The sequence below is a fragment of the Hyperolius riggenbachi genome, chromosome 6, assembly GCF_040937935.1.
Source record: "Hyperolius riggenbachi isolate aHypRig1 chromosome 6, aHypRig1.pri, whole genome shotgun sequence".
NCBI classification, from domain to species: domain Eukaryota; kingdom Metazoa; phylum Chordata; class Amphibia; order Anura; family Hyperoliidae; genus Hyperolius; species Hyperolius riggenbachi.
Genome location: NC_090651.1, coordinates 373,133,643 through 373,194,590, shown reverse-complemented (window position 1 = coordinate 373,194,590; position 60,948 = coordinate 373,133,643). Strand labels below are relative to the sequence as shown.

The following is a 60,948-nucleotide window of genomic DNA, read 5'->3' as shown; positions in this document are numbered from 1 at the left end:
GCGCTCATTACAAATACGTCTCCCATTAGAGAATGCATTTTCACTTCTTTAAAATCCAATGGTCTGTTTTACGAGTACATATTAACTCGGCGCCACTCAGTTTGGTGCGGGGAGAACCAAATGACATCTCCGAGGCGGCGTTAAATACTCTTCCCCCTCCCAGTTGCTGCAACTCGGAGGGAGAAGTAATTCGGGGTCTGGCAGCCGCCAGAGCCCTGAATTACTACTACGTGCCCCGCACAGCATAGCATTGCTGCTATGGGGTGCTCAGCTTCAGCGCTCGGCTCTCAGAGCCACGCCCCAAAATGAACGGATCCGTGTTTTACTCATAGTGTACTGTTAATTGTAATTAATAATAACTATTATTATTATTAATAATATTCTGTATCCAGCTCTCTGCTCTTTGGTTCTGTGCAAAGTCTTTTTTAGATATTGCCCAATAGATCTGCAAACACACAATCAGGACCGCTCCAATGTCACCTGATTCCACTGCTCCACAGTTCAATAAATTTATATAAACGTGAGTTTCATGGAAAACCCACCTGCTATTTGCTGTTTCCAGTCTAGAGGGACGTCACACACGACAGAGGACAGTAGTGAGTGAAGGTGAGTACTTACTACAGCACATCACCAACATCAACAAGCTGCATCAAAAGGATTTGTGAATACTTGCTCAAACTTCATTTACTTCAGATTAAAACATGTATTTTTATCTCTTTAATCCCCACTTCCCCCCCAAAAAAGGGGATTCTAAGAAACTTCTAATATTAATGATGCATGTTTTTCTCAATAGGTTTCAAAAAAAGTTTGTCACATAGTGATGGGCACAAATTTCGCATAGTCGTAATTTTGGATCTAAATTAACAATTATGATGTGAAATCATAATGCAAAATTTTAGGTAAAATCGTAATTCATTTTATATGTAATTGTAATCATTCGTAATTCCGTGTAATGTTTTAGTAGATTTTAAACATACAAAGTAAAAATTGTTTTTAAACTTAGAAAAATGACACCTTAAACACTATGCATTTTTAAAATCGATTATCTCAAAAACTACAAGGTCTTTTGAAAAATTATTTTTTGACTTGTACCCACGTGTAATTTTTGTGACAGCATGTATGGGGGTTTTGCTATTAACCCCTAAAGTTGGCACGAAAAATGCATGAAAATACGAATGATTGCATCAAATCAATTGAATTTACAAATCATAAATATGTATGGGCATAATTGCAAAAATGTACGCAACATTTAGCATAATCCTAGTTAACTGATTACATTCATCACTATAGTCATGAAATATCTCTCCGTCTCTGTCTTATCTCATGAATGTAATATTTTTATCATTATTATCTCTTGTATGGTACTTATCAGCTTATCTCATGGATTTCCTCGCCTTTCTTATTTTTGACCTTGAGTATACAAAATACCTTTGAAGCTCTTTCCAAATAAATAGATAAATAAATAACCCACATGAAGTTGTTTCTTAGAGGTGTATTCTCAAAACCTTGGTAAAATTTAGGTGCGCAAAGGGCACCCGTAAAGTCTAACCAGATTATACGTTATCAGATTATACGAAATACAATGTTAATTTCTAATATTTGGTTGCAAACCCTTTGCCGGCAATGACAACCTAAACAGGGATGAGCAGAAACTACGCCAGTGAGAATTTACGCATCGTAGTTCGCATCTACGCATCATAGTTTGTAGGTGAAGTTTCAAGACTACGCTTACGAATTTACACGTAGCGCAGTACCGCTACGCGTAGCTTACGCCCACTATGCGAAGTTAACGTGTATTGCGTAGGGAACTACGAATGCGGTACTCGCGTATAATTTTCCATGTGCGATTCTATGCTTAAAAATTTACGCATTGGAAAGAGGAATGTACGCATAGACGAGTTCCCGGTATAAGCATTTCAAGAGGAATTTACGCATAAAATGTTCTGCATACGGGCATAAGCATCCACATACACTACGCTTGCACTATGCGTAATTGTGTATTTTAACGCGTAGTTTACGAAATGCATACAAAGCGAATATTTGATTTTCGAAGACGTAGTTTGGCGAAGTGTAATTAAAGTTGGCTGACTACGACCATCCCTGAACCTGGAGTCTTGAACTCATGGACATCACCAGATGCCGGGTTTCGTCCTCGTTAATGCTCTGCTGGGCCTTAGCTGCAGCGGTTTTCAGTTGCTGTTTGTTTGTAGGTCTTTCTGTCTGAAGTTTAATCTTCAGCAAGTGTAATGTATGCTCAATTGGGTTAAGACCAGGTGACTGACTTGGCTATTCAAGAATTTTCCATTTCTTTGCATTAATAAACTCCTGGGTTGCTTTGGCTGTATGTTTTCGGTCATTGTCCATCATTATCATAAAGCACCACCCAATCAATCTGACTGCATTTGGCTGGATTTGAGCAGACAGTATGTCTCTGAACATCTCAAAATTAGTTTGGCTGCTTCTGCCCTATGTTACAAGACAGACTTGGATATCAATATGACTACTGCTATTATATTATTGCTATTTTCACTAACGGCATTAAAGGGGCACTACAGCAAAAAACTGTAAGATTTAAAATATGTGCAAACATATACAAATAAGAAGTACATTTTTTCCAGAGTAAAATGAGCCATAAATTACTTTTCTATGGATAAATAGAAGAGAAAAAACGTGCACCTTCCGTCCTTTGATATGCGTGTTTATTTTCAGCAGTGGTATTCCATCACATCGGATCTCTTACATCAGGTTTTCAATAGAGTGACCCATGCTGGACGGTGGTGGTGAAGGAGGTGGGTAGCGAGTAAGGATGGCGGAAAGCGACGGGCGTTTCCTGTCACAAAGACACTTGGGCACGCTGTGTACCACCTTAGAATAGAGGGCGGCTAATTACGGATTAAAGACGGGGTAAAACCCCGCCCCTTCCGGAAAGCCGAGTCCTCTGTGATTGGAGCTTCAGGCTTGGCAGAACAGGACGGAGTAAGACGTCATAGGCCTCCGGTGCGTCCACAGGGACGCATCACGGAGTACTACATTACCCATAAATCTGAGCTGGCTATTGCGCTTTGACGTCACATATCAGTGGAGTATTTCCACGGAAACGGTATATAGGACTACATTACCCATAGATCAGGGCTAGAAGTTAGACTCTGAACTATGTTAAATAAACGGGTTGTCATGGCAACTAAAGAGGCAATAGAGAACAACTATTACTTCACAGTTTCAGACTAAAGATACATTTAAAACATCTTTTAGTCAGTAAGTAGTCCATTCAAGGCGTTCCAAAATATGGGTGACGTATATATATCATCGTCTCGTCTGCCAGACCTTTAGTGATCAAGATGTGTCAATTTTGTGTGTTTCTTAAAGTGACAGTGACTCTGAATAGTGAACATAAGTATTACAATTATTAATAACAATAGGATACTCAATGACCATTACAAACTGGACCTAGTGGCATCACCCAAAAGACACAAGGACATGGGAATCCTAAGAACACAATTATATATGAAATTAAGAATACAAATAAGTAAATAGATATTGAAATACATAAGTTACTTTTCTCCTATGTTGCTGTCACTTACAGTAGGCAGGAGAAATCTGACAGAAGCAACAGGTTTTGGACTAGTCCATCTCTGCATAAGGGATTCTCAGCAAGGCTTTTATTCTTTATAAAGATATTCCCTAAAAAGGATTTAAACAATGATGCTTCCCTGCTCCCTACACAATTTGTTGGCAGTTGGACAGAGCAACTGCCATTCACTAAGTGCTTTTGAAAATAAATATATGCCTGAGACTCCCCTATAAAGAGATGGACTAGTCCAAAACCTGTCACTTCTGGCAGATTTCTACTGTCTACTGTAAGTGACAGCAACATAGGAAAAAAAGTAATTTATGGCTCATTTTACTCTGGAAAAAATGTACTTCTTATTTGTATAGGTTTGCACATATTTTAAATTGTTCAGTTTTTTTGCTGTAGTGCCCCTTTAACCAGCACCCAATTAAGCAGCAGCACTGCAACACGCGTTACTAAAATTTGTGATCTCCACTCAAAAAACAAAACAAAACAAAAAAAAAACTTAATTCCTTTTATCTTCTTTAGAACCCAGCTGAAGTGAGAGGGATATGGAGGCTGTCATATTTATTTCCTTTTAGGCTGCTTACACACCAAGACGTTACAGGCGCACTTTAGTGCGCCTGTAACGCTCCCCCAACGCACAGCAATGTAACACAAGTGGGCTGTTCACACAGCCCACGTTGCGTTACATGTAATGCTGCACGTTCTCCGCAAAGTGCAGCATGCTACGGCGTTGGAGCGGCTATAGCCGCGTTAGACTGTTTGCACATGCGCAGTGGGGGGCGGAGAGGAGGCGGGGAGAGCCAGCTACAGTAGCCGCGCACATAGCTACTTAATATTCACTGCACTGGCGGCAGCTGATTGGCCGGCGGGACCACGTGATGCGGAGTGTCTCGCTCCGCATCACGTGGTCCCGCTGGCCAATCAGCGCCACTCTGGGAGACATTATAGCAATCGAGCCGCCTAACGCGGCTCACTCTACCGTCGGCTCTTGCAGCACCATACGTTGTGTTAGGTGCACGTTATGCGACCTTAACGTGGCACCTAACACAACGTCTTGGTGTGCAAGAAGCCTTAAACAATGCAGATTGCCTGGCTACCCTGCTGATCCTCTGCCTCTAAAGCTTTATAGCCCCATCTATACCATACAATTCTTTCTCCGATTCAGTTCAATTCGATTCATTGATTAGATTTGATTCAATCCAACATGTCTGATTGGGATTCAAGTCAAATCAATTTGCCATTGCAAAACAATGACAAATTGAATCGAATCGAATCCCGATCGGACGTGTCGGACTGAATAGAATCGAATCAATGAATCGAATCGGACAAAAAATTGTATGGTGTAGATGGGGCTTTAGCCATAGTCTCTGAACAAGCATGCAGCAGATCAGGAGCTCTGATAGAAGTGTCACTGGATTAGCTGCATGCTTGTTTCAGGTGTGTGATTCAGACACTTCTGCAGCCAATACGATTAGCAGGGCTGCCAGGCAACTGGTATTGTTTAATAAGAAATAAATATGGCAACCACCGTATCCCTGTCAGTTCAGATGTACTTAAATCACAACCTCTAAAATCCAGGTCCAGGACTTCTTATGAGCTTTTGCTATCCTGTGGTACTCTCTTCCACAGTCTATGCTATACTCCCTGTTCCTCATGGGGGTTGATTCACAAAGCTTACATATTTTTCACCTTAACTGTAAGGAGCGGTAATGCTTGAGGTAAACAAATAAGGATAAATAATTAATGAGATAAACACATAAGGGCCCATATGCAATTAACTTTTTCTCCTGAGTTATCTCCTAGGAGAAAATGTTCATCTTCTACTTAAAGTGGTCTAACACCCATTATTTCAACTTTGCTTTAAAAGATTGCTTACAGCTTAGAAACTATTATGCCAGATTTTTTTTTAGCAGAAATTCACTGAATGGGTTAAACATGACATTTTAGTGTTGCATTTAGCTAGAAATCCGCTTCCGTGCTGAGGTTTAGATACAAATGTATCTATTTACAATGTAAATAAACAAACACCTCTCTGAGAGAGCACAGAGGGCTTCCCAGACAGGCTTTTCAGAGGTCTACAGTATTTGCATTCCAAACATGATACATTTGTATCTAAACCTCAGCATGGAGGCTGATTTCTAGCTAAATGCAAAACTAAAATGCCATGTTTAACCCATTCAGTGAATTTCTGCTAAAAAAAAATCTGGCATAATAGTTTCTAAGCTGTAAGCAATCTTTTAAAGCAAAGTTGAAATGCTGGGTGTTAGACCACTTTAAATTAATTTTTCAGCATTTTAATTGAAAAAGTAACTAAAACTTGGCGAGAAAGTAATGTAAAGGTTATTCTGAATATTTTCTTGTTTGCTGGTGGTTTAAAAGGCCTCTTTTTGACAAGGTGTAAAATATCTCATAGGAGAATACTCAAGAGAAAAAGTAAATTGCATATGATCTTTTGGGCCTATATGCAAGTAAGTTTTTCTCCTGAGTTTTCTCCTAGGTGATATTTCCCCACCTTGGAAATATAATGCCCTTTTAGCCACCAGCAAGCAAGAAAATACTCAATATAATTTTGATATAACGTTTTTATGTACATTTCAATACTTTTTTTTAATTCCAAAGTGCTGAAAAGTTATTTGAAACAGAAGATGAACATTTACCTCCTAGGAGAAAACTCAGGTGAAAAAGTGCATTGCATATGGCTCTCAGAGAGATAAATTATGAGTTAAAGGGAAGGTCCAAGCAAAAGAAAAAAAAAGAGTTTAACTTACCTGGGGCTTCTACCAGCCCCATGTAGCCATCCTGTGCCCTCGTAGTCACTCACTGCTGCTCCAGTCCCCCGCTGGCAGCTTTCTGACCTCGGAGGTCAGGGCCACATTGCATACATTTTTACGCATTCCAGCTAGTGCAGGAACAAAAATTTACGCGTTGCACCACTAACGCGTAAAAAATGTATGCGTTAATGTTCCTGCACTAGCGGGAATGTGTAAAAATGTACGCAATTCGGCCCTGACCTCCGAGGTCAGAAAGCTGCCAGCGGGGGACTGGAGCAGCAGTGAGTGACTACGAGGGCACAGGATGGCTGCATGGGGCTGGTAGAAGCCCCAGGTAAGTGAAACTCATTTTTTTTTTTTTTGCTTGGACCTTCCCTTTAAGTCATTTAAAGAGACACTGAAGCGGAAAAAAAAATATGATACAGTGAATTGGTTGTGTACTATGAATAATTACTAGAAGATTAGCAGCAAAGAAAATATTCTCATATTTTTATTTTCAGGTATATAGTGTTTTTTCTAACATTGCATCATGCTATAATATGTGCACATTACACAACACTCAGCATTCAAAATGAGTCTTTCAGAGCAGTCTGTGCACTAATGACCTCTCCTCTAGCAGAGGAAAAGAAAACAGTTGAGATAATAAAAGTCAGATAACAGCCCTCTCCACAACTAAACTTAGAGAGTTAATGGCTTGTTTGCATAGAGATAACAACTGGAGTTTCTTAACTCTTCCTGTACTGGAAACAATTAGACTGATGTATCTGATCTTAATGTTTTATTTCTTAGCTGTACTACACATACAAATCATAATATCATCATTTTTTTTCGCTTCAGTGTCTCTTTAAGGAGAGATAAAATGTGAGTTAAATTAGGTTGTAACATCCAAAAATAATTAAAAAAATTCCTAAAAATAGTTAGTGCCTCAAATATATATGTAAAACACTTTTTTTCTAAAATAGGTCCCTAAAAGACCTCCTCCCCCCTCCCCTTTTTACCCAGTCTGTGTGCCTTTACAGATCTGGGCCAACAGGATTGTGGGGATTAACACTGAGTTGGGTAAAAAAATTATATATATATATCCTACTTTGGATGTTTGTATGTTTGTATGTTTGTTACTCGATCACGCAAAAATGGCTGAACGGATTTGAATGAACATTACCTGGAACATTACCTGGAATAAAGTATAGGATACTTTTTATTCCCATAACCAAAAAGGGGGCGGAGACAAATACAAATTTCACTGGAAAATGTAAACTGCAGCCATTCTTACACTGTTAATGGTAGGGTTCTCAAACTTTGCACAGTTGGTTACTGGGTGACTGGGATTAATATTCAGGAAAATGGGTGGAGCCTACAAAAGCCAATCAAAATTCACCTATTGATTTTCAAGGGGAATATTTACATTGCTGCCATTCTTGGACTGTTAATGGCACAAGCCTCAAACCTGGTACAGTTGGTCATTAGGTGACTGGGATTCAATTTCAGAAAGGGGTGGAGCCACAAACAGCCAATCAGAATTGTTTCATTCCAATGCAAATTATTGTTGCCAAACACTGCAAAACTCACAAACTTAGTCATTGAGTAATTTATTAATTGGGTGTTAGGGTTAGAAAAGTGGGCACAGCCAACAACAGCCAAATAAATAAGCAGGCAATGCGGGTTCATAAGTGGGCAGAGCCAAATACAAAATTATACTGGAAAATTTCACTGGAAAATGTAAACAGCATCCATTCTTACACTGTTAATGGTAGGATTCTCAAACTTTGCAGAGTTGGTTACTGGGTCACTGGGAGTAATATTCAGAAAAGTGGGTGGAGCCTACAAAAGCCAATCAAAAATCACCTATTGATTTTTCAGGGGAATATTTCATTGCTGCCATTCTTGCACTGTTAATGGCACAAGCCTCAAACCTGGTACAGCTGATCATTGGTTGACAGGGGTTTAAATTTATAAAAGGGGGTGGAGCCACAAATAGCGAATCTTATTTGTTTCATTTTAACACAGGTTATTGATGCCAAAAACCGCAAAGCTCACAAAGTTGGTCATTAAGTAATTGAGTAATTGTGTGTTAGGGTTAGGAAAAGTGGGCGCAGCCAACGCCAGCCAAATACATAATCGGGCAATACCGGGCCATCAGTGGGAGGAGACAAATATACATTTCACTGAGAAAATGTAAACTGCAACCATTCTTACACTGCTAATGGCAGGGTTCTCAAAATTTGCACAATTGGTCACTGGGTGACTGAGATTAATATTAAGAATAGTGGGTGGAGCCTACAAAAGCTAATCAAAATCCACCTATTGATTTTCAAGGGGAATATGTAATTGCTGCCATTCTTGCACTGTTAATGGCACAAGCCTTAAACCTGGTACAGTTGGTCATTGGGTGACTGGGGTTCAAATTTAGACAAAGGGGTGGAGCCACAAACAGCCAATCAGATGTGTTTAATCTCAATGCAAATTATTAATGCCAAAGACCGTAAAGCGCACAAACTTGGTCATTGAGTAATTGTGTGTTAGGGTTAGAAAAAGTAGGCGGAGCCAACACCAGCCAAATTGATACCCGAACAATGTCAGAAAATCAGTGGGTGGAGAAAAATACAAATTTCATTGGGAAAATGTAAACCACAGCCATTCTTACACTGTTAGTGGTAGGGTTCTCAAACTTTGCACAGTTGGTGACTGGGTGACTGGGATTAATATTCAGAAAGGTGGGTGGAGCCTACAAAAGCCAATTAAAATCCACCTATTGATTTTTAAGGGGAATATTTAATTGCTGCCATTCTTGCACTGTTAATGGCACAAGCCTCTTGCACTGTTAATCACCTATACCTGGTACACTTGGCCATTGGGTGATTTGGGTTCAAATTCAGAAAAGGGGTGGAGCCACAGCCAATCAGATTTTATTTTATTTCAATGCAAATTATTGATGCCAAAGACCGCAAAGCTCACAAACTTGGTCATTAAGTAATTGTGTGTTAGGATTAGGAAAAGTGGGTGGGGCCAACTCCAGCTAAATACATAATCGGGCTACGCCGGGCCTCCAGCTAGTATAATAAATGGGAAAGTTTGGATGTTCGGATGTTTGGATGTTTGTTACTCGATCACACAAAAATGGCTGAACGGATTTGAATGAGATTTGGCACACACATAGTACTTTACCTGGAATAAAGTATAGGATACTTTTTTATTCCTATATCCAAAAAGGGGGCGGAGACAAATACAAATTTCACTGGAAAATGTAAACTGCAGCCATTCTTACACTGTTACACTGGAGGTGTGTTTAGCTTCAGGGAAGAATGGTTAATTTGCATATATTCAGCAGTGTTGCACTGGGAGACATCTCAAGCTCACTCCAACCTGAATTATCACAAATTCTTTCTGTTTTAAGAAAGCAAACTTTTGTTTTTCTTAACATCTTAGTAAGGAGGCTTTTAGGACCATTGTAGTCCCTTACACACTCCAATGAGTTCTGGGTAACCATGAGCTTGCTGGATAGTCTGTACCTCTCGGTGTTACAAGCCCTACTGCATAGAGCCAAATTAATCTATGCCATGCACTGATGAGGATCAAACAATCCAAAACAGTCTGTATGCATGTTGGACTATTATGGCTCTGTACAAATTAACAAGCAGACACATCATTGCATTTCAGTGGTTCTGGAGGTGTGTTTAGCTTCTAAGGGTTCTGGAGGTGTGTTTAGCTTCTAACAATGGTTAATTTGCATATATTCAGCAGTGATGCACTGGGAGACATCTCAAGCTCACTCCAACCTGAATTATGTAACGATCGGTGAAGCACAGAGAGGTCTGATTACCGGTGATCTGCAGTATCACGGGGAATACAGACGTATACCAGATTATATGTGATCTGAAGTATCACCGATAATCCAATATACTAGCTAACCTCTGTTCACCTGAGTAGAGTGTAGTGATTGGTGTAACAGTAACACAGAGGACAAGCCTCAGTGCAGCAGGGAGTACTGCACAGATTCCTTCCGCAGATCTGAGCTCTCCAAGACGGGAGGAGTCAGACTGACAGTAGGAAGGGAAGTCCGAGAGTGACACTCAGGAGGAAGTGTCACTAACAGGACGGGGAACCGCCTCCAATCGTGAGGTCGGTTCTCGAGGTCGGACAAGCCAGGTCGTACACAGACGGACAGATAAGGTACAATATCAGTTGGCAAAGGTGGAGTCAAAGTACAGGCAGGGTTCAGCAACGGGGTATCAGATATATCGGGGTACAAAATCAGGAGGCGGAGGCGGAGTCAAAGTACAGGCCGGGGTTCGGCAGCAGAGTATCAGAAATAACGAGGTGCAAAGTCAGAGTTCAGGAGGATAGTCAAAGGCAGGCAAAAGTCATAACAGATAATCACAATCAAACTAGTACTTTAGCTAACAATATCTAGCTAAGTGTAGGATTACAGCTCCAGCTGGTCCCGGCACACTTGCGGATCTGACTACGGATCTGGGTGCTCCCACATATGTGATCGCAATGCCAGACAAGACACGAGTGACCAGCCAGCAGTATATATACACATAGGTGCCCCCCAGCACCTCCCTGATTGCTGGACCAATGGGGAGTGAAGCTAGAGTCAGCTGACCTGCCTGGTCAGCTGACTCCCTCCTGGGTGCCATAAATCTTGTCTGAGTGCGCACGCGTCACTCTGAACCTTGAGGGACTACGAGTCCCAGCCACAGCAGCCCCGCTCTGCGGTGTCTCCGCAGCGGGGACATGCGCGCTAACCGCCGCATCCAACGCGGCGGTTTCACCGCGCTCCGCAATATGCTGCACGGAGACAGCCGCCTCATGATGCGAGGAGGCGGCTGCCTCTCTGTGCGAGTGGCCCCTGTGTGCGGAAAGAGCCGCCTGCCGCTGGTTCATGGCGGCGGCTCTTCCGCGATTCCTCACAGTACCCCCCCGAGGAGTGGACTCCGGACAGCTCCTTCCAGGTTTTTCTGGATGTACAGCATGAAATTCTCTCACTAACTCGTCCGCATGCATGCGGTTCCCAGGTACCCATTGCCTCTCCTCAATGCCGTACCCCTTCCAATGTACGAGATACTGCACCGAGTTTTTTACAGTACGTGAGTCTATGATCTTCTCTACCTCATATTCGGGTTGGGCATCGACTAAGACAGGAGGAGGAGGAGTGGGACCCACCTGGACTGCGGGTTTGAGAAGTGATACGTGGAAGGACCTCACTCCACGCATGCTGGTGGGAAGATCAACGGTATATGTGACATCGTTGATCTTCCTAGTAACTGGGAATGGACCCACGAACCTGGGACCAAGTTTGTCAGAGGGTTGTTTCAGGGTCAGGTGACGGGTTGACACCCAAACCAAATCTCCTGGTTGGAATTTCCACTCTAACGAGCGTCTCTTGTCAGCCTGACCTTTCTGACTCTGAAATGCTTTTACGAGATTATTTTTGATGGTCCACCACATGTCCTTAAATGACCTTTGCCAAGCCTCCAAGGCTGGGAACGGAGTGGACGCAACTGGCAAAGGAGAGAATTTAGGCAGTTTACCTGTCACAATCTGAAATGGACAGAAACCTGAGGAAGAACTCTTTAAGTTATTGTGGGCAAATTCTGCATAAGGTAAATATTTAACCCAATCACTCTGTGCCTCGGCAACGTAACATCTCAAAAATTGTTCTAACGATTGGTTGACCCTCTCCGTCTGGCCATTTGTCTGTGGATGGTACCCCGAGGAAAATGACAATTTCATGCCCATTTGGTGACAGAATGCCCTCCAAAATTTCGAAACACACTGGACTCCCCGATCGGATACTATGTCTTCTGGAATGCCATGCAGTCTGAAGACATTGGTGATAAATAAATCGGCCAGTTCCTGGGCCGAGGGGAGTCCTTTCAGGGGCACGAAGTGGGCCATCTTACTAAAACGGTCGACCACCACCCAGATAACTGACATGCCTTCAGATCTCGGAAGATCTCCCACGAAATCCATGGACAAGTGGGTCCATGGTTCACTCGGGGTGGGCAAAGGCTGCAAAGTACCTACAGATGCCAGCCGGGAGGGCTTGCTTTTTGCGCACACCGCACATTCCCTGACAAACTCTTTGCAGTCAGCGGCTAGCGAAGGCCACCATGCACATCTGGCCACGAGATCTTGCGTTCTAGACGCTTCAGGATGTCCCGCATTTTTATGAGAGTGGATCATCTCCAAGATCTGGAGACGGAATGGTAACGGGACAAACAACACCCCGTCTGGTTTCCATTCCGGGATATCCTGCTGAAAAGGACTCAAAGTCTCTTCCCAGTCCTCCCAAGTCTCGGTAGCGGCTAACACCACTCTTCGTGGGACAATGGTCTCGGGAACGGAGGGCTGTGCTGTCTCCAGCTCAAAACACCTAGAGAGTGCGTCTGCCTTGGTATTCTTACTACCTGGCGTATACGTGATCAAAAATGTAAACCTCGAGAAAAATAGCGACCATCGAGCCTGCCTTGGGCTTAACCTTTTAGCCCCCTCGATGTATTCCAGGTTTTTGTGGTCGGTATAAACCGTGATAGTGTGCTCAGCTCCCTCTAGCCAATGACGCCACTCTTCGAAGGCCAATTTGATGGCTAGGAGCTCCCTGTTGCCTATATCGTAGTTTCTCTCTGCCGGAGAGAACCTTCGGGAAAAATAGGCACACGGGTGTAATCTACCCTGGAGACCAGAACGCTGGGACAGCACAGCCCCCACCCTGACCTCCGAGGCGTCTACCTCAACAATAAACGGGAAAGAAGTGTCCACGTGTCTGAGTATGGGTGCTGAGCAGAACAACCCTTTTAACTTAGAAAAAGCCTGTAAGGCCTCGGGAGGCCAATGAGTGGTGTCTGCCCCTTTTTTAGTAAGGCTAGTGAGAGGGGCGACTACTGTGGAGTACCCCTTTATAAACCTTCTATAATAGTTCGCAAACCCCAAGAACCGTTGTAGCGATTTTAACCCCACCGGCTGCGGCCACTCCAGGACCGCGGAGACCTTGGCAGGGTCCATAGACAGACCTGAGGTGGAGATTATATACCCCAGAAAGGCAACCGACGTGACCTCAAAAATACATTTCTCGAGTTTGGCGTATAACAGATTCTGCCTCAGTTTGTCTAATACAATCCTGACATGGGTTCTGTGTTCCGAGAGGTTGTTAGAAAAAATGAGAATGTCGTCTAAATAGACTAAAACGAACTTTCCTAACACCTCCCGAAAAACCTCATTGATGAGTTCCTGGAAGACGGCCGGGGCATTACATAACCCGAAGGGCATCACTCTGTACTCGTAATGCCCATCAGGGGTATTGAAGGCCGTCTTCCATTCGTCGCCCTTTCTTATACGCACCAGATTGTATGCCCCCCGTAAGTCCAGTTTTGAAAATATCCTAGCCTCCGTGACCTGTGTGAACAAATCGTCTATAAGTGGCAACGGGTAGTGATTCTTCACTGTGATTTTGTTGAGGCCACGATAATCGATGCAAGGCCGTAAACCCCCATCTTTTTTCTTAACAAAAAAGAAGCCTGCCCCAGCGGGTGACCGGGATGGCCTAATGAAGCCCTTGGCCAAGTCTCACGGATGTACTCCTGCATGGCGAGCTTCTCGGGGCCAGATAAGTTATATAAATGGCCTCGAGGAGGCATACAACCAGACTGAAGGTCAATGGGACAGTCAAATGGCCGATGCGGGGGTAATTTATCCGCGGCCTTGGGACAAAACACATCGGCATAATCTGAGTATTGTTCCGGTATACCTTCCACCTGCACCTTAGTTAGACCTAATGTCAGCCTCCCCAAACACTGCTGAAAACAATGAGGTGACCATGCTGTCAACTGCCCTGTGGCCCAGTCTATCCGTGGAGAATGAACCTGCAACCAGGGCATGCCTAGGATAATAGTGGAGGTTGACATGTGTAAAACAAAAAATTGTAACCGTTCCCCGTGCAATACCCCTATGGTGAGCTTCACAAGCGGAGTTTGTGACAGGGCACGATTCCGCTGCAAAGGGGAGTCGTCCACTGCTGTGACCTGAATAGGGGGGCTCACGGGAGTGAGTGGTAGACCCAACTCCTGAGCAAACTCAAAGTTCATAAAGTTAGCCGCTGAGCCGGAGTCAATAAAAGCTTCAGTGGCAACAGACTTCTCATCCCATGTGACCGTACAAGGGAGAAGTAATTCTTTTTCTTTAACCTCCTTGGCGGTCTGATTCTTTCCAGATTTTAGGGTCTAAAAGCGGTGCAATTTTTTTCCACTCTTTCAGACCCTAAAACCTGAAAAAAATCATTCTGGCAGGGAGATCTGCAGCAAAAAAAAAAAAAAAAGTACCTTCCTGGGCTCCTGTGCTGCAGTTTTCTCTTTGCCCACAAGATGGCGCTAATATACATATAAACGAACTTCTCTATATTTCTCTAATATAGAGAAGTTCGTTTTCAATATTAGCTCCGCCCCCGATGACGTCACGCTGCCACCACCGCTCTGCTGCTGCCACCACTGGCTGCCGGGTCCCCGGAAGAATAGCGGGGACATGGGGGATCCCGGCGGCCAGGGAAAGACCCCACACTGCCGGGGAGAGAGGCTGGAGTCCCGCTGCGCAGCGAGATCGTGCACGGGACTCCAAAACTACAGGTAAAGCTCTGCAATGCCTACCCCGACCTGAGCTCGGGATCACCGCTAACAGCTTATTCTTTCTACCCCGAGCTCAGGTCGGGAAAACCGGCAAGGAGGTTAAGGGGTGAGGTTTGTGTGCCTAGGGTGTCACCCCCCACTACTCCTAGGCAGACCCGTTTCCCGCCCTGTTAGGGCAGTTTCGCACCCTATGCCCTGCCTCTGCACAGTATAGGCACAGTTGTTCCATCATCCTCCGCCTTCGCTCCACCTGGGTCAGTTTTGATCGACCAATTTGCATCGGTTCTGGTGGAGGCAAGGCCGGAAAGGGTGAGACAGGTGGAGATGCTGTTACTGAGGATGCGGCAACCGGTGCCGCGTACGAAGTCACCCTGACACGGTGACTGCCCCTAGCCTGCCTCTGATGGCGTAGCTGCGATCTACTCGAATGGCCGATGATATGGCCTCATCAACTGTTTTGGGCTCGGGTACGGTTAACATTAAATCGGAGACCTCCTCCGACAACCCAGACAAAAAGTAGTCCATTAGGGCAAAGTTGTCAAATCTAGAGGTGACTGACCACCTACGGAACTCTGCCGCATAATCCTCGACCGAACCTCTGCCTTGCCGCAAAAGTTTGAGCTTCCGCTCTGAGGACGCAGCAAGGTCAGGGTCGTCGTAGATTATGGCCATGGCCTTAAAGAATACCTCTACCGAGGTCAGAGCGGTATCGGTAGGAGGCAAGTTATATGCCCAGGACTGGGAGTCCCCAGTCAACAAAGTTTTAATAAAGATGACCCGTTGGGTCTCAGTCCCCGAGGATCGGGGTCTCAACTCGAAATACGACAACACTCTACTCCTGAAATTCCGGAAGTCAGACTTGTGGCCGGAAAACTTATCAGGTACAGGCATACGTATGTCATCACTATGAGGGGATCGCACTGAATCAACTGACGTCTGGAGGGTTTTCACAGAGCCTGATAAGGCATCGATTAAGGCTTTGTGCTGGCCCAGTGCTTGATGAATGTTATCCACCGATGTGGCAAGCACAGTCAGAGGATCAGCGCGTGATTCCATCTGTTTTGTGGTCTGGCGTTCTGTAACGATCGGTGAAGCACAGAGGTCTGATTACCGGTGATCTGCAGTATCACGGGGAATACAGACGTATACCAGATTATATGTGATCTGCAGTATCACCGATAATCCAATATACTAGCTAACCTCTGTTCACCTGAGTAGAGTGTAGTGATTGGTGTAACAGTAACACAGAGGACAAGCCTCAGTGCAGCAGGGAGTACTGCACAGATTCCTTCCGCAGATCTGAGCTCTCCAAGACGGGAGGAGTCAGACTGACAGTAGGAAGGGAAGTCCGAGAGTGACACTCAGGAGGAAGTGTCACTAACAGGACGGGGAACCGCCTCCAATCGTGAGGTCGGTTCTCGAGGTCGACAAGCCAGGTCGTACACAGACGGACAGATAAGGTACAATATCAGTTGGCAAAGGCGGAGTCAAAGTACAGGCAGGGTTCAGCAACGGGGTATCAGATATATCGGGGTACAAAATCAGGAGGCGGAGGCGGAGTCAAAGTACAGGCCGGGGTTCGGCAGCAGAGTATCAGAAATAACGAGGTGCAAAGTCAGAGTTCAGGAGGATAGTCAAAGGCAGGCAAAAGTCATAACAGATAATCACAATCAAACTAGTACTTTAGCTAACAATATCTAGCTAAGTGTAGGATTACAGCTCCAGCTGGTCCCGGCACACTTGCGGATCTGACTACGGATCTGGGTGCTCCCACATATGTGATCGCAATGCCAGACAAGACACGAGTGACCAGCCAGCAGTATATATACACATAGGTGCCCCCCAGCACCTCCCTGATTGCTGGACCAATGGGGAGTGGAGCTAGAGTCAGCTGACCTGCCTGGTCAGCTGACTCCCTCCTGGGTGCCATAAATCTTGTCTGGGTGCGCGCGCGCGCGTCACTCTGAACCTTGAGGGACTACGAGTCCCAGCCACAGCAGCCCCGCTCTGCGGTGTCTCCGCAGCGGGGACATGCGCGCTAACCGCCGCGTCCAACGCGGCGGTTTCACCGCGCTCCGCAATATGCTGCACGGAGACAGCCGCCTCATGATGCGAGGAGGCGGCTGCCTCTCCGTGCGAGTGGCCCCTGTGTGCGGAAAGAGCCGCCTGCCGCTGGTTCATGGCGGCGGCTCTTCCGCGATTCCTCACAAATTATTGCAAATTATTTCTGTTTTAAGAAAGCAAACTTTTGTTTTTCTTACACTGTTAATGGTAGGGTTCTCAAACTTTGCACAGTTGGTCACGTTGGGTAACTAGGATTATTATTCAGAAAAGTGGGTGGAGCCTATAAAAGCCAATCAAAATTCACCTATTGAATTTCAAGGGGAATATTTACATTTCTGCCATTCTTGCACTGTTAATGGCACAAGCCTCAAACCTGGTATAGTTGATCATTAGGTGACTGGGGTTCAATTTCAGAAAGGGGGTGGAGCCAAAAATAGCCAATCAGATTTGTTTCATTCCAATGCAAATTATTGTTGCCAAACACCGCAAAGCTCACAAAATTGGTAATTGAGTAATTGATTAATTGTGTGTTAGGATTAGGAAAGTGGGCACAGCCAACACCAGCCAAATACATAAGCGGGCAACGCAGGGTCATAAATGGGCGGAGACAAATAAAAATTTTACTGGGAAAATGTAAACAGCAGCCATTCTTACACTGTTAATGGTAGGGTTCTCAAACTTTGCACAGTTGGTTACTGGGTGACTGGGGTTAATATTCAGAAAAGTGGGTGGAGCCTACAAAAGCCAATCAAAAATTACCTATTGATTTTTCAGGGGAATATTTCATTGCTGCCATTCTTGCACTGTTGATGGCACAAGCCTCAAACCTGGTACAGTTGATCATGGCATGACTGGGGTTTAAATTTATATAAGGGGGTGGAGCCCCAAACAGCCAATCTGATTTGTTTCATTTTAATGCAGGTTATTGATGCTAAAGACCGCACAGCTCACAAACTTGGTCATTGAGTAATTGTGTGTTAGGGTTAGGAAAAGTGGGCGCAGCCAACACCAGCCAAATACATAATCGGGCAATGCTGGGTCATCAGTAGGCGGAGACAAAAGCAAATTTCACTAGGAAAATGTAAACTGCAGCAATTCTTACACTATTCATGGTAGGGTTCTCAAACTTTGCACAGTTGGTCACTGGGTGACTGAGATGAATATTAAGAAAAGTGGGTGGAGCCTACAAAAGCCAATCAAAATCCACCTATTAATCTTTAAGGGGAATATTTAATTGATGCCATTCTTGCACTGTTAATCACCTGTACCTGGTACAGTTGGCCATTGGGTGATTGGGGTTCAAATTCAGAAAAGTGGTAGAGCCACAGCCAATCAGATTTATTTTATTTCAATGCAAATTATTGATGCCAAAGACCGCAAAGCTCACAAACTTGGTCATTGAGTAATTGTGTGTTAGGGTTAGAAAAAGTGGGCGCAGCCAACACCAGCCAAATACATAATCGGGCAATGCCGGGTAATCAGTAGGCGGAGACAAATACAAATTTCACTGAGAAAATGTAAACTGCAGCAATTCTTACACTATTAATGGTAGGGTTCTCAAACTTTGCACAGTTGGTCACTGGGTGACTGAGATTAATATTCAGAAAAGTGGGTGGAGCCTAAAAAAGCCAATCAAAATCCACCTATTAATCTTTAAGGGGAATATTTAATTGATGCCATTCTTGCACTGTTAATCACCTGTACCTGGTACAGTTGGTCATTGGGTGATTGGGGTTCAAATTCAGAAAAGGGGTGCAGCCACAGCCAATCAGATTTATTTTATTTCAATGCTAATTATTGATGCCAAAGACCACAGAGCTCACAAACTTGGTCATTAAGTAATTTTGTGTTAGGGTTAGAAAAAGTGGGCGGAGCCAGCACCATCCAAATACATACCTGGGCAATGCCGAGTCTTCAGTGGGTGGAGACAAACGCAAATTTTCCCTGGGAAAACGTAAACTGCAGCCATTCTTACACTATTAATTGTAGGGTTCTAAAACTTTGCACAGTTGGTCACTGGGTGACTGGGATTAATATTCAGAAAAGTGGGTGGAGTCTACAAAAACCAATCACAATTCACCTATTGATTTTCAAGGCAAATATTTAATTGCTGCCATTTTTGCACTGTTAATGGCACAAGCCTCAAACCTGGTACAGTTGATCATTGGGTGACTGGGGTTAAATATTTAGAAAAGGGGTGGGTCCACAAACAGCAAATCAGATGTGTTTCATTTCAATGAAAATTATTCATGCCAAAGACCACAAACTTGGTCATTGACTATTGGCAATTGTGTGTTACGGTTAGAAAAAGTGGCCACAGCCAACAGCAGCCAAATACATACCTGGGAAACATTAGGACATCAGTGGGTGGAGAAAAATTCAAATTTACCTGCCAGAATGTAAACTGCAGCCATTCTTACACTGTCTGACAATGGCAGGGTTCTTAAACTTTGCACAGTTGGTCACTGGATGACTAGGATTAATATTCAGAAAAGTGGGTGGAGCCTACAAAAGCTAATCAAAATTCACCTATTGATTTTCAAAGGAGTGGAGCCACAGCCAATTAGATTTATTTCATTTCAATGCCAATTATTGATGCCAAAGACCGCAAAGCTCACAAACTAGGTCATCATTGAGTAATTGTGTGTTAGGATTAGAAAAAGTGGACAGAGCTAACACTAGCAGTTTACATACCCGGGCAACGCCGGGCGACCAGCTAGTACATATATACATATATACATATTAAGATGTTTGTTACTCGATCACGCAAAAATGGCTGAGCGGATTTGAATGAAATTTGGCACACACATAGTACATTACCTGGAATAAAGTATAGGATACTTTTTATTCCCATAACCAAAAAGGGGGCGGAGACAAATACACATTTCACTGGAAAATGTAAACTGCAGCGATTCTTACACTGTTAATGGCAGGGTTCTCAAACTTGGCTCTGCATACTTTTTCTTACCCTAACACACAATTACTCAATGAGTTTGTTAGCTTTGCGGTCTTTGGCACTCAAATGAAACAAATCTGATTGTGGCTTCACCCTTTCTCTGAATTTGAAACCCAGTCACCCAGTGACCAACTGTACCAGGTTTGAGGTTTGTGGCATTACCGGTGCAAGAATGGCAGCAATTAAATATTCCCCTTGAAAATCAATAACTGAAATTTGATTGGCTTTTGTAGGCTCCACCTACTTTTCTGAATATTAATCCCAGTCACACAGTGACCAACAGTTTGAGAACCCTACCATTAACAGTGTAAGAATGGCTGCAGTTTACATTATCCCAGTGAAATTTGTATTTGTCTCCGCCCACTGATGACCCAGTATTGTCCGGGTATTTATTTAGCTGGTATTGGCTGTGCCCGCTTTTTCTAACCATAGCACACAATTACCCAATTAATCAATGACCAAGTTTGTTGTCTTTGGCATCAATCATTTGCATTAAAATGAAAGAAATCTGACTGGCTGTTTGTGTCTCCACCCCCTTTTCTGAATTTGAACCCCAGTCACCCAGTGATGAACTGTACCAGGTTTGAGGCTTGTGACATTAACAGTGCAAGAATAGCAGCAATTTAAATATTCCCCTTAATAATCAATAGGTGAATTTTGATTGGCTTTTGTAGGCTCCACCTACTTTTCTGAATATTAAGCTCAGTCACCCAGTGACCAACTGTGCAAAGTTTGAGAACCCTACCATTAACAGTGTAAGAATGGCTGCTGTTTACATTTTCCCAGTGAAATCTGCATTGGTCTCCGCCTACTTTTTGGTTATGAGGATTAAAAGTATCCTATATTTTATTCCAGGTAATGTACTATGTGTGTGCCAAATTTCATTCAAATCCGTTTAGCTATGAGTAACAAACTTCCAAACATCCAAACTTTCCCATCCTACTAATATAATAAATGGGAAAGTTCGGATGTTTGGATATTTGGATGTTTGGATGTTTGTTACTCGATCACGCAAAAATGGCTGAACGGATTTGAATGAAATTAGGCCCACACATGGTACATTACCTGGAATAAAGTATAGGATACTTTTTATTCCCATAACCAAAAAGGGGGCGGAGACAAATACAAATTTCACTGGAAAATGTAAACTGCAGCCATTCTTACACTGTTAATGGTAGGGTTCTCAAACTTTGCACAGTTGGTTACTGGGTGACTGGGATTATTATTCAGGAAAGTGGGTGGAGCCTACAAAAGCCAATCAAAATTCACCTATTGATTTTCAAGGGGAATATTTACATTGCTGCCATTCTTGGACTGTTAATGGCACAAGCCTCAAACCTGGTACAGTTGGTCATTGGGTGACTGGGATTCAATTTCAGAAAGGGGTGGAGCCACAAACAGCCAATCAGATTTGTTTCATTCCAATGCAAATTATTGTTGCCAAACACTGCAAAACTCACAAACTTAGTAATTGAGTAATTTATTAATTGGGTGTTAGGATTAGAAAAGTGGGCACAGCCAACAACAGCCAAATAAATAAGCAGGCAATGCAGGTTCATAAGTGGGCGGAGCCAAATACAAAATTTTACTGGAAAATTTCACTGGAAAATGTAAACAGCATCCATTCTTACACTGTTAATGGTAGGGTTCTCAAACTTTGCAGAGTTGGTTACTGGGTCACTGGGAGTAATATTCAGAAAAGTGGGTGGAGCCTACAAAAGCCAATCAAAAATCACCTATTGATTTTTCAGGGGAATATTTCATTGCTGCCATTCTTGCACTGTTAATGGCACAAGCCTCAAACCTGGTACAGCTGATCATTGGTTGACAGGGGTTTAAATTTATAAAAGGGGGTGGAGCCACAAATAGCGAATCTTATTTGTTTCATTTTAACACAGGTTATTGATGCCAAAAACCGCAAAGCTCACAAACTTGGTCATTGAGTAATTGAGTAATTGTGTGTTAGGGTTAGGAAAAGTGGGCACAGCCAACGCCAGCCAAATACATAATCGGGCAATGCCGGGTCATCAGTGGGAGGAGACAAATACACATTTCACTGAGAAAATGTAAACTGCAACCATTCTTACACTGCTAATGGCAGGGTTCTCAAAATTTGCACAATTGGTCACTGGGTGACTGAGATTAATATTAAGAATAGTGGGTGGAGCCTACAAAAGCTAATCAAAATCCACCTATTGATTTTCAAGGGGAATATGTAATTGCTGCCATTCTTGCACTGTTAATGGCTCAAGCCTTAAACCTGGTACAGTTGGTCATTGGGTGACTGGGGTTCAAATTTAGACAAAGGGGTGGAGCCACAAACAGCCAATCAGATGTGTTTAATCTTAATGCAAATTATTAATGCCAAAGACCGCAAAGCGCACAAACTTGGTCATTGAGTAATTGTGTGTTAGGGTTAGAAAAAGTAGGCGGAGCCAACACCAGCCAAATTGATACCCGAACAATGTCAGGAAATCAGTGGGTGGAGAAAAATACAAATTTAATTGGGAAAATGTAAACCGCAGCCATTCTTACACTGTTAGTGGTAGGGTTCTCAAACTTTGCACAGTTGGTGACTGGGTGACTGGGATTAATATTCAGAAAGGTGGGTGGAGCCTACAAAAGCCAATTAAAATCCACCTATTGATTTTGAAGGGGAATATTTCATTGCTGCCATTCTTGCACTGTTAATGGCACAAGCCTCTTGCACTGTTAATCACCTATACCTGGTACGCTTGGCTATTGGGTGATTTGGGTTCAAATTCAGAAAAGGGGTGGAGCCACAGCCAATCAGATTTATTTTATTTCAATGCAAATTATTGATGCCAAAGACCGCAAAGCTCACAAACTTGGTCATTTAGTAATTGAGTAATTGTGTCTTAGGATTAGGAAAAGTGGGCGGGGCCAACACCAGCTAAATACATACCCGGGCAACGCCGGGTCTCCAGCTAGTTTATAATATTAGTAGGATTATATGGAACCAACAAAGATATTGCTTTGGATGCGCCAGCTTGTTACCTGTTTTGAACATTACATAGAGGGCATCATTCCTCCTTTCTAGCTTGCTCACTCCCCCCCATGGGTTTGATCCTGTAGTGTGCGCAAGACAACACTACAACTCTGTACATTAGGCAACAGAGACAGTCACTCAGTCATAATACACTAATGGAGACTAGACACCTGCAAGATGTAGAAGGTTATCAAGGAAGAACTTGTTTGAATAAGTGTGCTTGCTTTATTTTAGATACCTCAAGGCAGAAACATGAAGGCCATCATCCCAATCTTTCTCATTGTCATCTCGGGTAAGTAAACATTACTATTTTATTCAGGGCAGCCATCAGGGGGGGACAACTGGCACTGCAGTGAGGGGCCCAGGGCTTTTGGGGGGCCCTGCCCCCCCCCCCCTCCCAAATCACTGGAAGGGCCAAATTTGCTGGCTGCGGGCCTGTGGCTCACTAACCAGCGCACCGCGTTCCAGCACTGAGAGAAGAGTGACATCAGCACTTGAACATTTGGAGTAGATGAGTGAGCTGCTACTATACTATCCTGGGGAAACTATACCTGGCTACCTATACTGGGAGCACCTATGCCTGGATACCTATACTGAAGGCACCATGAAGAAAAGAGGGGGACAAAAAGAGAACGGATAAAGGATAAGAATGGATTTAGAAATCCCTATCTCATTTGTTAACTGGGGACTACCTGTATTTTGCCAGCATTTGGCTCCACCCACACCATGCCATGGTCACGCACACTTTTTTCCGCTTCGCACTGTGCATGACGCTATGTTCAGTGTTGGAGACATGCACATTTTTCGCCGCAGCGCATGGACATGGGGGCGGGCACAGCAACCAGTGGGTGGGCCCAGGGGGGGGCCAGGCTTGATGATGTGTGAGGGGCCCCAAAATTTCTGATGGCGGCCCTGATTTTATTTCATTATTATTATTAAAATTCATTTATAAGGTGCTAAAAAATGACCCAGTGTTGTACAGTAGATGGTGGAGACATTACAACCAGTGATGATCAAAAATGCTAATATTCTTTTTGCATTAATTTTCTCGAAAACTATGTTATAGACTATTTTTTAGCGAAAACATTTTAATATTTTTCAAGTTTTTTGTGAATTTTTATGAGAAAATACTGATTGTTTGCGTTTTTGTGTAAAAATTGTTCTGATAACAATATAGTTGTTATGCATTTCCACGTAAAAAATATAGATTTTTGTGTTTTTTCAGGAAAAAATATTTATTTTTGCGTTTATCAAGATTTTTAAAAAAAAATGTTTCAGAAAATTTTCTCAAATGGTAAATAGCATTTTTCGATGTGAAAATCGAAAATTTGCAAACAACACTGATTACAACTAACCACATCCGGACCTTGCTAATTGAACTCTATGACCTGTTTGTGACCTGTTATCCCTGCCAGAGTGTAGATTTCCATTACCACATCGTAGAATACCGCCACTACCGCCAGTGGCGCCGCTCCCCCCACGCTGCAGCCCACTCACTCTGCTGTCGGTATGACAGCAGAGCTCCGTGAGCCGGTAAGGAGCCAATTTAATTGTCTCCTAAGGCCTGGAACCCACTAGAAAGGACAAAGCTCTATGCCAATCACTAGCGATTTGTGATAGTGCTCTGCAATCGATTTTGGGAGCGATTTCCCTGCTCCTATACAATTCATTAGAATGGAAAAGCTCCCAAAATGCTGCATGTCCTGCAAATGCGATTTCCTTAATCACAATCACTCTAGTGAATTCAGTCCCATCCATTTACATTGGCAGAGCATTTATGGAAATTGCTAGTGATTGAAAGCACTCCCTAAATCAGGGGTCTCAAACTCGCGGCCCACGGGCCATTTGCGGCCCTCGATACAATATTTTGTGGCACTCGCCGGCAAAAGCTTCCTTATAGTTTGCTTCAGTGCTCCCAAGTAATCCGCCGCACCCCCGCCGCTAAACGAGGGCTGCAGAGCCCCCAAATCGCCCGGGGGGCAATCCGCCGGCATTTCCTGGAAGGGACAGAGCTTTCAGCTTCAGCTCTGCCCCTCCTGATCGCCGCCTCTCCCCACCCCTCTCTGTGAAGGAAGAGTGAGAGGGGCGGGCAGAGGCGGCGATGCGCCGCGATTGTAAAATTCCTTATGCGGCCCAGCCTCATCCTGACCATGCCTCCTGCGGCCCCCCAGGTAAATTAAGTTAATTGAGACCCCTGCCCTAAATGCTCAAGAAAAAAAAAACACTCTAGTGGGTTCCAGGCCTGACCGTGTGATCACTGTGTTTAGCGGTGATTGGCTCACAGTGATCACAGGGCCAGGAGATAATGAAATTGGCTTCTGACCGGCTTATGGAGCTTTGCTGTCGTACTGACAGCAGAGGGAATTGGCTTCAGCAATGGGAGAGTGGCGTGAATGGCAAGAGAGACAAGTCCGTGTGGCGCGACATCGGTGAGCCCAGTTTTAAGACCAAAAAGTCTCTGGTCCTTAAGGGGCCAGAGACTGTATGTCCAAAAGTGTTTAAACAATGATACATATGGAGGAACATTATAGCGTGGTGACCATTGCTATTTCATTGAATATACGAGAGGCAGAGGGAGTGGTAAATCATATAAAGTCCTTCAAAAGTTAAGAGATAAGTGAATGCAGCCATTTTTTTTATATAATTTTTGCAAAAGAATTTCGCATTTTCACCCAGATGAGAACATATGCAAAAACTTTAGGGCACAGGAAAGACACATTTGCAGTTGTAATTTCATCAGCTTTAATCAGAGCATCAAGATCTTTGACTGCTTCAGGTGTTAGGGTTGGCAGACCCAGACTCCACAGAAAGTTCTCGATGTCATCATTTTCTCACCCCAATGTATAGATCTGAGTAGAAGCTGGAAAAAGCATCAGCTATCTCCAGGTATGTAGAGTAGGTTTTACCTGATGGGGTAATTATAGTAGGGATAGCCATAGCGTCCTAAGAGGAACTTTAACAAATATGTCAATACTTTACTACATTTATTCCCAAATTCAAGATATCTCTGGGACTGGATAATATCTATACATTTAGTCCTTTTTTTTTCCAATAAAGCAAAATCTGCAGTAGTATTCTATGTGCTATGTGCCAGTTAGTATAATTTGCACCAGTGGAGGCAGATATCAATGGGATCTGGATTTTTTTTTTTTAATTATTTTAGGGCTATTTCATTTAGGCCTTGTTTCCATCTGTCTGCTTCTATCCGCTTTTTTTCAGCACATCAATGTTACAGATTGATACATGTTGCTGAAAAGCGGACAGAAGCGCATAGATGGAAACGAGGCCTAAGTCTAATATGGGGTATAGAAGCATAGAAGGCTTCTCTAAGGACTGCTTTGCCCGCATCCCAGCATACATGCTACCCAGTCGTGTCCCTGTTCAGACACCAATATTCCACTTTACTCACCTGACATTTGTTAAGAATCATTTTGTCCTCTAGCCAGCAGGAGCCTGTGCACCATAGAGATGAGGGATTGGTGGAGCGATGAAAACACAACTTTAAGCCTAGTGGAGAATGATCAGCTATATCATAAGACAGGTAAGTGACCCTGTCAACCAGCGGGAGAATGTCTGTGGAGCAAAGACGTCTATTCTATTCATTGTCTTGTAAGAATCTTAAAGACAATAGAATACTTTCCTATCTGGATGCTTCCATCACCAGATGTCATATAAATTATATATATCTTTGCAGCCAAACAGGGAGTGTCCTGCAACTCTTACTGAGTCTGTCTAAAGCAGGGTTCCGAACTGCATGGAAGTCTCCGACCAAGAGAAGGGGTCCCTCCAGAAATTGGTGCACTTTTCCCATAAGATCATTTACCATTTGAACATTAAAAGGAGGTGGAACATAAAGTATCTATCTATCTATCTATCTATCTATCTATCACAAATGGGCTTTATGCGTATGTAAGTGTACCTGTGGGTGCTAGGTGGAGTAATCAGAGAGTTTGTCAAATCCGGCTCAACGGTTCCTGATGGTAGTGTTGGGCTGGACTCAATGGATCCTGGTGGTGGTGGGCTGGGCTTAATGGCTCCTGGTGATGGTGGGTTCGGCTCCATGGCTCCTGGTGGTGGTGGCCTGGGCTCCATGGCTCCTGGTGGTGGTGGGCTGGGCTCCATGGCTCCTGGTGGTGGTAGTGGGCTGGGCTCCATGGCTGGTGGTGGTGGTGGTGGGCTGGGTTCCATGGCTCCTGGTGGTGGTGGGCTGGGCTCCATGGCTCCTGGTGGTGGTGGTGGGCTGGGCTCCATGGCTCCTGGTGGTGGTGGGCTGGGCTTCATGGCTCCTGGTTGTGGGCTGGGCTCAATGGCTCCTGGTGGTGGTGGCTGGGCTCAATGGCTCCTGGTGGTAGTGGGCTGGGCTCAATGGCTCCTGGTAGTGGTGGCCTGGGTAAGGTCATCCTTCCAGCCTTTGTCTGTGATCCGTGATTAACTGGAGCTGGAACACTGAGTGCTCTGCTGTGTGTGGTGAGCAAGTTGAACAGCTGCAGTTGTCTCAGAGTGGGTAGAGCGTGTCCTTACTGTGAGTAGTGTTACGGTTTGTAGTGTAGGCCAAATAACCATTACTGTCAGGTTTTTTTTTTTTAATAAAAAAAAAAAAAGATTTTGTGCAGATTGACTTTGTGGTGGGATTAATAAATATAGTTAGATCAAAAAAAAATTGATGGTGTGTGGATGGACTACTGCCGTGAAGGATAGGCCGAATTGGTTGGCATTTTGGTATTCCAGGAACGTGTTTAGGTCATCCCGGCTGCCTCTCCATGTACACCACCGATGAATCTCTTATGGAGGACCTCATTATGACCCATATGCAATTCTCTTTTTCTCCTGATTTTTCTACTAGGTGAAAATGTTAAACTTGTCAATAAAGTGACTTTTAAGCCATCAGAAAGCAATACAATACTCAAAATGATCTTGATAGCACTTTGTCACCATTTTTTAGGTACATTTTTAATTTTAAAGTGCTTAAAAGTTATTTTAAAGAGAAGATGAAAATTATCTCCTAGGAAATAACTCAGAAGAAAAAGTTAATTGCATATGGGCCAATGTGTATATAAGTGAACTAGCTGGACGCCCGACGTTGCCCGGGTACGTATTTGGCGGGTGTTGGCCCCGCCCCCCTTTCCTAACCCTAACAAACAATTACTTAATTACTTAATGACCAAGTTTGTGAGCTTTGCGGTCTTTGGCATCAATAATTTGCATTGAAATAAAATAAATCTGATTGGATGTGGCTTCACCCCTTTTCTGAATTTGACCCTAAATCACCCAATGACCAAGTGTACCAGGTACAGGTGATTAACAGTGCAAGAGGCTTGTGCCATTAACAGTGCAAGAATGGCAACAAATGAATATTCCCCTTAAAAATCAATAGGTGGATTTTGATTGGCTTTTGTACGTTCCACCCACCTCTCTGAATATTAATCCCAGTCACCCAGTGACCAACTGTGCAAAGTTTGAGAACCCAGTGTAAGAATGGCTGCAGTTTACATTTTCTCCACCCACTGATTTCCTGACATTGTTCGGGTATGTATTTGGCTGGTGTTGGCTCCGCCTACTTTTTCTAACCCTAACACAAAATTACTCAATGACCAAGTTTGTGCGCTTTGCGGTCTTTGGCATCAATAATTTGCATTGAGATTAAACAAATCTGATTGGCTGTTTGTGGCTCCACCCCTTTGTCTAAATTTGAACCCCAGTCACCCAATGGCCAACTGTACCAGGTTTAAGGCTTGTGCCATTAACAGTGCAAGAATGGCAGCAATTACATATTCCCCTTGAAAATCAATAGGTGAATTTTGATTGTCTTTTGTAGGCTCCACCCACTTTTCTGAATATTAATCCCAGTCACCCAGTGACCAATTGTGCAAAGTTTGAGAACCCTACCATTAACAGTGTAAGAATGGCTGCAGTTTTTACACATTTTCTCAGTGAAATGTGTATTTGTCTCCGCCCACTGGTGTATTGCCCGATTATGTATTTGGCTGGTGTTGGCTGCGCCCACTGTTCCTAAACTTAACACACAATTACTCAATTACTTAATGACCAAGTTTGTGAGCTTTGCGGATTTTAGCACCCATAACTTGCATTAAAATGAAACAAATAAGATTGTTTGTGGCTCCACCCCCTTTTATCAATTTAAACCCCAGTCACCCAATGATCAACTGTACCAGGTTTGAGGCGTGTGCCAATAACAGTGCAAGAATGGCAGCAATGAAATATTCCCCTGAAAAATCAATAGGTAATTTTTGATTGGCTTTTGTAGGCTCCACCCACCTTTCTGAATATTAATCCCAGTCACCCAGTAATTAACTGTGCAAAGTTTGAGAACCCTACCATTAACAGTGTAAGAATGGCTGCAGTTTACATTTTCCAGTAAAATTTGTATTTGTCTCCACCCACGTATGACCCCGTGTTGCCCGCTTATGTATTTGGCTAGTGTTGGCTGTGCCCACTTTTCTAACCCTCACACACAATTAATCAATTACTCAATTACCAAGTTTGTGATCTTTGCGGTCTTTGGCATCAAAAATTTGCATTGGAATGAAACAAATCTAATTGGCTGTTTGTGGCTCCACCCCCCTTTCTCAAATTGAACCCTAGTCACCCAATGATCAACTGTACCAGGTTTGAGGCTTGTGCCATTATCAGTGCAAGAATGGCAGCAATGTAAATATTCCCCTTGAAAATCAATAGGTGAATTATGATTGGCTTTTGTAGGCTCCTCCCACCTTTCTGAATATTAATCCCAGTCACCCAGTGACCAATTGTGCAAAGTTTGAGAACCCTATCATTAACAGTGTAAGAATGGCTGCAGTTTACATTTTCCAGTGAAATTTGTATTTGTCTCCGCCCCCTTTTTGGTAATGAGAATAAAAAGTATCTTATACTTTATTCCAGGTAATGTACTATGTGTGTGCCAAATTTCATTCAAATCCGTTCAGCCATTTTTGCGTGATCGAGCAACAAACATCCAAACATCCGAACTTCCCCATTTATTATATTAGTAGGATTGCTCACTAGTTACACACTATGGCCCATATGCAATTCACTTTTTCTCCTGAGTTTTCTCCTAGGTTAGATTTTTAAACTTGTCAACAAAATGCCGTTTAAACCCACAGAAGGCAAAAAACTGCTCAAAATAATTCAGATTTTTCACCAACTTTGTGGTACTTTTTTAGTTGAAAAGTGTTGGAACGTGATTTAAAATCAAATTTGAAAAATTATCTCCTAGGAGAAAACTCACGTGAAAAAGAGAATTGCATATTGCCCAATTTCCTTTTTGAAGCGAGGGCGCTGTACTCTCAATAAATGTGTTGTGAAATAAACCTTATATGTATCCATTGACACACTAAATGCTTTCTCCAGGACCTTCCTGTCCTGTTTCCTCCTGCACACAGACTGCATACAACCGCTTTCACTGCCACACGCTCTCCCCCAGCTGCTGCTGTTCACCCTGCTCGCTGCACAGCAGAGCATACTGTTGCACACAGAGTAACAGCTCCAGCTGATCCACCCTGCACATAAACCTAGGCTGAAGGGAGGACCTCGCCTGCCCACCACCAGTCTCCAAGTTAGTGGTACAAAGCGAGCTTGCTGCATAGCCTATACAGGTTTTCAGCCAACCACACAGGCTGTATTCACTTTTTGATATTCTTCTGAGAGTGTGCATACCATTTTGTCATCATATCACAAACAGGCAACATTCAAGTGTTTGGCTACAAAGTTACCCTTACTGTGTACTCTGACCTCCATAATCTTACCTGTTTCACGTGATGTTCGCATAACTTTGTGCTGACGTTAGCGGTGAATTGCAGAGCCCCCGTACATGCTTTTGTCACCAAAATGGCTACCTATGTCAAGGGGAATAGTGAGAATACTTAGAAAAAAATGATTTTAAATATGTAAAGGACATTTTTTTTTAAACAATCATTTTTCTGAGTTAAAAAAAATCCTTTACATTTTTTAAAATTGATTGTCTCAAAAACTACAAAGTCTTTTTTGAAAAATTCTTCACAAAAACCAATGCACATGACAGGTGAGTAGCCCTGCTCTGCCACCGCCCAAGTTCCCCACCCTGCATGCAACACCAAAGGGGCAGCGACAGTGAACCCCATTTATATGAAAGTGATGACAAATTACGAATGGATTACACAAAATCAATAGAATTTCCAAATTGTAATTACATATATAATTACATATAGCCATAATTGTCAAAATGTATGTGAAATTTTGTGAAATCGTAACTAGCAGATTACAATCATCACTTATTGCCAAAGCAAGAAGAAATGGGGGTCATGAAATGGGTGAGTCCTGGGGGTTGGGGTGGGATAGAGGTATAATGGGAAATCTCTGAGGGTCCCCTATTTTTAGTTTTGGCACAGTCTAATCTTCCTAGGTTTGTACTTTTATATTTGCAGGCCGCTCTACTTTAGTAAAAACAATAAGAAGCATTCTGCATTCAGTAGGAACTTCACTATTGTGTCATGTAGAGTCCTGGTAGGGGTGAGGCATTTCCAGCAGAGAACAATGATGTATATCTCTGGCCACTTCGGATTCTGGCCTGTCAAAACTAGAAGTGGTCGTGCACATGCGGCCAGTGTTAGAAATGAAATACTCCCGGCCGCATAAATATCTTGCTGCGGCCAAATGTTTTAAAGTCCCAGGGTGAATTGATTCCCCTGGCGGCAGGGCAATGTGACCAGATGAAGCCGCCTCTTCGGCTCTGCCTCCTCCCCTTCCCCTCTGCCCCTCCCCTATGCAGCTGCGGCAGCTGGGAACCACACATGTCCCCGATCGTTCGTAGCGGCAGGGAAGCAGAGCGGGAAGATATTGCTTCTGCCAGCACCCGCTCTGCAGAGGAACAAATGGCAGGATTCCCTGCCGCTATGAACAGCTCTGGGGGACACGCATGTTCCTGGCTGCCAAAGCTGCATAGAAGGGGGCAGGGGGGGGGGGGAGGCAGAGCCAAAGTGGCGGCTTCATCTGTGTCACATGCCGTGTGAGGGGAATCGATTAATTTATGCCGCTGGGATTTTAAAACATTTTGGCCGCAGCGAGACACTTATGTGGCCAGGAGTATTTCATTAACACTGGCCGCATGTGCACGGCCACTTCGCGTTATGACTGGCCAGAACCTGAAGTGGCTAGACTTCGGGTTCAGAATGCTCCCCTTACGGGAGCGTATTCAGTTTGCTAAGGCTGTAAGTGTGCAGGCCCAGAATGCTCCCACCTACGGGAGGGTATTTAGTTTGCTCAGGCAGTAAGTGTGCAGGCGCAGAATGCTTCCACCTACGGGAGCGTATTCAGTTTGCTAAGGCTGTAACTGTGCAGGCGCAGAATGCTCCCACCTACAGGAGTGTATTCAGTTTGCTAAGGCTGTAACTGTGCAGGCGCAGGATGCTCCCACCTACAGGAGGGTATTCAGTTTGCTAAGGCTGTAACTGTACAGGCGCAGAATGCTCCCACCTACAGGAGCGTATTCAGTTTGCTAAGGCTGTAACTGTGCAGGCACAGAATGCTCCCACCTACAGGAGTGTAATCAGTTTGCTAAGGCTGTAACTGTGCAGGCGCAGAATGCTCCCACCTAGAGGAGCGTATTCAGTTTGCTAAGGCTGTAACTGTGCAGGCGCAGGATGCTCCCATCTACAGGAGCGTATTCAGTTTGCTAAGGCTGTAACTGTGCAGGCGCAGAATGCTCCCATCTACAGGAGAGTATTCAGTTTGCTAAGGCTGTAACTGTGCAGGCGCAGAATGCTCCCACCTACGGGAGCGTATTTAGGTGGCGCGTGTAGCCGGTACCGTGCATGCGCAGAAGAAGAAGAATGGAGCAGCCCATGGCCTACAGGGGGGCTGGAGGAAGCCCAAGCTAAATTTAGATGCTTAGGTTTATAAAGACTCAAGTTTTCTTTAACTACTTCAGCTCCCTTGCTACGCATATCTATGCCCCTGTAAACTTCACTTCAGGCCCAGGGTCGTAGATATGCATATTGTTTACTTATCGTCACCACTCGTGTGTCTACCGATCGTCGTGTGTCTCCCAATCGCATTTGCCACATTCCTGTACTTCCGAGATCGAGGAATAGGTAACAGCTGTTACTAACCTCGATCATAGTGCCTGTGATGAATCAGAGCTTCTGGCAGCAGCGTAACTTACGATTAAAAAAAACAACAACCCAGTAAACACAATGTATACACTTAGTTCTGTGTTCTATTTAGAACACAGAAGTTAGTGTAGCTGTAATGATTGGTGTAGCAAACGTCTGGTTATTGTGTGATCTGCAGTATCACCAATAAATCAGACACTATACCACCAATAATGCAAGTATAGCTAACAAGGTAATTGCAAGTGTATAGTGCTTGGAGCAACAGTAATACTGATTAGTTTTGGCAGAACCTCACCAGAGGAGCTGGTGGGTACTATCAGTAATGAACCTCACCAGTGACAAGGGCTCACTGGTGAGTGGAGTGGTCAGACAGATCGGTTCGGCAACAGACAGGAGGATACAGTACAAAATCGGCAGGCAAAAGGATAGAGATATTTCAGGCAGAGTCAGCAACAGGATCAGATGGGCTAAAGTACAGAATCGTTTAGCATAGGAGTAGTTAGAAGAGAGCCAGAGTCATACACAGGTAATCAAGCAATAATAACAATAGTAGTAATAATTCCTAGTCTTGTGTGAAATCCCTGGTTTCCTCCCAGAACAAAGCACACCGGAACTATCTAAGGTCTGAGTGCTCACACGAAGAATTCGCAACAGCAGAGAGTTTGCAAGTGATTCTCGGAGGCTTAAGAAGCGGAGGAGACCCCTCGGCCACGCTCACACCCATTAGCCAATCAGGACATGCCAAGAGTCTCCTCTGACGTCAGCCGACCGGCAGGTCAGCTGACGCGCCTTCTCGCCGCATAAAGTTCCTGTCTGTGCGGCGCGCGCGCGCGACAAAGCCACTCTATGAGCCACTGACAATCCCCTCCTCGGCGTGCTAGTCGCCAGAGGGACAGGAGAAACACGCGACAGAGAAGCCGAAGCAGCTGCGGGGGCATCCTGACTGCCTGCAGCTGCGTCTACAGAGAATGTTACAGTAGCACCATCAGATGGCCAAAAAGTAAAATACACCCAAATACACTGTCACTTAGCAAAATAAAATACATTTTTTATTATTTTTTAACTTCTTCCACCCCAACCCCAGAGTTACCAAAATAAAATACATTATGTTAAAAAAATACATCATTTAAAAAAATAAAAAAAACCTACATAAATAGTTACTTTAGGGACTTTTTTTAATATGTATGTCATGGGGGCATATTACTGTTGTTTTTGTAAATAAAGGCTTGTAAATATTATTATAATATATAAAAAACTCCACTAAACCGAAAAAGAGACACCTTTATTTCCAAATAAAATATTATCATCATACATTGTACTGGGGACACAATTTAAATGTTGTCATAAAAGGGACAATGGGCAAATAAAATGTGTCTGTTTCATCATCAATAGCTTAATTTATTTTTAAGCTACAATGGCTAATAGCTGAGAAATGGTGAATGTTTTCAATCATATTTTTTTTTTCTTCTGCCCTGCAAAATGCATATAAAATAAAATAATTCCTAGCAAACATACTGCTCATAGAAAGCCTAGTTTGTCCCTCAAAAAAAAAAAAAAAAAAAAAAAATATATAGATTATTTCAGTAGCGGTAAGTAGCGATAAAATTATTGGCAAATGAATGGGAGGAGCGTGAAAATTGCTCTAGTATTGAAGGGGGAAAAGCCTGTGGTATTAAAGTGGTTAAAGATGATTTTAGTTTAAATAGTTTTATAATTCATATGTGTCTAATTATTAACTTTTTGTCATGAACAGATGACAGTGAAGGTTCGTCACAAGAGGACAGGGAGACTCAGAGATCTCACGGTGGGCCAGGTAAGAGACTATGGCCTCGATTCATCATTCTCTTTGAGATAACTTTTTCCAGTTTGTTAAATTACCGAATTCGAAGTTTAGCGATTTCTAGTTGTATTCATCAAGGTTTTTCCTCATTCGGTGTGAATTCGATAACAATTCGGTAACCATTCGGTAACGTGTCGATATTTCCATTTTACAGTGGTACTTTAACACAAGGCCATAAGATTCCCATGGAATTGTGGGTAAAAGGCAGTCCTTTGAGCACTACGTAGCAACATTCTGAATAGGGCTTTACACCTGGACCAGGATTCTGGAAGTGGTTGGGACAATCCCACAATTCGATAGGAGCCTTTTCTAAAACATTATAGTGCAGCTAGCAAATTAGTTAACCCTGACACTGCCTGTGTTCTCTTACAAGATGATTCAAGAGAAATGCAGATGTCCTGGTATAGCAAATAAATCTATTCTCTTACAAATTTATATGGTTGCAGACCTTATTCTTGCCCTTCTGCGCCTTTGAATCACTCTCAGCTGATACATAACCACTTCAAATGGCTCCATCTTCTCTGTCAGCAATGGTCTGACAGGAATAACGACAGAGCAGTGAAGGAGATAACTAATCCTAAATGTAACGCTAAACCACGCCCACTTTCTTTTTCATGAATTGCACTTTATTCCGTTTTAGCGAATCGTTACCGAATCGTTACCGAATGTTCGCTAACAGCTGTAGATAACTTTGATGAATCCTGAAATGAAGTTAACAAATTCGGTATTTTACCAAACTGTTGTTAACAAATTTGCTAAGTGTTGATGAATCGAGGCCTATGGCCTCAATTCACTAAGCTTATCTCCTGTCTTTAATAACTCTTCTAGAATGGTCACCATGGTGATAAGGCATGTAGTATTCAGGAAACATTTTACCTCAGGCAAACCTAAAGTTAACTCTTCTGTCTTTAAGTTAACTCTTCAATCCTTAAAATAACTCCAGAGTTAAAGACAGTGGCTTCAATTCATCAAGCATTACCGCATTCGGTAATGCTGAAAACAGCTGAGTTAACGGAGCACTTAAGAAAATGTTAATTCATCAAAGCTGTTACCGAATGAGAAGCTGAAATCACAGAGCAATGAGATAAATTACCGACTTGTGCTCAACACATGTCAGCAAATGTCAGTAAATGTTAATTCATCAAGGTTACCACATTCGCTAGCACATTCGGTGTTTATCTCCAGCTCTCCCCTGTCCTTACAGGCTTCGAAAGCCTTCTGTGTGAATGTTTTCATGATTAACAGGAGCAGGCAGCCAATAGAAACAGCCCCTGTTCTCCTGCAAGTGCTGCTGATAGGTCACACAGGCTTCTCCACACAAGCTTCCAGACCTCCCAGGCAGTGAGCAGAGAGAACGGGACAAAAGATATCCCCAGATGTCCTTCGGTGGTTTAACCCTTTGAGTCCCTGTTTGAATATACAAAGATGCATGTGGTGAAATCACCAAGCATGGCATTTGTAAAGTCTCCAGGAAGTTTATCTACGTTGTGGCAAATAAGTAAAATGTTAAGAAACACTGATGGACAGATTCAGAGCAGCAGAGGCAGTATAAGTAACAGTAAATATAACACACGTTTACATGTAAAGGGATGTCTGGATGCCTTCTATTGTTATCAGCTTGTAACAACACAGAGACATTCCAAGCTGCTCTGCACCACTCTGCCATTATCTAACAGCCTTTGATGAACTGAAGCCGTAGTACTTCGGTAACTTAACGAACCTCTACCACACATGGGAAAATATTGATGAATTAGCACAGTGAAGTGTAAAATACCGAATGCGGTATTTTAAGGACTGGGATTTTGTTATCGAACACCCTTTGATGAATTGAAGCCATTCTGTTTATTAACTGCACGTGAAAATAACTACAGAGGAGGTAAATTAACTACAGAGGAGGTAACTTAACTACAGAGGAGGTAACTTAAGGAATGAAGAGATAAGATAACTCTCTCTTATGTGGAGGTAAGTTTTCTCTTGCCTTATTATCTCCAGCATGATCTTAGTGAATTGAGACCAATATCTATTCTACGAATGCTGTTTATAGAGTGTTAATACTTACTGAACTTTTTACCTGATACTGTATTTTTTGGACTATAAGACTAACTTTTTCCCCCCAAAAGTGGGAGAAAAAAGTCACTGCATCTTATAGTCCAAATGCAGGGAGTTCCTGACTTGTGAACGCCTGCCAATACCAACCTCCAACCTGCTGCAATGTCGGGGACTTCCTGTACTGTGCCCATGCAGAGGAGGTCACAGGGGGACAAATGGAGGACACAGGGACACAAAAGGGTATGGAGGCGGACACAAGGAGGACAGAGGCGGACACAGGAGGACACAAGGGGGGCAGAGGAAGACACAGGGAAGAGGTACAAGGGGGCATAAGGTACAAAGGGGGCATAATCCACAAGTTGCCCCTTTACCATGGATGCTCCAGGTTTAGTCTATATATTATTTCCCTGGTTTTTGTCCTCTAAACCTCGGTGTGTCTTATTGTCAGGAGCATCTTATAGTCTGAAAAATACGGTAATCAGTATTATTGTGCATTGGTGCTAAAGATATTATTGTTATTGTCTATTAACCTCTTGCTTACAAAGAGTCTCTGGCCCCTTGATGACCAGAGACTACTGGTACCAAAAATGTCTCCTACAGACGTATCGCTGCACGGACCCACCACTCCCACCGTTCACGCTGCTCACCCATCACCACAGGCCCCCAGGGCCAGTATTGTACTCTGAACCACCCAAGGCCACTGTCAGCAGCCGCCTCCTTTCAGTATTGGTAGCCAGATAACACCCCTCCAGTATAGGTAGCCAGATCACTCCTCCCCCTTTCCCTCCAGTATAGGTAGCCAGATGACCCTTCCTCCAGTTTAGATAGACACCCTTGATCCTGAGGTTCCCTAGGCCATGTACTATGTGGCCTTGGCTTGAATCCGGCTCTGCAGGCCCCTCGCTCTGCTGTCGCCATGAGGGCAGAGCTCTATGAGCTTATCGGGGACGATTTCATTAGCTTCTGACCCTGTGATCAATGTGAGCCAATGAGTTTGCCTCACAGAATAACTTAAAGAGATGCTGCCCACACATTATGCACTGCTCTTTGAAGAAGGGATTGGGAGATGCCCTAAAGGAGTCATGAGGCAGAAACTTCCTTTAAAATTCCACAGCACACTCTTTATTGCAGAACTACAAGAGACATACACTGATCCACCCTGATAGATCACTAGAGGAAGGCAAACAACCAAGGCCCGATTTATAATTTTAATTTTTATGCCCCTAGGCCAAATATGTTGTGTCTCTCCTTCCTTGTGCAGTAGTGCCCCTCCCATGCCATGTACATACATTCCATGTAAAGCATTGCCCCTCCCATTCCATGTGCAGCCCCCTTCCATGTGTAACATCCATGTATAGCAGCGCCCCTCCCATTCCATGTTCAGCCCCCTCTTCCAAGTGTATCATCCATGTACAGCAGCCTCCCTCCCATCCCCACCATTCCATGTGTAACATCCAAGTACAGCAGCCCCCTCTCATTCCATGTGCAACTCCCTCTTCCATGTGTAACATCCAAATACAGCAGCCCCCCTCTCATTCCATGTGCAGCCCCCTCTTCCATGTGTAACATCCAAGTAAAGCAGCCCCCTCTCATTCCATGTGCAACTCCCTCTTCCATGTGTAACATCCAAATACAGCAGCCCCCCTCTCATTCCATGTGCAGCCCCCCTCTTCCATGTGTAACATCCAAGTAAAGCAGCCCCCTCTCATTCCATGTGCAACTCCCTCTTCCATGTGTATTATGCATGCACAGCAGCCTCTCAATTTCCATGTGCAGCCCCCCTCTTCCATGTACAGCAGCCCCCCTCTCATTCCATGTGCAGCCCCCTTCCATGTGTAACATCCATGTATAGCAGCGCCCTCCCATTCCAGTGAGACACAGTGAAAGGCACCCAGAAGAAACGGAAGGACCTCAAAGATAATGGGAGGCTGGAAACACCCCCCCCCCCCACCCGGAAGGCAAGAAACACTCCCCCCCTCCCCACCCGGAAGGCAAATCAAGAAATATTTTGCTGGGGTTGTTGCATTTTTTAGCATGTAGGATTGTCAGTGATACAAGCTCTACCCTTTTATCTATTATATGCAGGAGGACAACGCAGATGCAAGGATCCACGCAAAATATGGACACAATGTGGACTGTCCTGCCCACTCAACTGTAAGAACTATAAGAATCCGCCCAAAATGTGTCCCGCGTCCTGTGTCGCAGGCTGCGCCTGCAAGAGACCGTTTATTTTCAAGTACAAAGTCTCTGGTCCCTGTGTCCTCCCATGGCACTGTCCCAACCACCATCCCTTTAACATTCTATCTGCAGGACAAGAGGAATGTGGTGCCCACCAAGAATTCCAGACTCAAGGAACAGCCTGCCCAGACAACTGTGAGAACTATGGAGATGGGGGCAGACTATGTACCAAGAATTATGTGCCAGGCTGCTTCTGCCAGAAACCATATATTTTTCTGAGTGGAAAGTATGGTGCCTGTGTCCTCCCAGATGAATGTCCATCGAGATATAGTGAATACACATCCTGACCATAAATTAGGTGTTTATAACGCAGACCTGTCAGCAATACAGAGTTATGTAAAGCGCTGTGACTTTCTGCCAATAAAGATATAAGCATCCAACTGAAACGTGTCCTGAGTTTTGTACGTAGGCACTGGTGGGTCTCAGATTGTTGTGAGGTTACTGCTGATGACTGCTCTTCACTGCAGCATCACTAGTGAGATCTGGTCCTTTCCTGGCCTTCCTGGAGGAAGGTTGGGGCTGCCACTTCCACCATTGGGTGTCAGATATTATGACTGTTGCACATGGAGAGTTTCACAATCGGGTGATTTATAAAGTGTCAAAATGTCTCACTTTCGTTTTGATTTCTGATAGTTGTGTGCTTCTGTCCATATTTGTGAAACGTGACAATTTGTGTCTTTCACCAATGCATTACTGTGGAAAACTAGACGTGTTTTTTTTTCTCTTTTTATTAAACAGTCATCTTCAGCATTAAGCTACAAGCTGATTCACCGCAGACCAAGGTATTTATCCCCCTAAAATATCGGAGCAAAATTCCACGACCATTGAAGTCTCAGATTTTGCTGCCCGGAAGAGGCAGAGCTTTGCGCAGTAGCTCTGCCTCCAGTCCAATCTCCACCAATCTCCGCCTCTCCCCACCCTTCTCAGTAAAAGAAGACTGAGAGGAGCGGGGAGAGGCGGAGATCGGTGGAGATTGACGCGATAAGAGGCAGAGCTACTGCGCAAAGCTCTGCCTCTTCCGGGCAGCAAAATCTGAGACTTCTATGGTCCTGGAATTTTGCTCTGGTATTTCAGCGGGATAAATAGCTCGTTCTGACATGGGGATGCGGCGAATCAGCTTGTTTCTTAATGCTGAAGATGACAGATTAAAAAAATAAATTAATTGAGAGAAATATGGAGGCTAACGTATTTATTTCCTTTCAGATGATGCAAATTGCCTAGCTTTTCTGCTTATCTCCTGCCTCTAGTAGTTTAAGTCATAGACTCTGTTTCTGGTGTACGATTCAGACTACTGCAACCAAGAACATCAGCATAACTGCCAGGCAACTGGTGTTGATAAAAAGGAAATACATATGGCAGCCTCCATATCACTCTCACTTCTTGTTCCCTTCGAAGCAAACTGACGAGGGGAGGTAAAATCTGGATACTTGCCTCAGTAACGAGAAGCTTCTGGATGGTACAGAGACTAAGTTCCCAGATACACATCGAGCCCAAGCTTCCTCGAAATCATCCTCTGCTTCTTGTGGCTGAGCTCCTGTCCATGCGCAAGTGCATCTGTGCTGTGATTGCGTGAGTAAGGTCTGCACATGCCCAATAGGACAAAGCACTCATGCATGGCGGCAAACAGCCCGAAGCAGGTAACTTCAGTGCAGGGCGCTCTGCACCGAGCACCAAAACTGGGCACCGTCACAACAGTAATGCTATGATGTGCACCCCACGCAAGATTAATTTAGGGATTCGGCAATTGCCAGACCCCTAAATTACATCTTACTACAACTCGGAGGGGGAATAGTATTTAATGCCATTTGGGGAGGCAGGGAGAGCTGAATGTCGGCTCGCCCTGCGCCCAAGTTACTGGCGGCCTCATAACACGTACGCAAACAGCCATGCACAAACATGCATTGTTTCTTCTGGGCATGCTTAGACCTTATTTGCTCATGCCCAGGACAGATGCCCTCACATATAGCAGGACTGTGGCCACTAGAAACATATTCATCCCATGGATCCAGGAAGCCTCTAGGTTATTCTTGGACATTCCACTACGTAGGTTTCCAGTTTTCCATTTAATCATCACTACAGTTATGCTTTAAAGCAATCAAAAGTAGTGATGAACATAATCTGCTAATTACGATTACGCCAAATTACGCATACATTTTCGCAATTACGCCTATACGTAATGACAAATTCGTAATTTAATTGACTTTCTGTAATAATTCATAATTATGCATGAATTTACACGTAATTTACCCGTAATTTCATTTGCGGTGAATTGCAAAGCCCCATACATGCTATTGCTACCAAAATTGCTACATGTGTTAAGAAGAATAGTGGGTACAAGTAACAAAAATAATTGTTCAAAAATAAGTTGTTTTTGAGAAAATTTTAAAAATACCCCCCAAAAAAGGTTTTTAAAGAAATTTTTCTGGTTTTAAAAAACATTTTTCTTTAATACATTTTTTTTTAAACACATTTACCCATGCATTACGCATGGGTGTAATTTCTGCTCACCACCAGGGATGCTCGGATACCCCTTTTTAAAATCCGAATTGCTTCGGATCCGGATAGCTAGAAATCTGGATCCGAATCGGATATCTGAATCCGAACATTCCGGTATCCGAATAGTATCGGATATCCGAACCCATTATCCGGGTAAATCCTAATTAATTTGGAAATCTGGATAGAAAACCGGAAGTGGCCTTTAAATTGCTTCCAAAACATTTTTTAGGGTAAATGAGGCATGTAGCATCATGTTTTTTTTTAAAGAGAAATACTAATTGATTATGTGGGGAGTTAAAATACAAAAAAAAAATGGCTGTAAATTAACATCACTAGGTTCCAGACAGCGGTCGTGCAGCCCACATTGGCCTCGATTCATCAACACTTAGCAAATTTGTTAACAACAGTTTGGTAAAATACCGAATTTGTTAACTTCATTTCAGGATTCATCAAAGTTATCTACAGCTGTTAGCGAACATTCGGTAACGATTCGGTAACGATTCGCTAAAACGGAATAAAGTGCAATTCATGAAAAAGAAAGTGGGCGTGGTTTAGCGTTACATTTAGGATTAGTTATCTCCTTCACTGCTCTGTCGTTATTCCTGTCAGATCATTGCTGACAGAGAAGATGGAGCCATTTGAAGTGATTATGTATCAGCTGAGAGTGATTCAAAGGCGCAGAAGGGCAAGAATAAGGTCTGCAACCATATAAATTTGCAAGAGAATGGATTTATTTGCTATAACAGGACATCTGCATTTCTCTTGAATCATCTTGTAAGAGAACACAGGCAGTGCCAGGGTTAACTAATTTGCTAGCTGCACTATAATTTTTTAGAAAAGGCTCCTATCAAATTGTGGGATTGTCCCAACCACTTTCAGAATCCTGGTCCAGGTGTTAAGCCCTATTCAGAATGTTGCTACGTAGTGCTCAAAGGACTGCCTTTTACCCACAATTCCATGGGAATATTATGGCCTTGTGTTAAATTACTGCTGTAAAGTGGAAATATCGACACGTTACCGAATGTTTACCAAATTGTTATCGAATTTACACCAAATGCCGAAAAACCTTGATGAATACAACTAGAAATCGCTAAACTTCGAATTCGGTAATTTAACAAACTGGAAAAAGTTATCTCAAAGACAATGATGAATCGAGGCCATTGTGTTCAAAGTCCAACCGCACATCTGGGACATGACAGTTTTCAGCCCAGACACCTCCCAAAAATTAGACAGCAATTGTGTTTTGGGTTAAATATAGGTGGTATCAGCACAGCAGCAGTGGCCTGTGGCACCCTGGACTGGCGGTGGGAGCTGCACAGGCAGCAGGATCAGGGCAATGCAGCAGCAGCAGGTGTAACGTCTGCCAGGAGCATGCCGGAAATTGTACTGTGGCACGTAGGGTTGGTACCACGGCTGTAGAAAAATTGTGAACCAGGCGGCTTAGTTAGTAATAATTAACAATCAAGAGGAGCCAGGAAGTTGTGGTAAAGGGGGGTAAGGCAGGCATAGTGATTCCCAGCCACTTCATGTCCCCCTCTTGCCAACAACAGGGAAAGACTCGCCCAACAGGGTCTGGCTGCATTTTCCCTTGCACGGGAAGTGGTGGAAGGAGCAGAGGAGGCCACTGAGGACTGGCTGCCTGAACAAGTCTCAGTGTTGGCAGGAGTGGCAGAGGGGGTTCTGGTGCTCTGAGTCTGACCACTGCCAGCGCCAGCTTGCTGCGAACAGGAGTGCTGGTGGGGGTGGAGGTCTCTGGTGTAGAGCTGGTGGTGGCTTGCTTATCCACCATCAGCTGGAAGATGGCCGCTACACGCTGCTGCGCCTCTGCAGCGTGACTCCCCCTAACAGCTGGATGGCCAGTGGCTAGCGGCGGAATAGACACTGATGCAGCTGAACTGCTCTCGGTGGCACAATGTTGCTCCCTCTCCTCTTGGCCTTGCTGCTCCTCCCCCGGCTGCCAGTGCCAACAGACATAGTACAACTTATATGTGATGATGTCACCAGATGATGTGGGGTACTTGTACTTTATTAAAATCGGGGTTGGAATTTAAAGAAAATCAGCACGGAGTGACAGACAGCAGAGTAGAAGACAGTGCACACTAACTGTCTAACTGTCACACTGACACTGCTCAGCACAGCAGCACTGCAGTAAACCGTAGTAAGCTAACACAGTACTACTCTAACAACTAACTAGCACTGCAGTGCTACTAACTACACAATAACACAGTAATCTGATTCCCTAACCTATACTGTAGCTAAGGGTAATAGCAAGCCAGCAGCAGCCATGGCCTGTTCACAGCACACACAGACACAGGACCTGCAGCACACAGAGTCTGACTGTCACTGAATGAAATCAAACAATTACACAAGCTAGCTAAGTAAAAAACAATAGAACAATAGTGTAGTGAAGGTGTTTAGCACTCAAAAGCTTTAGCTTTATCACTGTATACAGGCAGCACTTGCTAAGCCAACAGCACTGGAGCACGTCTCTCAGTGAGCAGTCACACAAGCAAGGACGAGATTACTTATCATGGCACCCCTCCTTATATACAGGAGGGGCTGGACAGGTTTCCCTTATGTGATTGGTTGCTAGGGCTTAGGCTGAGAGCCCTCTGATTGGCTCAATGAGGTCAGGAGGGGCTGGCCAGGGTTCCCTTCTGTGATTGGTTGCTAGGGCTTCTGCTGGGAGCCCTCTGCTTGGCTCAATTACGTCATGGACATCATCTCCATAGTTACAGTATCCGGATTTGGATTTCCGACCTAAGTATCCAACCAGATTCCGGATTTCAGATAGATATCCGAGTTACCTCGGATAGTGCTATTCGGATTTACACAGATATCCGGAATCCGAATCTGAGTTCGAATAGCGGAAAAAGTTCGGATTATCTGAGGAGTTCGGATACCCGAAATCCGGATGAGCATCCCTGCTCACCACGGATAAATCACGAGTAACCACGGTGGTTACTCGTGATTCAAATGAGCTCTAATTGCCCCAATCTGAGTGGGTAGATGCAGCTGGGTTCATTACCCATAATGCCGCTCTCCGCCCAGCTTTTCAATGAGCTTGCAAGCATCCTAATGGACGCGTTGCAAGCCTCGCTATGGAGCACTTCCTCCTTCCGGCTTGCAGGAGGAAGTGTTCCATAGCGAGGCTTGCAATGCGCCCAATAGACACTTGTGAGCTTGTTGAAACGCTGGGCGGAGAGCGGCATTAGACCTACTGGCCAGCTGTGCAAAGTTTGAGAGCCCTGCCACTAACAGTGTAAGAATGGCTGCAGTTTACATTTTCCCAGTGAAATTTGTATTTGTCTTCGCCCCCTTTTTGGGGATACAAAGTATCCTATACTGTATGTTATTCCAGGTAATGTACTATGTGTGTGCCAAATTTAATTCAAATCCGTTCAGCCATTGTTGCACGATTGAGTAACAAACATCCAAACATCCAGACTTTCACAGGGGCGGACTGACAACTCATTCTGGCTTGCATGCAAGTGTAGTGCAAATTGTATGCAGCTTGATAATGGGCCAATCAAATGCACTTCCTATTTATATTGATTGGTAGGCTCTTAAAGAACAAGTGACACCCATGCTAACCTAGAAATAAAAAGCATTAAATAGATAAATACTAGTTCTACTTACATAACAGATGTATTGCACTGTCCATGTTATGATTCCTGTGAATTTTATAAAGGAAAAGCAGAGAATCCTATTCTAGACAGTTTCCATCTTGGTTACCTGTGAATGAAGCTAATCCTGACATCATTTCCTCCCTCACTCTTTTTTTTTCTCTTGCTAATTGTGTATTTGTTACCCACCCTCCTCCCAGAGTCTTCAGACACTCCCACTGAGGTCTTTACTAGGAAGTGCACTGTCTTATGTCATTATAAGGAGGGGGAAATAAAGGGAAGAGGAGGACTATATCATAGATAAAAAGACCCTCCAGCATGCAAATGTTTTGCCAGCTGATGGCAATTAAAGGGACAGTGTTACTAAGGTATGTGATAACTCCAAATCATAACAGCAGAAACAGTTTTGAACGTTTTGAATGCAGGATTAGCATATTTATCACGTAATACACTCACCACACCAGTTGCTGTTGAAATTTGATTTTTATGGTGACAATCCCGCTTTAAAGGACAACCAAGATGACATGATGAGATAGATAGTGTCTAGCACACAAATAACTATGCTGTGTTCCTTTTTTTTAATTTCTCTGCCTGAAAGAGTTAAACATCAGGTATGTAAGCAGCAGTTTCTGTCCGGGTCAGGACCGGGTTGGACTGGGTCAGACTATAGCATAATCCTTACTGATTAGTAATTACAGCTATAAAACACCAGTATGCCAGAGCTCAAATCTATGAATTAATGACCCATTTGACCTCTTTCCATTTACTGACAGGACATGTCAGTAAATGGCTTCTGAGAGCAGGAAAGAGATCAAAAGGGTCAATAATTCATAGATTTGAGCTCTGGCATACTTCAATGAAGGTGTCTTGAAGCGGAGACAATGAAACAGTGAAAACTTAAAAACTAGATTCAAATATAAAATAAAACTGTGGGATATCTAAAAAAGTCATTTTTAGGAGAAGGAAGGATAGATAAAATTGTTTATCACATCCAGTGGCGTAACTAGTAGCCACGAGCCCCCCTTCAGAGATTCTGACGCCGCCCCACCCCAGGATGCCCGCTCAGGGCTGTTTTGGGGGGCTGGAGGGGTCGCAGCATGAGGACGGCCACACATGGCCACACATTGCAGCATGAGGAGAAAGCCATGGCCACACCCTCACCTCGGGCTCTGCGCTCCCCTCCAGCTTCAATAAGTGCGTGTGTGTAGGCGTCGGGCAGGGGCAGATCCACATACCTTCCTTGCGTTCCACTGCGGATGCTCCTCGCTCTAGTGTCTGATGCTTCTTCCTGTTTATACAGGAAGTGACGTCAGACGCTAGAAAGAGGAACATCCTTGGTGGAACGCAAGGAAGGTATGTAAATCTGCCGCTGTCCTCCGCTGCACACACACTTATTGAAGCTGGAGGGGAGCGCAGAGGGGAGAGCCCGAGGTGAGGGTGGGAGGGGACCGTCCCCTCTCCCCGCCGATGTGTGGCCATGGCTTTCTCCTCATGCTGCGACCCCTCCATCCCCTTAAAACCGGACCTAAGCGGGCCCCGGGGTTGCAGCTCCTATTGTTTCGTCCCTGATCACATCAGTTTATTTTCACCTCGGATGTCCTTTAACCCCTATAACCACGTCTTGCCAATTGTCGTAAACGCGGCGGCTTCTCCAGGACCGCATAATGCCAATTAGGGGGCGTGTTTTGCAGGAGATCGCGCACCTCCGCTTGAATGGTCTCCCAGCAGCGAACCCAGACTCCGTCTATTTACACTGTACAACACTGCGATCTACGGCAGCACTATACTGGGAACAGCCATGTCACTCGGCTGTCCGCTTGGGAGGCTCAGGAGTGATCGGCTCTCATAGGCTGATGCCTATGACAGCCAATTGCTGTGATTGGCTGGTGGGGCGAGGAAGGGAGGGGAAAAATAATAATAAAAAAATAGGTAAATGTATAAAAAAAAACAAATAAACAAATAAATATGCAAAAAACAAATAAACATTGGGGGAGTGATCAGAGTCCACCAACAGAAAGCTCTGTTAGTGGGCAGAAAAGGGGGGGGGTTCACTTGTGTACTGGGTTGTACGGCCCTGCAGCAAGCTTTTAAAGCTGCAGAGCCAAAATTGTAAACAATAGCCTGGTCACTAGGGGGTGTGAGCCTATAGTCCTGAAGTGGTTAAGCTCCTCATTGGCTACCAATTAACCAGAGGATCCAGTTCAAACTCTTAACACTAACTTACAAAGCTCTCCACAATCTCTTTCTCCTGTTCATTTCCTCACTAATTTCCAGATACCAACCCAACCGCAATCTCAGATCTGCACATGAGCTGTTAAGGTCCTCTTCTAGAATCCCCTCCTTACATTCATGTACCGTATATACTCGCATATAAGCCGACCCGCATATAAGCCGACCCCCCCAACTTTTACCTAAAAAAACAGGGAAAAATGATTGACCCCCATATAAGCCGGGGGTAGGAAATGCTGGATTGGTGCAGGCCGCGTGATCCCCCCAGTGTGTCCCAGTATAGCTAGTATAGTGCCCAGTATGGGTAGGTAGTGCCTCAGTATAGCTAGTATAGTGCCCAGTATGGGTAGGTAGTGCCCCAGTATAGCTAGTAAAGTGCCCAGTATAGCTAGTATAGTGCCCAGTATAGCTAGTATAGTGCCCAGTATAGCCAGTATAGTGCCCAGTATAGCTAGTAAACTGCCCAGTATAGCCAGTAAAGTGTCCAGTATAGCAAGTACAGTGCCCAGTTTAGCCAGTATAGTGCCCAGTTTAGCCAGTATAGTGCCCAGTTTAGCCATTATAGTGCCCTGTTTAGCCAGTATAATGTCCAGTATAGCCAGTAAAGTGTCCAGTATAGCAAGTATAGTGCCCAGTTTAGCCAGTATAGTGCCCAGTTTAGCCAGTATAATGCCCAGTATAGCCAGTAAAGTGTCCAGTATAGCAAGTATAGTGCCCAGTTTAGCCAGTATAGTGCCCAGTTTAGCCAGTATAATGCCCAGTATAGCTAGTAAACTGCCCAGTATAGCCAGTAAAGTGTCCAGTATAGCAAGTATAGTGCCCAGTTTAGCCAGTATAGTGCCCAGTTTAGCCAGTATAATGCCCAGTATAGCTAGTAAACTGCCCAGTATAGCCAGTAAAGTGTCCAGTATAGCAAGTATAGTACCCAGTTTAGCCAGTATAGTGCCCAGTTTAGCCAGTATAATGCCCAGTATAGCTAGTAAACTGCCCAGTATAGCCAGTAAAGTGTCCAGTTTAGCCAGTATAGTGCCCAGTTTAGCCAGTATAGTGCCCAGTTTAGCCAGTATAATGCCCAGTATAGCTAGTAAACTGTCCAGTATAGCCAGTAAAGTGTCCAGTTTAGCCAGTATAGTGCCCAGTTTAGCCAGTATAGTGCCCAGTATAGCTAGTAAACTGCCCAGTATAGCCAGTAAAGTGTCCAGTATAGCAAGTACAGTGCCCAGTTTAGCCAGTATAGTGCCCAGTTTAGCCAGTATAGTGCCCAGTTTAGCCATTATAGTGCCCTGTTTAGCCAGTATAATGTCCAGTATAGCCAGTAAAGTGTCCAGTATAGCAAGTATAGTGCCCAGTTTAGCCAGTATAGTGCCCAGTTTAGCCAGTATAATGCCCAGTATAGCCAGTAAAGTGTCCAGTATAGCAAGTATAGTGCCCAGTTTAGCCAGTATAGTGCCCAGTTTAGCCAGTATAATGCCCAGTATAGCTAGTAAACTGCCCAGTATAGCCAGTAAAGTGTCCAGTATAGCAAGTATAGTGCCCAGTTTAGCCAGTATAGTGCCCAGTTTAGCCAGTATAATGCCCAGTATAGCTAGTAAACTGCCCAGTATAGCCAGTAAAGTGTCCAGTATAGCAAGTATAGTGCCCAGTTTAGCCAGTATAGTGCCCAGTTTAGCCAGTATAATGCCCAGTATAGCTAGTAAACTGCCCAGTATAGCCAGTAAAGTGTCCAGTTTAGCCAGTATAGTGCCCAGTTTAGCCAGTATAGTGCCCAGTTTAGCCAGTATAATGCCCAGTATAGCTAGTAAACTGTCCAGTATAGCCAGTAAAGTGTCCAGTTTAGCCAGTATAGTGCCCAGATTAGCCAGTATAGTGCCCAGTTTAGCCAGTATAATGCCCAGTATAGCTAGTTAACTGCCCAGTATAGCCAGTAAAGTGTCCAGTTTAGCCAGTATAGTGCCCAGTTTAGCCAGATCCCCCGTCCGCCCGCCCCCCGCCCGCAGCTCCCTTCGCGGCCGCCGCTGCTATTAACTCTTCAGCCGGCGGCCGCTTCCTCTACTGCGGGTGCCCCTCTCGCTCTGCTCGCCGTGTATCACAGCAGCGCGCCCGGCGCTGCTGCTGTGACAAGGCAGGAGAGAGCGGTTCCCCTGGTAACGGCTTCTAGTTCTGTCAGAACTAGAACATACCAAGAAGCTGTTCTATGGACAAGGCCACAGGTCTCCCTGACCTGGGCATGTACGCCACTAGAACAATAAACATCAGCCATGTTTTATAAATATCCACATTCTTGTATGTATGTCAAAAGCCGCATTGAATATTAATTGAGTAGGTGTGTATGATGACACCACGAGTGGGTCCACCAATAGTCTGATCTAGGGGATAGCGAAGATGATGTCATATTTAACTCTTTCCTAGTCGGTATTAAAGCCGGAGGGAGCTATGGGAGCTCACTCTGCTTCTTACTTTCGCACTAGCTCGCAAGGCTGACTGGGACCTCTAAGTATGTTCATTCCTTTCTGTAATCTGATATAATGTATGCTGTACATAGGTAGTCTAGTGTAACGTAATTAGTAGCGTAACGTAGTTAGGAAGAAGGTACCTGATTGACTTCAGCAGGAAGTCTAATCAAGAAGCTTGTAACGCAACATGAAGATTGGCGTGGCTAGGATATGATGAACTGTATCTATCTGTATTTCTGTTTCCTGAATAAATAACGTGAATATTGAAGAAGCCTGAGAAAGTCTATCTCCTGCTTGCTGTGTTGAGAGTCAAGTTATCTCACAGTCTGTGAGACGCAACTATAAGAAGTTGATGGTGTCGAAGCAAGGTGATTTAGAACAGTTTCTAACAAACATACTTTAGACTGCTGGGGGCCCAGAGTATACATAAAATGACAGTGAAAAACATTACATTGGATCTAGGTATCGTAAACATTGCCTATTAATATGCCCAGCCCTTCTATCTCTCCATTTACCCAGAGCAGATATTATGCTGGGAGATAGCATGACCCCTAACAGAGCAAGTGCAGATAGTATCCCCCCCATTACCCCCAACACAGCAAGTGCAGTTATTATGCCACCAACACAGCAGGTGCAGATATTGTGACCCTAACATAGCAAGTCATATGTAAGCCATAATGTCACCCAATGGCCTTTTAAAGCCTGCGGCACAACCTCACCAATACAGACACAGTCACTGTAACAACATATACAGCACAACCCTCCATTCACCCTCCACAAAGGAATCAATCTGCAAAATAAGCATAACATTCCTACATAGTGCTGACCAAAATACATTTGAATATGCTTGTTACAAATCATCCACTCCATCTGGTTACCACTTTTCTGAACAGCCTGCAACATAAACCCCAACACAGCAATGGACTCGTTGGTCAAAATACAGATTTTCAAAGGTTATGTGTGGAGGGGGCGGTGAAAAGCCTGAGCGGGCCGCATTCAGCCTGTGGGCTGTAGTTTAAGGACCACTGCTTTAGATTGTAAGCTCGCAAGGGCAGGGCTCTCTCTCCCTTTTGTGTCTTGGATTTTGTTATTACCAATTCTGTACTTTGTCCTGATTCTGTATTTTGTATCAATTCTGTATTGTGTATATTGGCGTATAAGTGGGGAGTGGCCTAACCTAAATTAAAAACAACATATGTATAACCTTGGGAGCAGCTAAGCAAAACTGTGTAACTTACATTTTAATGGACAGCGAGGAGTTGGCCAGCGCATACCAAAAAGGCTGCATCTGAAATGACCAACAGCTTACATGTGCAGCACCTATAATAAGCTATCTGCACACTTCACATTCAGTTCAGATGCAAATCATATGCATAACTACTATTACTTACCATACCTTGTGGTATGTGCTGGCACTCTCCTCACTGTCCATTGAAATGTAAGTTACACATTTTTGCTTAGCTGCTCCCAAGGTTATACTGTACATATGTTGTTTTTAATTTAGGTTAGGTCACTTGACCGGAGGTCTACTTCAGGGCCGGGCCGAGGCAGAGGCGAGAGAGGCTCCAGCCTCAGGGCGCAGCGTAGAAGGGGGCGCAAAACTCACTCAGCTATCATTCCCCTATTGTGTTTGACACGAGAAGTCCACAGCACCACGTCAGTAATGTATAGCTCTTTTATTTAAAAGAAAGACAAAGAGATAGCCATAACAGCGACAGACGCTGTTTCGGACAAAGTCCTTCCTCAAGCTGTATCAGGCTCTCTCTGAAATACAATACAATTGCTACTCTTATATATACTAGCCATCAAAGCAACATGACCAATCAGGATGCAGAGAGTACATGGAGGACCTGATGGGGAACTGCAAGAAAGCCAGGTAAGCTACATCCACAAAGATAGAGGACCAATCACAGTAAGACCTAGAAAATCGAAACTATCCTTACCTCCTCCCTCCAACTGACAAATATGGAAAGGACCTGATGGGGAACTACAGCTCACTCCCCGTATGTCGTGCCAAAACACTTCCTGGAACGTCATGATGACATCATGACGTACGCATGGACGCATGCGTAAACGTAAGTACACACGTAAAGAAATCCGCATGACTATATGCGTACATTTGTCTGTGCATGCGTAAAAATGTCAGCATACATCCCAAAATGGGAAATAGAAAAATGCAAAAAAGGCATAATCCACATGTATACAGGTAAAACACATACTATGTGAAAAATGGTAATAGCATGACGATTAGGGATATCAAAAGCCACCAGGGCCATATAAATACTCATGGGCCAAAATAAATTCGCACATGAGAGATTAATAACTAGAAAATAGGCCTATCTATAACTATCAAGAATCAAAATACAGGTCCACCCATATCACCTCTGCATCCCAACTACATAAAAGAGACACACGTCACATATAATGAAGCCCTCGATATAAACCAACTACTACTTGCTCTAAAAGGGAAAGAGATTGTGGATCACAATATATCACCAGCATGCTACCCCCCAACTCCCACACGTGACCAAGCTAATCCGAGTATCAAAGACAACGGAGTTAGATGCAAAAAGAGAGATCATAGTCTCTGTTCAGTCCACTATTGCCCAATGCTCCCAGGCGTTTAATCCAAAAAGCTTCCCTCCTGAGGAGATCCTTTGCTCTATCACCCCTAAAATCACTGGGAACCCCATCTATAACTTGGACCCTTAATTGTGAGACCGTGTGGCGGCACATAGTGAAATGCTGAGAAACAGCTTGTTCCATATTGCGTGTTCTAATAGCAGATTTGTGAGAGGAGATACGGTTGCGCAACCTCTGTGTGGTTTCACCCACATATACCAACCCACAAGGGCATCTAAGTAAATATACAACATTTGAAGAGTCACAGGTGTAGAGGCCCCGAATAGAAAACCTCTCACACCTAGATGGATGCGCGAACGTATCTCCCCTCACAATATGGCTGCATAAGTGGCAGCCCAAACACGGGAAAGTGCCCCTTCTAGAAGTCACCGTAGGGGTGACAAGCCTAGATTTAATTTTATCTCTCACTGTAGGGGCCCGCTTAAACGAAAAAAGGGGCGGATAGCGGAACTCCTCAATATGAGGGAAAGATTCTTTCAAGAGGCCCCAATGTTTCCTCACAATAGACCCCAGCTAATTGCTGCAGGTATTGTAACGGGAGACAAAGGGGAGTCTTGGCCCAGAGACATGTTTTCTACATGAAGGCAATTCCTCTAGGGTATATTCTGGATAACCTCTCGCCTGAACGTCTCCCTCATTTCTACGGGTCTCTCTGACGGCAGGATCCGAGACAATCCTCCTCACTCTACCCAACTGACCGCCCGGAATATGTTCGCGGGTAGACATAGGATGAAAGCTGGTAAATTCCAGCAAAGAATTTCGGTCAGTTGGTTTGACAAATAGGTCAGTTTGGAATGTCATTCCAGAATGGATTACCACTGTGTCCAAGAAGGCAACACGATCAGGGTGCACATGAGCGGTCAACCGAATGCTCGGACAGCTCTCATGAAGATCAGTAAGGAAAACCGCCAGGGCCTCCAAACGCAAAAGATATCATCGATATATCGTAGCCAGCATACAACATGCCTATGATAATATTCATGAGTATAGACAAATGCCTCCTCATAGAGGCCCATATAGAGGTTTGCGTAGGAGGGGGCCACATTTGATCCCATGGCGGTCCCCCTGCACTGCTGATAGTATACACCCTCAAAGACAAAGTAGTTCTCCTCCAGTATAATCTTAAGTAAGGAAATAGCAAACTTTCTCTGCCCCTCAGAGAGATCCGATCAGGTAAGTAGAAACCAATCCACAGCCTCTACACCCCCATCATGTGGGATGGAGGTGTAGAGGCTTTCTACATCAAGGGTGACCAAATAGATGTCAGAAGATTCAACATTCAACATATTTAACTTATCAAGGAACATAGTTGTATCCTTAAGGTATGAATCCAACAATACAACAAAAGGTTGCAATAACCTATCCAAAAATTTGGCCAAAGGGACAAAAATTGAACCCAACCCAGCCACAATGGGTCTCCCCGGTGGCTGGAGTAGGTTCTTATGGATTTTCGGTAGCGTATAAAATTGGGGGGTGGCAGGGTGGTCACAAAATAAGAACCTACGCATGTCCTCATCTATGATGTTTTTAGAATAGGCCTGATCCAGGACAGTCTGTATTCTTCTGCGTATATGGTGAATAGGATCACCGGTCAGTCTCTTATAGACATCAGGTTGATTCAATTGAGAGGAAATTTCATCCTTATAATAGTGAGTATCTAGGACCACCACTGCTCCCCCCTTATCAGCCGCCCTAATAGTGATGTTTGGATTTGCCTGCAGTCTCTTAAGAGCCGGTGCTCGGAATTGCAAATCCGTGTTCCGCGGTAATTCCGCATACCGCCGCTCCGGAATTCCGTTACCGGTTCATTCCAGCGGTATTCCGGAGGATTTCCGCGGTATTCCGGCGGAATTACGGAATTTACCGTGTGCATGTTTCCGTATTATATTACGGACTTCCGTAATTTACGTTAGCGTTGCTCATTCCGTCTTTTTGTTCATTTACTGATTGTTTTTGGTTTCTTCTGCCTTTTAAGATGATATGAAGAATGTGTTAGTGCATAAAGTTGTTGTGTATGGTCTAAATTTGTCATAACAGCGTACTTTCGTAAATTTCCGCCCATTTTTCCGGAATTCCGGATTTTTTTCAATTATGCACCGTGGGGGCGGATCCCTGGAGGAATTCCGTGGTTTGGTCACTTCCAGGAACTTGTGGAGTCTGTGTGGTGAGTCTGAGAGACCTGGAGGAGCTTATTGCACCTGCTATTGTGGTAAGTGAGTAATATGTACATATATTTTTTAACATATATGTGTATGATGATTGATGAATGCAATTATTCAATTTTTTTTGGTTAGAAAAACAAGTTACCATTTTTTGTGATTGACACTGACCTGTCAGTCATTTTGTATAGGATAGCATCATGTTGCATTTGATGGAGATTTGTGGCATGCACTTTCTGGGCATGAAGTTACCTTCATGGGCAACTGGGCATGTAGGGCGTTTTTTTTTCCAGACCGCGTGGTGGAGGAGGGCCGGTGTTAGGAGTCAGACCCAGGCATCTAAATTGGGTTGTAAGTAGTGTTGTCCCGATCATGAACGATTTGGATCTTTGATCCGAATCTATTTTGTGAGTCGAATCATCCGAATCATCAAAATGAGTGATTCGGATCGCAAAAGGGGCGGGGCCAGGAGCGACACGCCCCCTCTCAGCGGGCAGCGGGGTCCTGGAAGCAGTGCTGAGATGGATCGCTCTGTTGGAGGGGAGCCAGCCTTGCACAGGGAGAGGTAGATGAGAGAGAGGGGACATGGGTGCCACTGCCAGATATGTGTAGAGCACACATACTGGCTATAACATGCTGCTCATTATAGGCTGTCTGTTCCGTAGTTGTGCACAGTGAACACATTGGAAGCTTTTGGCTCAGCTCAGCATAGCTCAGTAACTTTGCAGGCACTGTGATTGCAGGGCAATATGATCCTCCTGCACTCACTCTAAACAGCTGCACTTCACTTCTGGGAATGCTTTCTTTCACTGTGCGACGTTTGCTTTCAGAGTATACAGATGAGCATATAGGTGAAATACATGTAAAGCATATGATTGCAGCATGTGGGTATTGTGTGCTAACAAACATTTCTGCTCCCTGCTCGTCCCTCCTCCCATCTCTGTCCACTCCCTACCCTCTGTCCATCTTCTCCCCTTCTCTGTGTGTCCACCCCCCTCCCCTTCTCCTGTCCACAGCAGGGAAAGACCTGTCCTGCTATTCATTTCACCCCCGAATGCTTCGTTAGTAAAATGATCCAAAATTCGGATCAAAGATCCGGATCTTTTCAGTGATCCGATTCGAATCATCCGGATCATTGAAAAGATCCGAACTTCCCATCTCTAGTTGTAAGGGTTAGTGCTGCTGGTGGGCATTATGGGGTTAATGTATGACTTGCATGACTTTGCACATGTTCAATTTCATTTGTATGCTATTTTGTCGGGTATGCTGAAATGTTGGAACACTGGCAGACCGACACAACCCACCCCCAAAGAGTACAACCAGATTGGCAGCAGATTCTCCACAAAATGCAGTCAGATTGGTCGCAGATGTGCCCACAAAGTGCAGTCAGATTGGTCGCAGATGTGTCCACAAAGTGCAGTCAGATTGGTCGCAGATGTGCCCAGAAAGTTCAGTCAGATTGGTCGCAGATGTGCCCAGAAATTGCATTCAGATTGGTCGCAGATGTGCCCACAAAGTGCAGTCAGATTGGTCACAGATGTGTCCACAAAGTGCAGTCAGATTGGTCGCAGATGTGCCCACAAAGTGCAGTCAGATTGGTCGCCGATGTGCCCACAAACTGCAGTCAGATTGGTCGCCGATGTGTCCACAAAGTGCAGTCAGATTGGTCGCCGATGTGTCCACAAAGTGCAGTCAGATTGGTCGCCGATGTGTCCACAAAGTGCAGTCAGATTGGTCACAGATGTGCCTACAAAGTGCAGTCAGATTGGTCGCAGATGTGTCCACAAAGTGCAGTCAGATTGGTGGAAAGATGTGTCCACAAAGTGCAGTCAGATTGGTCGCAGATGTGTCCACAAAGTGCAGTCAGATTGGTCGCTGATGTGCCCACAAAGTGCAGTCAGATTGGTCGCAGATGTCTCCACAAAGTGCAGTCAGATTGGTCACAGATGTGCCCACAAAGTGCAGTCAGATTGGTCGCAGATGTGTCCACAAAGTGCAGTCAGATTGGTCACAGATGTGCCCACAAAGTGCAGTCAGATTGGTCGCAGATGTCTCGACAAAGTGCAGTCAGATTGGTCGCAGATGTGTCCACAAAGTGCAGTCAGATTGGTCACAGATGTGCCCACAAAGTGCAGTCAGATTGGTCGCCGATGTGTCCACAAAGTGCAGTCAGATTGGTCACAGATGTGCCCACAAAGTGCAGTCAGATTGGTCGCAGATGTGTCCACAAAGTGCAGTCAGATTGGTCGCAGATGTGTCCACAAAGTGCAGTCAGATTGGTCACAGATGTGCCCACAAAGTGCAGTCAGATTGGTCGCAGATGTCTCCACAAAGTGCAGTCAGATTGGTCGCAGATGTGCCCAGAAAGTTCAGTCAGATTGGTCGCAGATGTGCCCAGAAACTGCATTCAGGTTGGTCGCAGATGTGCCAACGAAGTACAGTCAGATTGGTCGCAGATGTGTCCACAAAGTGCAGTCAGATTGGTCGCAGATGTGCCCACAAAGTGCAGTCAGATTGGTCGCCGATGTGCCCATAAACTGCAGTCAGATTGGTCGCCGATGTGTCCACAAAGTGCAGTCAGATTGGTCGCCGATGTGTCCACAAAGTGCAGTCAGATTGGTCGCCGATGTGTCCACAAAGTGCAGTCAGATTGGTCACAGATGTGCCCACAAAGTGCAGTCAGATTGGTCGCATATGTGTCCACAAAGTGCAGTCAGATTGGTCGCAGATGTGTCCACAAAGTGCAGTCAGATTGGTCACAGATGTGCCCACAAAGTGCAGTCAGATTAGTCGCAGATGTCTCCACAAAGTGCAGTCAGATTGGTCGCAGATGTGTCCACAAAGTGCAGTCAGATTGGTCACAGATGTGCCCACAAAGTGCAGTCAGATTGGTCACAGATGTGCCCACAAAGTGCAGTCAGATTGGTCGCAGATGTGTCCACAAAGTGCAGTCAGATTGGTCGCAGATGTGTCCACAAAGTGCAGTCAGATTGGTCGCTGATGTGCCCACAATGTGCAGTCAGATTGGTCGCTGATGTGCCCACAAAGTGCAGTCAGATTGGTTTGCCGATGTGTCCACAAAGTGCAGTCAGATTGGTCGCAGATGTGTCCACAAAGTGCAGTCAGATTGGTCGCTGATGTGCCCACAAAGTGCAGTCAGATTGGTCGCTGATGTGCCCACAAAGTGCAGTCAGATTGGTCGCAGATGTGCCCACAAAGTGCAGTCAGATTGGTCACAGATGTGTCCACAAAGTGCAGTCAGATTGGTCGCAGATGTGTCCACAAAGTGCAGTCAGATTGGTCGCAGATGTGTCCACAAAGTGCAGTCAGATTGGTCGCAGATGTGTCCACAAAGTGCAGTCAGATTGGTTGCTGATGTGCCCACAAAGTGCAGTCAGATTGGTCACAGATGTACCCACAAAGTGCAGTCAGATTGGTCACAGATGTGCCCACAAAGTGCAGTCAGATTGGTCGCAGATGTGTCCACAAAGTGCAGTCAGATTGGTCGCAGATGTGTCCACAAAGTGCAGTCAGATTGGTCGCTGATGTGCCCACAAAGTGCAGTCAGATTGGTCGCTGATGTGCCCACAAAGTGCAGTCAGATTGGTGGAAAGATGTGTCCACAAAGTGCAGTCAGATTGGTTGCTGATGTGCCCACAAAGTGCAGTCAGATTGGTCGCAGATGTGCAGTCAATAAGTAAGAAGCCAAAGTCAGTGCAGGCAGCGTTCAGGCAGATCCTGTAATCACTCAGGCAGAAGTAGGCACGTACAGGCGGCAAAGTATGGTGAATGAACAAGGCAAGGGTCGCCAGGCACTAACAGGAATCAATGCAAAATACAACTGTATAGTAGTGAAGGCACAATAGAAGGCCGACCACAGGAATGAAGTCACTCACGACGCGAGCGTTACCCAGCGAAATGTCAATGCTAATTGTATTGTGGGTGATAGGGGTGCTCCACTGGTTGTAATAACTGGGCGAACAAATCAACAGAAATTATAAAGTAACAACTCCAATATCAAGCAAGTGTGTCAGCTCAGCTCAGCTGTATAATGTGACACGCTCTCTATCAAGTACGTCAGGATTTCTAGTACCTCCGAAGCATAAGAAAGTATTAGATATCCACTTCCATATTACTATTACTCCGATGATGTGTAACTAGATAGCCATTTAGACAATAGCCATTGTAAAGAATATAGAACGCTATTTCGCTGTCTTTGTCTCTAAACAGCAAACTCATTGCAATGGGAGAAGTTTTTTGATGAGAAATAATTTCTTGTATGTGAATAAATACATTTCATATATATTTTGCAATGTAATTATTCATAGACTTTTACGATGATGGCTGCTTCAGAAGCCGGTGGGAGTGTTGGGACTGGTGGTGGTGATGACACTGGTGGTGAGAGGAGGACTCAGAGCAGCAGGAGGACGACTGACTTTGCCCGCCTCAAGAAGAGTGAAAAAAATGATATCATTAGAGTAAGTTTATTTCTTTTTTTCCTCTTCACTGTATTAATCCATGACTTGCATTTTATGTTGCTGGACTGCAATGCATGATGCATCGGTAGCTACATGCCCCATACACACACTCAACTCAAGTCAACAGGGGTCTTTTAGGCTCTCATAACTGTCATTTCGATTCAATCAAAGAAAATCTCCTTCTATTGTTCAAGCAGTTGATAAGACTGATGAAAAAGTGAATGTAGCATTCAATTGACTTTTCATCACTCTTATCATTTGTTAGTACAATAGCAAGAGATGTTTGTATTTTAAATGTAACTTTTTGAGGATCACTAATTTTTTTTATTTTATTTTTTGCAGACCTTGTTACAGGGGAGATATGACAAGGTGAAGAGGGAGGAGAAGAGGGCTGTTATGGAGGATCTCCAGCGCGTCCTGCGCACCAAGTTCAACCGCACGTGGTCGGTCAAGAAGATTCAGACCATGTGGAGCGACTTCAAGTCGAAGACGCCACGTGCGGTTGACAGAATGATGCGCGAGCTTCGTAGTTGTAAGTAAATCATTTTTTTTTTATATATGTAGCGGGATGTGAAAGTTTTTTTCAACCTTGTCAATCCTCATGATTTTCCAGTATAAAATTGGACTTGTTACGCTAAAAATTACAGTTACATACCCAATAGGAGACACATGCCTTGCTACCTACTAATATTATTATAATACTGAAATGAAGTTTATTGGATTTAAAGTTATTTTACATAAGATGTTTCAACTCAATGGAGCAGGTGCATAATTGTGTACAATGGTAAAAATGAACGAAATACATACTGTATGTTGTATATCCTCCTTTTCCTAAATTTTTGGATCGTAAACTTTACCTGTACTTTCCAATGACTGTCTGGAATGTGTTGTGTTCTGGACCATTGCTGTTTAGACAACGTCTGTAGTTCAGTCAGGTTTGATGGGCTCCAATAATGGACAGCTCTCTTTAAATCACAATATTGAATTTCAATTGTATTGCGGTCTGGGTGAGTCGGGAGTAAGATGACCATTCAACAACCTTGTAATTATTCCTCAGCAAAGCATTAATGTATTAGCGGATTTTGAGCAGTGTTTACTGTCGTTTGAAGCACGTCGGTGGAGGCGCCCAAAGATATATTGTGGCAGCAACTAATTGATTGTACTCATAAAAATTATGTAGAAAAATTATACATGGTATAATAAGGAGGTCTCTTACCTCCAAAAGCAGACTCACGCAGATAGAAAAAGGAGTCTTTAATAAAATAACGGTTATCCTGTAGACAACGCGTTTCACGGGACGCAGCTCGCTTCCTCAGGTCAATAAAACAGATAACCTTACTAGAAGCCGTGCAGAGCTCGGGCGCATAGATCTATTCACATCTCCAATTATACTAACAATACTGCACCATAAGGGCTCCCGGTCTCACCTTTTCTATAGGTCAAGGACAGCCCTCTCCATTGTGAAGGGAACACCCGGGACCCACACAGATATACTAGTTTACTGTCGTTGTCTTTCTTAAAGATACAGTGAAGATGCATGTACCTCTTTCTTAATTTTTCCTGGACATTGGTCTCCTCAATCTGCTGATACTGAGTGCAAGCCATGTGTTTCTCAACTTTTGCTAGATTCCC

General features: G+C 44.2%; 1 protein-coding gene across 2 annotated transcripts; it reads left to right on the top strand.

Moving 5' to 3' along the window:
• Positions 1-504: 504 nt before the first annotated feature.
• On the top strand, positions 505-39,612 carry LOC137521949 (uncharacterized). Of its 2 annotated transcripts, none has more exons than XM_068241906.1 (5): positions 505-606; positions 23,234-23,291; positions 26,442-26,540; positions 34,859-34,909; positions 39,080-39,612. In XM_068241906.1, exons 2-5 carry the CDS (start codon positions 23,252-23,254, stop codon positions 39,517-39,519), a joined length of 630 nt encoding a protein of 209 aa, XP_068098007.1. In that variant the 5' UTR covers positions 505-606; positions 23,234-23,251; the 3' UTR covers positions 39,520-39,612. The 2 variants fall into 2 exon arrangements, with proteins under 2 accessions (XP_068098007.1, XP_068098006.1); XM_068241905.1 differs by having other exon boundaries at positions 34,859-34,918.
• Positions 39,613-60,948: the final 21,336 nt, after the last annotated feature.

Coding starts and splice junctions, on each gene's coding strand:
- LOC137521949 (XM_068241905.1), top strand. CDS start 23,252: ATGAAGGCCATCATCCCAATCTTTCTCATTGTCATCTCGG. Junction 23,292..26,441: donor CTTTCTCATTGTCATCTCGG/GTAAGTAAACAT, acceptor TTTGTCCTCTAG/CCAGCAGGAGCCTGTGCACC. Junction 26,541..34,858: donor TCAGCTATATCATAAGACAG/GTAAGTGACCCT, acceptor TGTCATGAACAG/ATGACAGTGAAGGTTCGTCA.